This window comes from Homo sapiens, chromosome 1, assembly GCF_000001405.40.
Source record: "Homo sapiens chromosome 1, GRCh38.p14 Primary Assembly".
NCBI lineage: Eukaryota > Metazoa > Chordata > Mammalia > Primates > Hominidae > Homo > Homo sapiens.
In genome coordinates, this window is record NC_000001.11 from 182372114 (window position 1) to 182422824 (window position 50711).

Genomic DNA, 50711 nt, shown 5'->3' on the forward strand with positions numbered 1-50711 from the left:
TGAACTGGATAAAGGAAAGTTACATAGATGGTATCTGGTGAAGCAATCACTATTCATAGAACATTGATTCTAACCTGAAAGGAAGACTTTTGAAGTTTTGCAACAGAATGTTCTATTGACCTGTGCCCCCATTCAGCTTTTTGTCATTTACTTGATTGAATAATTTATAATAATGCACTTAATAATCTATCAGTAACTCAAAGAGAGAGAACCAAGGTAAATTCAGAAAGATCACAATGGCCTGAAAAAGATGTACCAAATTAGCAGGATAAAATTTTATGAGGATAAACTTTAGATCCTTATGATGTCCCAAAAATCAAGAGTGCAAGTGGACAGATGCTGGATTTAAGAGCAATGTATCCTTTCTTTCAGGATTTTAATAGGACTGCAAAGGAACAGGTGTGATAAGACTTCAAATAAGTCAGTGACATTTTTATGTTAATTAGAAATTTGGTGTCTTCTGAATAGGCATCTGCTTCTTCTGATGCCTATTCAGAAAAGACCCTGTCTTAACAACAGCAAAAAAGACCTTTCACCAGCCAGCTCAGCTCTCATTCCTGTAGATATTTTTTGGATTATCAATCCGGAGAATAGTTCCCTAAGACTGGTCTTATGGGTGTAACTTCTGAATAGACATTTGCTTAGCCTTAGAGAACTGGCCTTTTAAAGAACTGGGTTGACAATCCAGAGAATATCTAGAGGAATGAGAGCTGAGCTGGCAGGTTAAAGATCTTTTTTTGTTGTTATTGAGACAGGGTCTCACTCTGTCACCCAGGCTGGTGCAATCATGGCTTGCTGCAACCTCAATCTCCTGGGCTCAAGCGATCCTCCCACCTCAGCCTCCTGAGTAGCTGAGACTACAGGTGTGCACCACCTCACCTGGTTAATTTGTTTTTTTTTTATGGAGATGAGGTCTTACTATGTTGCTCAGGCTGGTATCCTCCTGCCTCAGCCTCCCAAAATGCTGGGATTACAAGCATGAGCCACTGTTCCCAGTGAAGGTGAAAGATCTTGAAGTCATGATGAAACAGAAGTAACTGAGAATGTTTAATCTGAAAAAACAAAAAGGACTCAATGGAGATGTGAGTCCTGTCTTCAACTCTCTCAAGGATTGCCATGTGAAAGAAGCATCAGGCTTGGTCTGTATAGTTTCAGAGGGCAAAATAAGGATAATGGCAAATGCTACATAGAGACACATATGACCTCATCATAAAGAAAATCATAAAGCAGTTCATAAATGGAAAGGGCTTCCTTATTATATATTGACCTCCCTGCCTTAGAGGGTTTGAGCATATATTGGATGACCACCTAATAGTGCAGCACTATACAGCAAAAGATTCTTTACAAAAGATTCCTAAACAAACAGAGTGACCTGGAGACAAGAGATTCTTAACCCCAATCCCTGGTTGAGCTTCAGGGAGACTTTAAACACACTGAAATTATATTTAAAGCATATTTTCAAGAGAGAATATTTGTGGCTGTTTTGTTTTAACCAGAGTATCAAAGAGGAGAATAACCCAAAATAAGTTTAGGGTGACTGACCTAGGATGACTTTCAATTCTGAGATTCTAGGATTAAAATTCATACACCAGGCCGGGCATGGTGGCTGTAATTCCAGCACTTTGGGAGGCCGAGGCAGGTGGATCACCTGAGGTCAGGAGTTTGAGACCAGCCTGGCCGACATGGTGAAACCCCATCTCTACTAAAAATACAAAAATCTGTTGGGCGTGGTGGCACGTGCCTGCAATCCCAGCTACTCGGGAGGCTGAGGCAGGAGAATCGCTTGAACCTGCGAGGCGGAGGTTGCAGTGAGCCAAGATTACACCACTGCACTCCAGCCTGGGTAATAAGAGCGAAACTCTGTCCAAAAAAAAAAAAAAATTAACACACCAACATCTTTGAGCACCAACAGCCAATGAAATTTCCATTGAGCATGCACTGGTGGGAAAAGAAGATTCTTTATATGCTTGAAACATTAAATAGTGAGTTATGTTCTTCTGAAATACAGAATAGGAGAAAGGCCTCAGGTCTCCAGGCTCTTTCGTGCTTCCCCATTCACCAGCCTCCAGACTCATATAGTCAGCATGGAGTTGTGATGAAGGCTGGGCAGATGGAGGCAATGTCATTCATGTCTGTTTGCCTTCCACCAAGAACTGTCAGTGCCACACCATGCCAGGCAGCTGCTGCCTCCAATAGGGATTCCTGCAGGATGCTGGCACTCAGCTAGCTCCTCCCAATAGTGTGAGCTGAAGACCTGATGCCCAGCTAAAATGAGGGAAGAAGAACTTTTCAGGTAGCATATCCTGTCCACTAGAGCCCAAGAACATATGAACAGGCAGTAGAAATTACATAGTCTCACTCTGTCTCCAGTCTTGCCTCCATTTTTTTTCTCTTTCCCTTCCACTTCTCCGGTCTTTCTCTCTCCTTCCTAATTCTCTGTTTCTTTGTTCTCCTCCCCATTCCCCTCCCCTTCTGCTGTGACCTCTAAGTTGGCTCAGCATCATTGTTCAAGATGTTGGTTATATAACACGGCTTATGAAAGCAAAAGCAAAATAATATGCTGCCTGCCATGCCAGGTGAAACCCAGCATGAAAAGAAAATACTGGTACGCGGCACTTCTGGGCTTTTTTGGGCTATGAGGAGGATCAGCTGAAGAGAGCTTAGATGTTCCATGTGCACCAAACTTCAGATCTCTCTTGAGACTAACTCACCCAGATTTGGGAGCATTTCAATTTTTTTTTTTTTTTTTTTTTTTTGAGACAGACTCTCACTCTGTCACTCAGGCTGGAGTGCAGTGGCACGATCTCGGCTCACTGCAACCTCCACTTCCTGGGTTCAAGCGATTCTCCTGCCTCAGCCCCCTGAGTAGCTGGGATTGAAGGTGCCTGCCACCACACCTGGCTAATTTTTGTATTTTTAGTAGAGATGAGGTTTCACCATGTTGGCCAGGCTGGTCTCGAACTCTAAGTTGTTTTTAGAGTTCTAAGGTGATCCACCTGCCTCAGCCTCCCAAAGTGCTGGGATTACAGGTGTGAGCTACCACACCCAGCCATTTTTTTTTTCGAGGCACAGTCTCACTCTATTGCCCAGACTGTAGTACAGTGGTGGGATTACAGCTCACTGAAGCCTCCATCTCCCAGGCTGAAGCCATTCTCCTGCCTCAGCCTCCTAAGTAGCTGGGACTACCATACTCGGCCCATTTTTAATTTTTGTAGAGATGGGGTCTCACTATGTTGCCCACGCTGGTCTCAAACTCCTGGGCCTAAGTGATCCTCTCACCTTGGCCTCCCAAAGTGCTTGGATTACAGACATGAACTGCCACACCCAGCCAAGAAGATATTATTAAAGGACTTATGATATTAAAGGAATCAAAGGAAACCAAAACCTTTCTCCCTAGGATAACACTTTAACTTTGACTATTTTCTCAGGGCCAAACTGCTCATTGTGGTAATTTAAAGATAGTTCCACAAATTCTTTGATACCTCTTCCTTCAAGAAATGGAGCTTTCCCTTCCCCTTGAATATGGACGAAATTTAGTGATTCACTTTTAGCAAATGAAGTATGGTAAAAGTAATGGGATGTCCCTTCCAAGATTAGCTTATAAAGGAACTGAGGCTTCTCTCTCTCATTTTCTTCTTTGGATCACTCACTCCGGAAAAAGACATGGCATGGGCAGCGCTATGAAGAGGCCCACATGGCAAGGAACTGAACCCAGTCAGATCTTCAGAGACTGCAGCCCTCACAGTCTGGCTGCAACCTGCTAAGAAACCTCAATGCAAAAGCACTCGGCTAAGTCACTCCCAGATTCCTGATCCTTCAAAATTGTATAAGATAATAAATATTTCTTATTTTAAGCTGCTACATTTTGGGGTAATTTGTTATGCAGCAACAGATAGTACACTTGTGATGCTTTTATTTATTTATTTATTTATTTATTTATTTATTTATTTTTGAGGTGGAGTTTCACTCTTGTTGCCCAGGCTGGAGTGCAATGGCGTGATCTTGGGTCACTGCAACCTCACCTCCCAGGTTCAAGCGATTCTCCTGCCTCAGCCTCCTGAGTAGCTGGGATTACAGGCATGCGCCACCACACCTGGCTAATTTTGTAGTTTTAGTAGACACAGGGTTTCTCCATGTTGGCTAGGCTGGTCTCGAACTCCCGACCTCAGGTGATCTGCCTGCCTCGGCCTCCCAAAATGCTGGGATTACAGGTGTGAGCCACCACACCCAGCCGATGCTTTTAAATGATATATAAACCCTCAGGGTTAGAAAGTGCTGGGCTGAGTTACCTGAGGATGATGGTTATATAGCTTTAGGACTCCTAAAGCACAGAAGCCAGAGCCCTGGAACAGAGAGAAATGGTTCTTCCTAACCTGAAATAAATGTATGCTAAATCATTTTATGATTAAATATTCCTATCACTACTAATATAAAATGCTGCCTCATATGCCCCTCCCTACCCCTCCATGACACCCAAATGCTGTGTTAAAATATGGCCAGGCATGTTGGCTCACACCTGTAATCCCAGCATTTTGGGAGGCTGAGGTGAGCAGATCACCTGAGGTCAGGAGATCAAGACCAGCCTGGCCAACATGGTAAAACCCCGTCTCTACTAAAAATGCAAAAATTAGCTGAGTGTGATGGTGCATACCTGTAATCCCAGCTACTTGGAAAGCTAAGGCAGGAGAATCCCTTGAACCCAGGAGGCAGAGATTACAGTGAGCCGAGATCACGACACTGCACTGCAGCCTGGGCGACAGAGCAATACTCTGTCTCAAAACAAAACAAAACAGCTTGTTCATCTTTTTCCAACTTCTCCAACACTGAATTCAGCTGTGAACCTTGATGACAAATAACCAGTCATAAGTTGGAGGAGCTCTTTTACCCTCTAAGGTAGCACATTTAACCAAAAACTGCTTAACTTCAATATTGGGTGTGATGGTTCACAGCATAAAATTCCAAATTTGGAAGGAATTTTGGGGATGTCATAGCTTATCTCAGGCTGATTTTGTAAAGAATGGTGTCAATTCCTGGAGGAGTGAATCACTTAATGACACAGATAATCTAAGTATATTCCCAACCATCCTCTTCCAAGAGAAGGGAAGAACCTGGAAACTCAGCAGCTTCCAGGACATAGCATTTCAGATGACCACCCCAAAGGCCCTGCATTTGGCATCAGGAAGAGGAGGATATTTCTGAACTAAGTAATTTGGAATTTACTGCAGGAGTGAGGCAGCTCATACACAAACCTTTAATACCTATGATTAATACTATGATTAATAGGCCTCACACCCCAGCCTTCTACCTACTTTCTTTAGCCAGTGACATAGTAGTGACCTTTCTCTGATAATGTAAACAACAAACATTTATTGAAGGCTTCCTTGGCTAAGTGCTATGCCATAGCAGTATTTATATAAAAATGTTAATAGATTGGTAGTTTCTGGATCTTAGGCCCACCTAGGAATGAGCCTGGTGGTAGATTGTTTGAAGAGATGGATCCTCTCTTGCAAAGGAAGCTCTGGAAAAGTGCATTCTCTTACTGTACTGTCTCTCTAAATTTAGCTAATTAGATCACAGGTTCCTTCCCAGAGTCCAGGCAAGTGTTCACTTCTTCCAAAAAACGAAAAAAGGAATCCTTTTCCCTCTCCTCCCACAATGTGATACTACATTTCATTCTGTAGCCTTATTTAAACAGTTACCAAAACAGCTCACAAAATCATTTGAGAATAAACTGGGATACATAGCAATGGGCCCAGGAGTCCCCTTCCTTTTGGTGCTGCCAGTGACAACCTTTAGCTATAAAAGGAGGGTCATAAAGGAGACTTGACCATTCACTTGACCACCCCTCATTCATATGCTTTCCCCAACACACCAAACTAGTGCCTATTTGACCCCCATTTCATTTGATTATTAATTTTTTCACATCTTAAATGCTGATTCAATTTACTGTCAATAGAGGAGTAAAACAGAGTCACAGAGAAGGAGTTATTCTAAACCTTTATTGAAAGGCAAATGCAGAAAGCCTTCAACACAGAGGATAGATTTAGTGACTGAGGGCCCACTGGAGTTTAACTAATAGATCTGCTGACTACGCCGTACAGTGGAGGAAACACGCTGCAATCTCAAGACAATGCAGGTAACTCAATCTGAAATCCATCAAAAAGAGGACAACTTGCTCAGGTACAAGGCCCCTGAAAAGTAACTCATCAAATGACAATAGGAACTGTGTGGACACTCCCTCTGTAACATGCACTAGGATATCACTCTCCTATATTAGAGGAGCTCCAAGCAGTGTATCATGCTCAAATATTTATTAATTGACAGTGTCCGACAACCTCCTGTCCATAAAGCATGGCAGAGTGGGTAATTAATTGGAAAGAGTTGGCAGTAGAACTTTAAGAACAATTATACCTTCTACATCTTACCACTCCCCATTCCTAGTGACAACTTTCTCATCTCGGCGAATTCTCTTGTGTACTGTTTCTGGAACATATATTACTAAATTCCTGTCTCCTTTACAAAATGCTGTATCTTGGGCAAAAGACATATGTATTGTGCTTGTATTGTGTATCTAATGTGTACATATATGCATATTCTCACAAATATGGTATACATTTATATTATGCATGTGTATGGACATATATCTGCATATTGTAAAATGAAATAGAATTTTTTTTTTCTTGAGATGGAGTCACACTCTGTTGCCTAGGCTGGAGTGCAATGGTGCAAGCTTGGCTCACTGCAACCTCCGGCTCTTGGGCTCAAGCGATTCTCCTGCCTCAGCCTGCCACTCGGCAGGGTGGGATTACAGGTGCTCACCACCAAGCCCGGCTAATTTTTGTATTTTTAGTAGAGATGGGGTTTCACCATGGTGGCCAGGCTGGTCTCAAACTCCTGACCTTAAGTGATCTGCCCACTTTGGCCTCCTACAGTGATGGGATTACAGGCTTGAGCCACCATGCCCGGCCTGAAGTAGAATTTTTTTAAATGAACGGTCGGAGATCGAGCTAAAGGCTATAAAATGGCAGGGTTCTAATCAGCTCAGATTGTTTTCAGTAGAAATGTACGCAAAGTCTTTGGAGTTAAATGATGAACTGCCACTTATTTATTTATTTATTTGTTTATTTTTTGATATGTCTCACTCTTTTGCCCAGGCTGGAGTGAAGTGGAGTGATCTTTGCTTACTGTAACCTCTGCCTCCCTGGCTCCAGCGATCCTCCTGCCTCAGCCTCCTGAGTAGCTGGAATTATAGGCACCCACCACCACATCTTGCTAATTTTGGTATTTTTAATAGAGACAAGGTTTCACCATGTTGGCCACGCTGGTCTCGAACTCCTGAACTCAGGTGATCCACCTGCCTTGGCCTCCCAAAGTGCTAGGATTACAGGCTTGAGCCACCACACCCAGCCTAAACTGCCAGTTTACATCAGTTATAATTTTTTTTTGTTTTTTTGAGACAGGGTCTCACTTTGTTGCCCAGACTGGAGGGCAGTGGCACAACCATGGCTCACTGCAGCTTCAAGTAATCTTCCCACCTCAGCCTCCCAGGTAGCTAGGACTACAGGTGCATGCCACCACGCCCAGCTAATTTTTCGTATTTTTTGTAGAGATGGGGTTTTGTCATGTTGCCCAGGCTAGTCTCGAACTTCTGAGCTCAAGTGATCTACCTGCCTCGGCTTTTCAAAGTGCTGGGATTACAGGTATGAGCCACCATGCCCAGCCTCAGTTACAACTTTTTTTTTTTTTTTGAGATGGAGTTTCCCTCTTGTTGCCCAGGCTGGAGTACAATGTTGCAATCTCAGCTCACTGCAACCTCCGCCTTCCAGGTTCAAGCAATTCTCCTGTCTCAGTCTCCCAAGCAGCTGGGATTACAGGCATGTGCCACCACGCCCGGCTAATTTTTTGTATTTAGTAGAGACACAGCTTGTTTCACCATATTGGCCCGGCTGGTCTCAAACTCCCGATCTCAGGTGATCCACCTGCCTCGGCCTCTCAAGGTGCTGGGATTATAGGCATGAGCCACTGTGCCTGGCAGTTATAACTCTTAAAGCAACACAAGGCTCTTGGTAGCCTGATTACAATGAGAATTAATTAAGTACACTATTTTCCACAGTACACTCCCACGAAGTTTTTAGTGCTGCCATAATGTTTGTAGTAAAAAGAATCAACATTTTCAATTTGTTTTTTGGGGTTTTGTTTGTTTTGTTTTGTTTAGGCAAGGTCTTGATCTGTCACCCAGGCTGGAGTGCAGTGGTGCAATCACAATTCACTGCAGCTTCAATTTCCTGGGCTCAAGTCATCCTCCCATCTCAGCCTCCTGATAGCTGAGACTACAGGCGTGCAATTTAAAAAAAAATTATTTTGTGGAGTCTGGACCTCACTACATTGCCTAGAACGGTCTCAAACTCCTGGGCTCAAGAGATCCTCCTGCTGCAGCCTCACAAAGTGTTGGGATCACAGGCGTAAGCCACTTCACCTGGCCTTGATTCTTTTTAAGCTCAATAAAAATGGAACTTTGTCTTGCTGTCATGGCCAGAGTTAAAATACAGTCAAACAACAAAGACCTCATAGAGTTAAAGCTCACAAAACTGATACTTAAAAATAACTTATTAAATAAGTATTGCAGGCACTACAACAGGTCTCAAGATACAGTGGTGAGCAAGAAAAACAGGATCTCTTGCTTTCATGAAGTTCAACTAGAAAGTCCTGTCGAATGATGAGACATCTTTCTTTGGGGCAGCAAGTTACTTTCACTTAGTGGTAAAAGGGCCAAGAATAGTTCAGGAACTTCTCATCCACTTGTCTACCCTTCTACACAGACAGCAGCACAGATCTGGCTTTTTACATGGCCCTAGGCCGGGTGCAGTGGCTCACGCCTGTAATCCCAGCACTTTGGGAGGTGGAGGAGTTCAAGACCAGTTCAAGACCTCACTTTGGGAGATCAGGAGTTCAAGACCAGCCTGGCCAACATGGTGAAACCCCATCTGTACTAAAAATACAAAAATTAGCTGAGCATGGTGGTGCACACCTGTAGTCTCAGCTACTTGGGAGGCTGAGGCAGGAGAATCGCTTGAATCTGGGAGGCAGAAGTTGCAGTGAGCCAAGATTGCGCCACACTATACTCCAGCCTGGGTGAGAGTCAGACCCCGTCTCAAAAACAACAAAAGGCCCTAGACAACACCCATCCATGGAATTCTTTCAAATTCCCTATAGCTTGTGCTATCAGTTGTTATTTAGTACCTGGCAAGATGATATTAGGGGAACTCATATTTAAGGAGTTCATGGAGACCTCCTTTTGTAAATACTGGCCTGACTCCTTAAGGTTGAAAGCTTGGTCATTATTCTGTTTAATCTATCACTGATAAAAGTTATCACATAACCCATTGTCTGCAAATGAACTATAAAAAACACCTTAGAAATACAAGGGGATTGCACTGTGACCTGTAGGTCAAAGCTAATTCTAGGTGAGAGGGTGAAGAAACAAATATGCTGGTTGTTTTCACCTAAATTCTGATCCTATGAATTTAAAATTCCTTCTCATGCAATCATTTTGTCATGGAATTGATTACAATGAACAAAATCCAAAGTGCTCAGGTCACTGCCTCTTCAGTTTAGTGCTTACACTGTAGGATACACCATCCAAGAGGCTGTAAGGGTGGCCAAGCAAAGGGAAGACAACTTCAGTTGGGGGGGTGGAAGCACAGATTCAATGGAAATAAGGGTATACATCATTTAACAACAAAATCAAGAAAATGCTAAGGATGAAACAGGGTACTCAACAATCATGCTGAAACAGGCATAAACTAGGACCACGCCAGCAAGCTAATAGGTAGATGACTCTACTTTGAATATTAAATCATATTACGAGCCAACTTTCTTAAGAAAAACCACGGATATCTAGGATTACTTGACTAGTGTAAAATACACAGTTGCCTGAAGAACTTATCTCTAAAAACTATCACAGGCCCCAGCTACCTCGCACTGGTAAGAGTATACTGCCTTTTAAAAACAATCACTATTGCCCACATTATTAGTAGTATTAATGCTATTAATAATATTGCACTCCAATGTGTCCAATAATTGCTTTTTGCTAGGTATATGCACAGCATCATGGGAGCCGGAGGGAGCTTTTACCCAACCTCATGAGGAATGAACGAAGGTAGGAATTGGCCAAGATAAGGTGGAAGAACTCCCAGATACACGGACCAAGATAAGAGCAAGGGGCAAGGGCACAGGTGACAACACAGAGCTTTTGAGAATCACAATCGGTCCACTGGTCTTCCTGCAAGGCAAGATACACCCAAGGATGAGCCCATGCCTAGGGCATAGCCAGCCTTGGAAGGCTTCAACCAGGGTAGCAGGGTAGCTAATATTTGTTTCTTATCACTGAGAGCAGAGAATAGAAATCGTAAAGCCAGTTAATCTTACATTATGTTAGGCTATTGTATTAGGCTAGGAATGGTCAAAACAATGTTATGGTAAGCCAAAACCAAACTCAGGGGAGCAAAGGAAGGGGGAGGAGTGGGGCTTGTACCCTGCTACAAACCTCTAGGCTAGGAAATGCCAAGATTGTGTGTAACTAAGTCTAGGTGAAAAACTTAATCCCTTAAGTCCCAAATACCCAACTTAGAGAGGTACAGGAAACGGCTGGTCAGCAACATCACTCCAGTGTTTTAAAAACTCAGAGTACATAAACTTGAGCTTATTTTGCCTGTTTTAGGAAATAAAGAAATATAATGGCACATAGGGATTTGAAAGAATCACAAACACATCAGAGAGATCTTATGTTAGGCTGATTTATAAGTGCTGCTTTGGGCAGTTACACAGTTTGTTTACAATGAGGAGTTATTTGACTTTGAACATACTGTACATGGCAATTAGAAGTTGTCATGGCAAAAGAAAACCACAGCTGGCCTGCCACAGCCAACACAAGAACCAGAAAATGGTAGATGAAATGAAGGAATAAAGGTGGGGTTTATTCCTTATTATAAAAGAAAAAAAATAATTCTTCAGCAGTCTTAACAAAGACATCAAGATACAAAATTACAAGTGTTTTGACTCCAGCCCTGTCCCCATCTCCTCCAAGAGCAGAGGTAGGAGACAGTTGAAGCAAACAAGCAATTCTGTAAAAATTACCTAGAAACCCTACAAATTTGATTAAAATCTAAACTTCTATAATTTTGCTTTTTAAAAAATTTAATATCAAAAGGCCTGCTTTAGTGACATGCTATTCCTACCAGAAAATAACCCCAATACCCCCTCTGTCAGTAACATGCTCAAGTTGACCAGCCAACTCTTATCTCTAAACCTATGTGGACAAGTGTGTCTTTTAAACCAAAGCCACGGAGATCAAGTGACTGCTAGTAACGTGTTGTCTGTTAACTAATCCAGTGCCCACCTTCTCCAGAGGGTGGGCAGGGCAGAAACCCAAAAGGGTCTTGAGGGCCTAATCCCAGATCACCATCTAAGAACCACTTCCCTTGCTCTCTACTCAAAATGAGATGCTTTATTTCTAATCCGACTATTTGTCTCAAATTTGGTGCCCCGTGACCTGGATGGTTTTTTCCTTTAGCAAAACACACATAATCCACAAAACCATACATATAGTTTTTTGTCTTTACATTTAAATATAAAAATACTATTCTGCTTTGTGTGATAAATCAAGGACCAAGCAGTAAGAACCTTTTCTTCTTTCAAGGTAGGGATATCCATCAGTTTATACTAAGCTTCGTGTTCAGAGCAGGGCATTTAGTCCCAAGCCAGGCTAGTCCCACAAGCAAGAGACCAAAGCCATTCTCTCTGATTCCCAACCCCTACCTTCTCTCCTAATTCCCACTTTTAATAGAAAAGTTGGTTATAACTTTTTAAGAAAAGTTTCCACCACGAGGGCAAGTCCTAACCTAACCAGAGTACGTCAGGTCTTCCCCTTTCAGCTACCTGGAAGAAGAGACCCCCTTCTGCAAACGTGCTCTGTCCGGATAGCTACGCCTATTGGACAGGTGCACCCCATTAAATGGAAGCAGTGGTTATGTCTCCCCACCCTCCTCCCCACTAATGCACTAAAAAGCTTCAGTGATAGGGAAAAAAAGGAGGGTAGGTGTGAAGAAATTAATAACTTGACCCCTCTATCCCAGCCAAACAAAGAAAGCAAGATTAACTGGGCACATGGAATGAAAAAAACGACCTTGATATTCCACCCTTTGAGTTACAATCGGGACAACTGGGAGAGGGGGAAGAGTTGGAGTGGGATGAAGAACTAGGAGGGGCTCAACAGCTGGAGGTCTAGTCCACTTAATTTTTGTACTGGAAGGGCTCATCGCCGGTTTCATTGAGAAGACACGTGCGGATGAGGGCTTCTGTCACCGAAAAGGGGTCGCAGTTGGCAGAGGGGCGACGATCTTCAAAGTAACCCTTCTTCTCCTGGCCAACAGTCCGGGGAATGCGTATGCTGGCGCTACGATTGGCTACACCAGCAGAAAAGTCGTTGATGTTGGAGGTTTCATGGAATCCAGTTAGACGTCGGGCATTGTCCAGGCCTCCCTTGGGATCATAGGCACGGATGTGGTACTGGTGCCGCTTGCTTAGTTTCTCAATGGCCTCCTCGATGTACCTAGAGTAAACAGAAAAGATGGCAGTCCAACCTTGTCTCCAGGTATGGAGCCAAGAATGAAGTGCACCAAAATATGATACCAGTAGAACAAATACTTCATGAGGGCAGTGGCTGCATCTTCTTACCTGTGTGTCTCAGTGGTGAGAACAGTGCCCGACAAGCAGTACAAAGTTACTGTTTGTTGAAAAGACTAATCATTTGAAACTTTCTCCCCCTCATAAGCATTAAGCTTATCCACATGCCTGTATTGTTACTAATTTAGTTCTAAAAGATTTTCAAATGCATGAATTTGTCAACTTTTCCCTGTCACCATGACATATGTCACAAATATATATATCGATATATATTTATATAATGATATATGACTAATATATATTATATAAATTATAACAAATATTTATCACTGTGAATCAGAAGTATTATTTGGTATTTTTCAAATAGGAACAAAATGAGAGAATGTGAAGGCAAGTGTCAACACCTAAAGTACGTCCAGACTGAGAAGTCAAGTTTACTCATCTTTGGCAAATATTTGCAAGTCATCCTGCAAAGGAGACTTTGCTGAGAGATTGCTAAGTCTCCTCCCAAGTTTTCTGCCACAGGAGATTAAAGATGGCCCCAGCAGAAGGTACTCACTTCAGACCATTCTCCTCCCGCATGGCCTTGGTGCTGAAGTTGGTATGGCAGCCTGCACCATTCCAGTTCCCAGGAATGGGCTTAGGATCAAAGGTTGCTATCACTCCAAAGTCTTCACACACACGATGCAAGATGAAACGGGCCACCCAGAGATGATCTCCCATGCTGATTCCTTCACAAGGTCCAATCTGAAATTCCCACTAGAAACGAGAAGCTTGGCCATTAAAACAAAGCTAACTGCTCACTCCAACTCAGAATCTCCTAAACCTGTTCTCTTCTCACCTGTACTCCAACCCGTTCTTAGGTTTTGGGTTAGTGAGTGGTGTATCAGCAGCCCTTACTAGCAAAAGTCCTATGTACACCTACCTACCCTTCTTCATTGATGGATTGGAGCTATACTTACCTGGGCAGGCATGACCTCGGCATTAGTCCCCGCAATCTTGACTCCAGCATACAAGCAGGCCCGGTAATGGGCCTCCACGATGTCCCTGCCATAGGCTCTGTCTGCTCCCACACCACAGTAATATGGACCTACAGAAGCATCAGGACAAAACACTAAGAGTCAAGAAATCCAGAGAATCCCAAAGTCAGAGATCAGAAGGCCCTTAAGCCTTGCCCTCTTGAATCACTATCCTTGCCTTCATCTGCAGGTGCGGGGCAGGGGAGGGGCAATAGGGGAGTTCCTCTTCACCACAGCTTCAGTGGGGCCAAACGTTCCCCCTAAAACCTTACTTTATATATTCATATCCATTTTTGGACTTTGGTGATGTGAGGGCTGTTTCGCCTTTACTGTATTATTTTGCTTCTTGATTCTGAAAGTCATTCCCATCCCTGGGAAGGGGCATTCCTGCACAGTTAGACACTTCTGGGAATTTCACCTCTAACCCAAGGAGACTTACCCTGGGGCCCTGGGAAGCCGTTGGAAGGCCAACCAAAGGGGTGCCCATCTGTCCCCATGAGGGTATACTCCTGCTCCATGCCAAACCAGGGGTGCTGGTTGCTCACCATGTCCATTATCCGTTTACAGGTGTGCCTCAAATTGGTCTCTAGAAAAAAGAGTCAATAATACGCCATCAGGGATCTAAAGACATAGATGCTGAATACCGATGCTGATGGGAGAATAGTCCTTGGATTCTATACAACTGAGGTGTGCACTATGGTATGAACTGACCCAGTATAGGCCTTCTTGGGATCACCGAGTCAGAAAAATGAGAGAAGCTGTTAATTGTACATCTGTAGGAAGACTCTGAAAGACTTCAGTTTTAACTAAACTCAGTTACAACCAAGTCACATGGGAGTGGATTTAGAACAGGGCAACTTTCACCTTATCTGCATTCTGGCCACCTCCCAAGCACCAAATGCCAGGCACTTAACCCTCTATTCACAAGACAGCTGCTTCTGGTTGTCAGATTTATTCTTCATTTCTCAGGCACTTGGAGCCATTCTATAATTTTTGAGAAACATTTGTCCATTGGTTTACATTTGTCCTGGCCTACATTCCAGGCAGGAAGGCTGTTACTGGGGACTCCAAGACCGGCAAACAGATCTGGACAAATCCAATGCTATTTTATGCAACCAACAGAGAAGACCATAGAAAGATGGGCCATATTATCTCTTCCTCAAAGCAGAAGTTCAGGGAAAAGAATCACTCAGATTCTTAAAATAGTGCTGAAATTGCCTAGTCTTCCCAATGCTGATTTCAGAATGTCTTCTCCCTCCCCTTCACAGCATTCACAGATTGAGGAGGGGTATCCATAGCTGTGCTATAACACACCTGCAGGCCTTCGATTGTACTTGAAAACTTCACATAACACCAGCTTGTTAGGGTCCTTACGGAAGGGGTCCCGAAACATGGCAGCAGGCACGAGATACATGTCACTGTTGGAACCCTCAGACTGTAAAGTACTAGAGCCATCGAAATTCCACTCAGGCAACTCTGGGGCAAAAAGAGGGAAAATTACATTTAAAACATACAGGAGCTTTCCAAGCAATGCAAATACAGCCAGCCCTTCACTCACCTTCCCATCTCTAAATATCTCTTTTCCAGGAATTCATTAAGGTATAAATGCCATCATTAATATGTATACCCTGGCACCTGTACCTGATCTTATAGCCCTTCCTATTTGAGTTCCAAGTAAGACCATTGTACCAATTCCTTAAAAGAAATATATCAGATACTCCCTTCCCAAATGTCTTCCAGGAGACAAGCTGAAGCATTCTGTTATCACTACCATCCTATCAATCACTTAAAATATTGAGATAGTGAAGGATTCTGATTCTTCCATTAGGTAATGTGTTGCATCCTTCTTATGCCCCCAGTGTATTCTGGCAAGTTATGTCCTTATTTTATAGATGAGGGAACAGACGACTAGCAGGATGACTTACTCTAGGATGCTCCCTTATCACCTATCCACCTTTCCCACTGTTTTGAAGGCTGCTTGGTCTCTCTAGCTGACTGAGTTCTCTGAAGGCAGAGACGAGACTCTCACTTTGTATCTTCAGTGTCTGTGCACTATCATCTGCCACATAGCAAGTACACAATATAGGCTTTGTATTATGATCATTCACTTACTCAAAAAGGAAAAGTAAACTACCCTAAACTAGGTAGGATATGATACTTTCCTCTGGCCCCTTTCCAGAAGAGGGAAGACTATGGCTTGTTCTAGACTGAAAAATGAAGGTCACAACTATAATCTAACTGTAGCTCCTAGAGGGATACGCAATTAGTTTAAGAATTTCCAAAAGTGGCATCAACTAAAAATTAGTCCTATTTAAAAACCATTGTAGAGCATTTGCTTCACATCTAGAAGCCAGTGATATGAGTATTAAACACAGTTTTCTAAGAGTTTGTAAACTAGATGGCATTCTCAGGTTAGAGCAGTGGTTTTCTGAGGGTGCCTTAGAGCCAGCTAAGTGGGGATGTCCAGGTCGGCAACCTCTAAGCCCCATGCCAACTCTCCATAAACCAGACTTAGTTTTTCTTCAATACACTGGCCTACGTGCACAATTCCATTGAAATAAAGGGTTCCATCGTCGCTCTGCTTTGAGGCAGTGTAGGAGCTTAATGTTGACTGAATAAAGTCTGAAAAGCCCTGCCTTAGAAAACCTTTACAAACAGAAGAAAGAGGCCTAATCCAGAGGCTGAGTCAAAGGCTGCTGCCCACCCCTCTGCAGATCCCACCCAGCATGTGCTCCACTCCACATTGCTGTCTCACCTTCCACACACTTGGGCTCACTGTCCAGGGTCCGGGTCTTGCAGCGCAGTCCTTCTCCAGTACCATCGATCCAGATATACATGGCCTGGACTTTCTCACCCTGAGGCAGGGACATGTACACCTGCTTGATGCCTTTATTTAAGTGGGAACTTGCTGAGGTGGTCATGGTGGAAGGTGTTCTGGAGAAGAAAAAAAGAATAACATTGTTAACGCCCACTCCAAACTGATCCCCTGCAAAAATGGCTCAAGAAGGACGACTGAATCAAAAGTCAGAGTGTAAGTGCCAACTCCTTCCCTTGTGGAAGTCAACACACAAAAAGTTATGTTTACTCACTCTTTCAGGGGGATTAGTTTTATAGTAGGCAAAAATCTCCTTTATAATAGGCTGTAAAACTGATCACCACCTTTTGAAACAATTAACACAGATGCCTGCTAAAGAAAAGATCAGGCCCTTGGTAGTAACTCAATGCCTCTGCATCCCTGAGCTCACAGGCTTAAGTTCCACAGCTACTGCAGAACCCAGGCTTCCAAGCTAGAACTTATACTTGTGAGGACTAAGGTCTATTCCTTCAGTGTAGCTGAGGTTAACACTAAACTATCCAAATACTAAACTATCAGAGGAAACAAATCAAAACCAATACACAAATTTACAAAACATAGAACTTCTTCCAATATAAGTAAAATCCAGCCACAGAACAGGCTTGGCTTCCACAGTTTGTTTTTCTCTTTGTCTTTCATCCTAGCTGTGGTCTTAACTCAAACCCACCGCCCCTCCCCACCAAAAGAAAACTCATTACACATTTAGATTTGAGGATGAAACAAGGTTACAATATATTTTTTTAGAAGGCTAGCAGTTTCCTACACAAAAGCTGATTCAAGCCAGATTCTAAGGGGAATGCTGCCATAATTTCCATAGGTCTCATGCAAAGTCTCACTTAAGATAGTGGGCAAGAATCACAACATTATGGAATTCTACAAGACTTGTCAAGTAATTAGGAAATTTCCACTTCTAAATCAAAAAGATCTGGAAATTTAAAAGCCATGAGGCATACTAATAACTGCCAGCCACTACCACAAAACCTCCGAAAGAAGAGAAACTCTCAAGCCACAACAGCCGAAGAGGAAACATTCTCTCTCTCCCTCCTCCCTCCGTGGACCAGGGTGGCTAGAAAGGGAACACATTGTTCTCCTCCAACGACTAGGGCAACGTTCTGAAGTACAGTGGCAAAGTTTCTACGGGCAACCGTCCATGTTTGCCCAGCTGAAAACATAACTGCTTCTCCCTCAGCCTCACCACCCTTCCCCTTGGGGAAGACCAACACCCCAATATTGCCTCTAGAAGACTCAGCCGGCCAAATCCTACTTCCCACCTCCATCCCAGAACCCTTTAGCTCCCGCTAAAAGCTACAACCCACCGAAGCGGGCAGATCACCTGAGGTACAAAGTTCGAGACCAGCCTGGCCAACACGATGAAACTCCCGTCTCTACTAAAAATACAAAAATTAGCCGGGCGTGGTTGTGCACGCCTGTAATCCCAGCTACTCGGGAGGCTGACACAGGAGAATCGCCTGAACCCCAGAGGCAGAGGTTGCAGTGAGCCGGGAGATTGCACCACTGCACTCCAACCTGGGTAACAGATAGAGACTCTGTCGGAAAACAAAAAAAAAAAACCTACAACCCAATTTCTCGGCTGTCCTCTCCAACATGTTACACCACCAATATCATGCACACTTTGTCCTAAGCCTCAGTTTCGGATCTCTTGCTCTTTTCCGTGAGCCGAGTTGCATGCCAGCAGCCTAGTGCCACTCTATCAACTGCTGCTGCTGCGGTGCCAAGTTTACGTGGGGGAAATGGATTCTGAAGTTTTCAGCAGTTTCTGCAGCTCCCACCAACTCCGGGGTCGTCCTCCCTGCCCCCTCACTCACCCCAGCCACAGAAAGTCAAGCGTATCGTTAGGGTTGCCCTCTTTAACCCTTCTCTTTTTGGAGTGGCGTTCGCGCCTCTCCTCTTTCTCAGACTCTAGCTGGTCCAAGCACCGGAGCTTTCTGGGAGAGGGCGATGGAGAAGGGGACAGACAGCGGCCGGCCCGGGGGGTGTCCGAACAGGCAGGTTGGTGGGTTAAGGTCTTAATCTTGACTCGAGATCTCTCCCCGGAGTTCACAGAGTAGGCGACGAAGCCGAAGCAGCTGGAGCGCGACCCGGAGGAGTCTGACTTCTCGTTGTCTTCATAATTTTCATTCGTTGCTTTCTTCGTGGACTTGCGGCTGGGGGAGGATCCCCGCTTCCCGCCCCCGAGGGAGTTATAATTATCCACTTTGAGAGCAGCCCCTTCCCACTGAAATGTCCCTAAAGTGGGCGCCCTGCCCCTCGGGCCCCCGTCCGAATCTCAGGGCCTCACGGAGGTGGCCATACCCTGCCGCCGAGGGGTTGGGGGGTCCGGGGGAGGGTGGGGGCGCAGGCCGTAGGGACTGCGCGCTGCTGCTGCCTCCGCCCGGACCGGCTTCTCCACTGACTGCGCCGAGGCCCGGGCTCTCCATTGTTCGGTCACATTGGAAGGCCCCCGGGACCCCGAGGCGGGAGCCGGCCGCCCAAACAACGCTCACCGTTACACGCCGCAATCGAGGCGTCTCAACCATCGCCAGAACCAGGACGATTGCTCCGAAGGCCCCACCACGAGGAAGGCAGCCAGGCGCCCGCGCCAACCAAGCGCCTTGTTTGCGCTCCACAGGGGACCGCACCGCCACTCCATCCACAGCGCAAACAAACCACTGCGAGCCCCAGGGCGCAGGCCGGCCCAACGGCCTCCAGGGGCGGCGCTTCGGCCGCAAGTAGTGAAAAGAAGATCAAAACAACTCACCCCGCCCTTCCCAGAGCCTGGCCAAGGGCGCGCCCCACCAGCGCCAGCCCCGACGGGTCCAAGCCACCAGCGGCGGAAGCACGCGGGAGGAGCACTCATGCCGGATCTCAGGCATGGGCCGGAGAGGCCGCAGCGTAGGGCTGGGACTGGAGGGGCAGGCAGCCGAAAAAAGAGGCTGGGCGGCGCGCCTCGCGGGGTAGCAGGGGCGGCGCGCCTCGCTTGCGTGACACCGGGCCGTCCGGGGGCTTACCTGGTCGCCGAGCAGGCGGGCGGGTAAAGCTAGGCCGCGAGAGCGAGGTTAGGAGAGGAGAGGAGGCCGCAGTACTGCTCACACGCTCCGCTCTTCTCCCACTCTCGACTCTGCAGAGCCGCCAGCAGCCCCGCACCCTTTATCCGCGGCCCGGGGCCGCCCCCGGTGCCCTGATTGGCTCCCAGCGGCCAGGAGCCCGGGCCGATCAGCTGATGCGGTCCCGGGCCCCGCGGCCATTGGGCGAGGAGCCCGGCGGGCGCCGCTGGGGTGGGGGCAAGCGAACTGGGAAAGAAAGAAAGAAAGAGAAAGGGGCGTGGGGGAGGGGCAGGGCGGCGTGGGGGAAGGGAGCGGAGCCGGGAGGGCTGAGGGCAGAGGGGCGAGTTGCCGCCAGGCCGGGAAGCCTCGGCTCGCCGCCCACCCGCCAGCTCGCCAGGTGCCGCCCCACGGCCCCCAACCCGGGGTCCCGAGGCTCCCAGCAAAGCCCGCCCTGGACCTCTGCCCTGCCGCCTTCACGGGGAATAGTTTTACGAGGAGAGCTCCCTGGGGAAATGCGGAACCAGGGAAACCGAATTTAGCCTTTTGTTGCGAGGGAGCCTCCGAGCCCCGCTTCCTGCGGGCAGGGGTTAGCTTGAGAGGGAGCGCGGGGCGCGGGACCCGAGGGAACTTTGGGCGGGCCTGGGCTAGGGCGGGTGCCGCGCGGGCCTGGGGACAGGCCGGGGTTCCCAAGGCCTGGAAGAGCCGCCCGCTCCGGCTCTCTTGGGTCTGGGGAAATAAACAGAACTCTGCCATTTCACATTTGAAATCAACGTGCTGTTTCTCTAATTTTACAGAGAGGATTCTGGAGGGCGGTAGAAACTAAGTCTGGAGACCTGTCTCATACTGCTGGCCAGACCCTAGGCAGGTCTTTCAGGGCCCAAGTTTCCTCATCTGCAAAATAAAGTGGTCATCGAAAATGACCTGTGGAGCCGCCCACTAGATTTGAAATTCTGTGTGCAAACTGCCCCCGGAGCAGCTGAAAGGAAATCGAGGTGTTCACTTGCCCCCTTTGAAGTCCAGGGATTGTCAAGAAATTCCTTTAACGAATTCTCCCTGATTTTGCTTTATCAAGTGCGGCTTCTTGTTAATCTGGAAAATGGGAATACATACCTCTCCTCTCAGCTTGCCGTGATGGTTGGGAAAATGTGTATGTGAACACAATATTGAAATGTACCTAGAGACACAACATAGGTAGGTAGGTAGGTAGGTAGGTAGATACTGCTATCCGTACTATTACTCGATCATTCTATTTTTAGTGCCTGAAATCTACCTGATGGTGTCCAGATTTTATTGCTTCTTTCAGTTTAAAGAGCAAGAATTTATGCTTCCAGTGCCTTTGGAAGAGGAAGGGAAGAAGTTTGTTCTGGTTATGTTTTGTACCGCAAATGTGGAAAAGAAATGTTGCCTGCAACCACACACACATAACTTGGCTTCTTTGGTCAACATCCCTTTCCTTTAAGAGTGTATAACACTGTAGTGCTTTTACATGACAGATGCAGCATTCATCTCAAACAGGGTTTTTTGGGATGTTTCAGACTGGTGACATTTTGGATTGGGTAAGGTGCCTTACAAATTCCTTGTTAAATTTCAGTGCTGCCCCTTGAAGCATTACATTGTGGTGGCTAAAGGCACGGCTGCAAGTCAGGTAAACCTAGGTTCAAATCTGGGCTTTCCCTTCATACCAGCTTTGTGTTGGCCAAATCACTTAGCCACATGAAGCCTGTTTCTTTGTCTATAATAAAAGAGGGATAATCATTTTTACCTCATAAAAGGATTAATTGTGATAGCACATGCAGAAGAGATTGAGTAGTCCTTGGTGCATCGTAAATGTTTAGAAAACAGCAATTATAATTATCATAGGCCAAGTTCTATAATCTGAGGTGATTGGATTCTTTCTTTCCCCATAGCGACTTTTGAATACAACTTTTCTGACTCAGTGTAATGCTTTACCATTCATTATATCAAACTGGACTTAACCTTGGTAACACAGTGAGCTGTCTTCATCTCTTTCTGTAAAGGTTTGAGTTTAAATGGTCGAGGAAGGGGAGCAAAGGAGGAGAAAAGTGATATTTTTATTTTAAAAGATGTTATTAATCATTTCCAGATACCAAACTACCGAACCATAAGCCAGAGCCTCTGCTGCACACACCACCAGCCCCTGAGGTGGGGATGACAAACATAACAGAGAACGGAATGGTAAGGCGTGAGTGCGGTTCTGCAGGCTTATGGTATTTCTGCCATTTGAGTGCCTGCTTCCCTTCCTAGATGTCTTGACCTCATTGAGCAGTTTATTCATTGTCATATCCCCCAGTAGTGTCCACGGTGAGTGTTCAATAAATGATATTTGTTAACCACACAGAAGTGACAGCAGCACCATCAAGAGAACATGTGCTTTGAGCTGCTTTTCCAAGAATGGAAATGGATTTGCTTTGATCCATTCATGTGACCAGGGGCACGCTTTGTAAGGGTTAGGAACATAATACATGACCACTGACTCTTTCAGGAGTGAACAAGAGGCCTTGTCCTCCTTGGCCAGCCCCACATTTACTTAAAATGATGAAATTAGGGCGCAGATGAGTCCAAGAACTGACCAGGGAGGCTTGAGCATAGGCGAGAAGTAAAAGCAGAAGAAAACCCTTAACTGGTTCACCCGCAGAAACCCAGACTGTACTTTTAGAGAAGTTAAAAGTAAAACAGCCTGTTTCATCCAGTTTGACTTTGCTGTGTCTGCTGCCCTTTCTTCTCCTTCCCCTTCTTCCCTAAATTGCCACCCGCCCCCATTCTTCACCCCCACCATAAAAAGAGCATTAGAATGCTTGAACCCATGAACTTTTCTGTTTCTTGGTACACACCATATCAGTGCTGACAAGGGGTTCCATTGCATGTGCTTTGAAGTCATATTTTTCTCTCTTAGAGTAGAATTGCCATGTCCAAGGGGTGGGTGGAGTGGGAGAGCAATTACAGGGAAAGATTTTGTTCCAAATCTGCAGAAATAGCCTGAGATTAAAAGTATTTCTTCAATGTTGTTCTGCTGCCTGAAATAAAAGCTTTGTATTAGGATTTTGCTCTACTCCCAAATCTTATCTCTATTAGGAAACAACTTTTCTCTTTTTTTTTTTTTTTTTTTTTTTTTTTTTTGAGACGGAGTCTTACTCTGTTGCTCAGGCTGGATGCAGTGGCGCAATCTCGGCTCACTGCAACCTCCACTCACTGTAACCTCTGCCTCCCGGGTTCAAGCAATTCTCCTGCCTCAGCCTCCCAAGGAGCTGGGATTACAGGCGTGTGCCACCACACCCAGCTAATTTTTTGGTATTTTTAGTAGAGACGAGGTTTCACCATATTGGCCAGACTTGTCTTGAACTCCTGACCTTGTGATCCGCCTGCCTCGGCCTCCCAAAGTGCTGCGATTACAGGCGTGAGCCACTGTGCCCGGCCCTTTCTCTGTCTTTTAAAGGATCCATTCTCACTCTGCAAGTATGAAGTCCTTTACCTGGGGATCTGGAGTGCCTTCCCAGGGCCTGTGTGGTTGCCTTATACACATTAGACACAAAATTTAGGGTAGGGCTCACATTGACCAAACCTTTTCTGTTTAGGAAATGGAGTTTTCCCTGTGTATGAATGATTTCAATAGGCATTCAGTGAGACCTTTAAATCATGTTAAAGAGATACAATTGAGACTCAGGGTTGGGGAACACCCTGGAAACCCAACCCAGAATTGTAAAATATTCTTTTAAAAATTATTATTATGTAATAAACCAACATCAGTTCTTTCCAAAAGAATGGACCATAGTAGAATCTTAAACCAAATCAAAATAATAATAATAAAAATGAAGAAGAAAAGAAATAGCTCTGGAAGTTGATAGCATTATTCTTAAACCATAATTTAGGGAAAAGCTGTAGTTGGCCAAGCTTTCAAATTTCACTTTATACAATTAGAGAAGGAAAGACTACATTTACATTATACTTCAGTTCAATAACTAGCACTAAGAATGGAGGAATTGTTCTTTACAGTTTTTGATTGTTTGATATTCTTCAGTTCAAGACAGGAAATTGGAAATTCACGTCTCAGCCATATCTGTAGCCTGATTTGAGTTTTGTAGGATGCGTGCTGAAATCAGTCAAATACAAGGAACACTTCATTTCCCCAACTGCGTGTTATGATGGAAGGTTTGGGTCTGTTTGAGCTCTACCCTGAATCATGTCTCTAGCAGGAAACTACGTGGAAAGTTGGGAAGAATCAAGTTCATCTTAGTTAACAACCTGGGGAAAATGTCCTATTGAGAAAATTAAAGCCATACAATTCTAGAATTAGATCTTCACATCATTCTATCTTAAAGATGAGGAACTGAGGCTTAGATAACTCATAGTAACTTGATGAAGTCATGTTTGGTTAGTATTTTAGAGCTTAATGAGCTTTCAAGGTGCTGTTCTTTTTCTGTTCCCTTTCCTTTAGTCGCTTTGGTCTGTGGGTGATCTGTTCCGGGGCCACCATCTCTAAAATACTGAAATTCCTACAGTCCTCACTGAGGGAGGTGCAGAGGACAGGGAGCAACCATTTACCTCTCAATCCTGGGTATGCTTACCCAGTGACTTCTGTATAGCAGACACTCAATATATATTTTCTTTGTGAATAACTAGATTAGCAGAAAAAAACAACACCATAGGAAAGATTCTCTTTGAAGGACTCTTTGGAGATCATTTTTCACATCTGATAATCTGCCTCCAGTTTCATTGTTTTGTGAATCGGGTTTTTTTAGATACATTTTGTCCTTTATTCTCAATTTACACTGTACAGATCGTTGTTCTGTAGATTGATTGGAACATTATTGAAGCTAATTAAAAAATTTAGAGAATTTAGCATTCTGATCAAAAAATTATTTAGATCAGAGTATGTGCTTTAGTTGGTACCATTCCCAAAGAAATCCTCAATGGGATCCACAGCCCTTCCTCCCTCCCCTCCCACCTCATTAGTTAATTTGGATCCCTGTTTATTTCACATTGACTCGCCAAATTTTAACAGGAAACAAACAGCCCTAGGGTATGTTTTCTGGATGCTTGGGCAATTCTTAGTCTGCTTCTGGATTTTTCCTGTCCGTTCTCCTCTTCCACTTCTTTTAAACCCGTTCTCCGGAGACTTGTTTACTGGGGTTGGAGAATCAGAAGCTTGGCCGGGGTGGTGTGAACCTAGTGCCCTCTTGTGGAATTTTGTGAGAATGACAAACTCCCCCAAAGCTTGAGTGCTTTGAGTTTTTTCTTGAGTAGCCTTTAGTGGGAGGACCTTTCTGTTACATCTTAAATCTAGTAAGTTAATAACATGCAGGCTTATTGCCTACACTGAATATTTGAAAGCTATTATGTTGGGGGGTATCACTTGATTACCAGAGGCTTATTGTTATAGAATTAAGCCTCATTACAGGAAACAGGCAGCTAAGTGTTTGTGCTTTTTCATCACCTCCCATTAATGTGTAAGAGAGGTAAAGAGAAAAGGAAGGCTCCCAAAGAAAAGTAATTGAAAAAAGGCTAGGAACCAAGAGTAAAGGGGAAATGGCAAACTTTAGAAGCCTTGGTCAAAAACAAGTCTTATCCCCAGCTCTTGCTTTGGATCTGAGCCCAGAAATGTAAGACCCAGCCAGAAGTTGAGAGTCTGCCAGATTCTCACCCCCCGGGGGAGATGGGGGTCAGGGTAGGGGACAGAAAGTGTTGCATAAACCCACTCCTAAGGGAGGTCTAGGGTGTTTACACTGTGCTGTTTGCTTTACCTGGGCTTTCTGGCTTGTTTTCTTTTCTTTCTTTCTTTCTTTCTTTCTTTCTTTCTTTCTTTCTTTCTTTCTTTCTTTCTTTCCTTCCTTCTTTTCTTTTTTCTTTTTTTTTTAAGACATAGTCTCACTCTGTCACCCAGGCTAGGGTGCAGTAGTGCAATCTCAGCTCACTGCAACCTCCGCCTCCCAGGTTCAAGTGATTCTCCTGCCTTAGCCTCCCAAGTATCTGGGATTATAGGTGTGGGCCACCACACCTAGCTAATTTTTGTATATTTAGTAGAGACAGGGTTTCACCATGTTGACCAAGCTGGTCTCGAACTCCTGACCTCAAGGGATCCGCCCGCCTTGGCCTCGCAAAGTGCTGGGATTATAGGCGTGAGCCACAGTGCCCAGCCGTCTTTCTTCTTTCTTTCACAATTTCATTTTTTTCATTTTGAGATAACTTGTTTCTCCATTGCCATTAGCAAAGTCACTGTGGCCCAGAGGACACAGTCACACTTGCGTCAGACACACCTGCACTTAAATTCCTGTGTTGCCTCATACCAACTGTGAGACTTGGGCAAGTCAACCTGCTGGAGTCTCAGTTTTCTAGAGACTCCTTATAGAAACATTTGTGAGGATTAAAAACAATAACAGAGTCAACTTCAGAAACAAGTTACTGGATTTTATTATACCCCAAAACAAGGAAGAGAGTGGGTGCATTACTAAGGCAGTGACTCAGTGTTCAGGACTGTTGTTGTCACCCAGAGAGATTCACAAAACCTCCAACCTGTCCAGCAATACATTTAGAAGAAACAGGATTAGGGAAGACTCTGGAAGCAAAGAAGGCTTTATTAAACATAACCATGATCCATAGCTGGAGTATACATAGGAAATTTGGTAACTTGGATAAGGCAAAGTCTTTTCCCTTTAGGAGCCTGTACTTTAGTGGGTGAGGAAGAACCTTCTGAAAGAAAATGATTTCAGCAGCAGTATAAAAGAAAGTGGGTCACCTGTATGAGCAAACTAACAAAGCAGATTTAATGTAAGTGCCCAAGAGTTCCAAAACAAGGGAATCAGTAAGAGTTCTGGAGAAGGCCACCTTGGGGATACTTGGTGCGGTGTGGGGGTGGATGTAGGTTTATTCTGGGAATCGAATAACATGGTAAATATGTGACTGTAGGATGACTGGCTGTGATTTGCAAGGAAAAGAAATTTGCAAAGACCCAAGAATGGTATCTGCTAAATTGCATGTGCAAGGGTGGTCATGGTGAAAAGGAAAGTTTGGGCTAGAATAAGAGTAATAAAATGAGAAGTCAGGGAAGTACCAAGCATTTGAATGCTATAAAAATGCTATAGCAGTTGAATTCTATACAAATTTAAATTATGGAAATTTGAAATGTTATTAAGTATTTAAAAAGTCTCACTTTATATGTAAAGTTTGAAATGAAGCCAATTCTTGAAAGCTGCGGAGAGAGAAGGAGGCAAAGCGAGCATAATTTCAGCCTGTATGAATTAATTATAAATTCTATCATGCTATTTCCACATGGTGGCACCACTTTGGTGAGCACGTAAAGTACCCACTTTTCTTTATCAAGATGAGATTTGAATGGGTCCAGTTTTGAGTTGTGAGAAGTCTTTATTCCCTCAGGTAAAAGGCAATCCCTTGTGCCTGATGACGCTAATGACAGCATAACTGCTAGACTCTGTTCTCCTCCCTTCACAGCTCTTCCTTTTGTTGCATTCTCTTCCCCCAGTGGCTTTTCTTGCACACTAAGAAGAAGTGTTCTCCTCGTCCTTTTCCCTCCCTCCCGCAAATCCCATCAGCGTCTCTTTCTCAATCCCTCTCCCCTTATCTTCTCAGTAATTAGAGGCTCAGGGACAGAAAATGCACCAGCACGGGCATGGTGGCAGGCTCCTGTAATTGCAGCTACTCGGGAGGCTGAGGCAGGAGAATCGCTTGAACTCGGGAGGCGGAGGTTGCACTGAGCTGAGATTGTGCCATTGCACTCCAGGCTGGGCAACAGAGCGAGACTCTGTCTCAAAAAAAAAAAAAAAGAAAAGAGAAGAAAAGAAAATGAACCAGCAGACGGGACCAACTGCTAGCCTTCAAGGCCATTACCTTTACCAAGGAGGGTACCATGCTCGTGGCTGAGGAGCCAACAGGAGGAAGATGAGGTGGACGATGTGCCAGCCACTGTAGGCCCTGTCTCAGGGGGAGCTCTTTGGAAGGAGGAGAGCCTGGTCCTCTTTCTCTGACTGCTCCACTTCCTGTAGCAACTTGTAGAGGGGTCCTGGAGTGCTTGCATAATATGGAGCTTCTTTGGGCCCAGTCAGCTTCAAGCTGGGTCTGAAACAATGATACCAAAAGGAAGAGAAGCCATAGATTCCCAACAGGAATGAGGCATTGATCATCACATGCCAGCAGAAGAAGGTGGTGACAAACATGATGTCACTGATGTCATCGTCCTGCCATGGGTAGCCAGAGACGGGTCTGTATAGAATAAAGCCTGCCTGCATCAGCCAGGAGCCCATCATCAGAATCAGAAAGGTCTCCATCAGCTGGAGATGACACATGTTGGGAGCCCACAGCTCTGCAGTCAACACCAGCAACAGCAGGAACACCACCAAGATGAGCAGAGAATAAACGTGCAGCTCCACCCCTTCTGAATCTTTAACATGTGACACCATCAGCAGCAGGAGCTCGTAGATGATCAGGACCAGGGTACCTTTTTCTAGGCCCACACACCTCTGAGGCAGCACATTCTTGCTCATGAAGTCCACACAGCCATTAAGAGTGAGGAGGATGAACATGGTGAGGTGCTGCCACTCTTTGGGGTACATGAACCTTGATGGCACTTGCTTCCTCATGAGCACCATCCCGCCATCAAGACAGAGAACCACATAAAATGTTAAGAGGGAGCCAGTCACTATCTTTAGTAATCCTCCATAGGCTATTTTCCACAGCCTGGCACATCTTTGCTTATTCCTGGGAGAGCACAAAGGATACAGGAGACAACCTTTGAGTATCATGCCCTTGGAGACCACTGTGGCCTGATATAGTCCATAAGAGAAAAGAAATAGCCCCAGTTAAAAATGGCCAATGGACTTTCCCATGGAATACAGGCCTGTCCGACTGAAGCGTGAAGAGCAATACTCAGGACCTCTCTGCTCTCCTCTCCCTCACAGGCCTCTCGAGTTCTGGGCCTATATATACAGAGCTAAGTTCTACCTACTTTTATCATCTCCTTCTGCCCACTGCTCTCTCACAGACTGGAAAGTTCTGGACAGGAGCCTAGGTTTTTAGTGAGGTGGGTCTCATTGTTCCATTTCATTCCAGTACACTGGGAACTAATTGAGTTCTGCCAAAGTAGAAACATAAATATTTTTTAGTATGCACCTGTGGGAATTTGTGCTCTCAGGAGCTCTGCTTTTGGACCCTTGAGGACCTTCTGGTTACACTTGTCCCTCTCTCTCATGGCTTGCTTCCTTCTGCCCCTGTTCAATGCTCGGAGTAGAAAAAGAGAGGTGCCTGAGCACGGAGATTATCCAGAGAAGACCCGGGTTACTCACAAACCTTAATGCATCCTTTAAGACTCCTTACTCGGACAGGCATGGTGGCTCAAGCCTGTAATCCCAGCACTTTGGGAGGCCAAGGCAGATCTCGAGGTCAGGAGTTCGAGATCAGCCTGGCCAACATGGTGAAATCCCATCTCCACTAAAAATACAAAAACTAGCTGGGCATGGTAAAGAGTGCCTGTAATCCCAGCCACTTGGAAGGCTGAGGCAGGAGAATTACTTGAACCCGGGAGGCGGATGTTGCAGTGGGCCAGGATCATCTCACTACACTCCAGCCTGGGTGACAGAGCGAGACTGTCTCAAAAAAAAAAAAGACTCCTTACTCATATGTTGGGTCATATACTGAGAGCAAATACATTCTTCCTAGACATAAAAGTTTATAAACGTTTGGATGTGTGCTCATATATATAGATACTGAGCTCTTGTCCTCTTCATTCTTCTGTAACAGTTTTTGGGGATCACAAAGAAAGCAGCTCAATTGCCCCAAATTATCTTTCCAAAGAACAGTAGATGAATGTAAAATGTCACCTTTTGAGATCAATTTTGGAATGTTAAGGTATAATTTTTTATTAAAATGCAGATATGTTGAGATAAGTAGATCCAACAAACTGCTTATATTTTAATGTGAATTAGGTCCTCAACTTTATTCTCTCTTTAATTATCATTTACTATGTGTCTAACACATATAGGCAGAAAGAGTTCTAAGCACTAGGTAGCAGCCAGCTGCATATGAGGGGTTGCATCCAAGGCAAGAGTCTTCATTTATTTATTTTTATTTCTATTTTTATTTTTATTTTTAGACAGTGTCTCGCTTTGTTGCCCAGGTTGCAGTGCAGTGGCTTGATGACGGCTCACTGCAGCCTCAACCTCCTGAGCTCAATCAATCCTCCTGCCTCAGCTGCTGAGTAGCTGGGACAACAGACATGAGCCACCACATCCAGCTATTTTTTGTAGAGATGAGGTCTCACTACATTGTCCATGCTGGGTCTCAAACTCCTGGGCTCAAGTGATCCACCCACCTCAGCCTCCCAAAGTACTGGGATTACAGGCGTGAGCCACCGTACCTGGCCCCATTTATTTATTTATTCATTATTTTTTATTTTTTAAAATGAAAGCACATTTATTAAGAAAAAAAGGAATAAAAGAATGGCTACTCTATAGGCAAAGCAGCCCCCATTTATTTTTTTTATAAAAATTAATGTCTATATAGCCCCTCCTTATCCATGGGTGATACTTTCTAAGACTCCCAGTGGATGCCTGAAACCTGGGATAGGTTAGTACTGAACCCTACATATACTGGTTTCCCCATACATGTATACATACCTATAATAAAGTTTAGTTTACAAATTAGGCACAGCAAGAGATTAGCAATAATAACTCAAAATAAAATAGAACAATTATAAAATGATGCTGAAATAAAAGTGTGAATATAATTTCTCTCTCTCTCTCTCAAAATACTATAATATTTTCAGACTGCAGTTAACTGTGAGTAACTGAAACCTAAGAACATGAAACTGCAGGTAAGGGAGGACTACTGTATTTAAAGTGTACCACATTTTTTGTTTGTTTGTTTTTTGTTTTGAGACTGAGTCTGTCTCTGTTGCCCAGGCTGGAGTGCAGTGGCACGATCTCAGCTCACTGCAACCTCTGCCTGCTGGGTTCAAGCAATTCTCCGGACTCAGCCTCCCGAATAGTCGGGACTACAGGTGCATGCCACCACACCGCTTAAATTTTCTATATTTTTAGTAGAGATGGGGTTTCACCATGTTGGTCAGGCCGGTCTCGAACTCCTGACCTCAGGCGATCCACCCACCTTGGCCTCTCAAAGTGCTGGGATTACAGCCATGAGCCACCATGCCCAGCTGAGGTTCATCCATATTGTTGCAAACAGCAGGACCTCCTTCTTTTTTAAGGCTGAATAATATACCATTATATATATGTTTCTTTACTTATCCATCTGTTGGTGGATCCATCTGGGCTCAAGTGATCCACCCGCCTCAGCCTCCCAAAGTACTGTGATTACAGGCATGAGCCACCATACCTGGCCCCAACTTAGGTTGTTTCTGTATCTTGATTATTGTAACATAAGAGTGCAGATATCTCTTTGAGATACTGATTTCATTTAATTTGGATATATACCAAGGAGTGGGATTGCTGGATCATATGATAGTCCTTTTTTAATTTTTTGAGAAACTTCCATACTGTTTTTCATAATGGCTGAACCAATTTACATTTCCACCATATTGTACAAGGATTACCTTCTCTCCACATCTTCAGAAATACTCGTTATCTTGTGTCTTTTTTATTATAGCTCTTCTAAGATGTGAAGTGATATCTCCTTGTAATTTTTGTTTGCATTTTTCTGTGATTGGTGATGTTGAGCACATTTTAACATACCCACTGGCCATTTATATGTCTTCTTTGGAAAAATGTCCAGAAATGCAGGTTCTTTACTCATTTTTAAACTGGGTTATTTGTTTTGTTGTTTTGAGTTGGGACTACATTTAACCAAGAAGGCGAAAGATCTGTATGCTGAAAATTATAAAACATTGAAGAAAGAAATAGAAGAAGACACAAATAAATGGAAAAATATCCCATACTCATGGATTGGAAGAATTAAAATGTTTAATATGTCCATACCACTCAAACCAATCTATAGATTCTATACAATCTCTCTCAAAATTCCAATGGCATTTTTCACTGAAGTAGAATAAGTAATTCTAAAATTCAAATGGAAACACAAAATATCCCAAATAGACAAATCAATCTTGAGAAAGAAGAACACGTTGGAGGCATCACACTTCTGATTTCAAATTATATTCCAACACTATAGTAATCAAAACATTTTATGTCTGACATAAAAACAGACACATAGACCAATGGAACAGAATAGAGAGCCCAGAAATTAAACCTATGCATATATGTTCAACTGATCTTCAACAAGAGAACTAAGAATACTCAATGGGGAAAGGATAGTCTTTTCAATAAATGTCTTAGGGAAAACTGGAAGTTCACATGTAAAAAAATGAAATTGGACCCTCATCTTATACCATATACAAAAATTAACTCAAAATAGATTAAAAACTGAAATGTAAGACCTGAAACCATAACCCCTATAAGAAACATAGTGGGTGGTCAGGTGTGGTGGCTCATACCTGTAATCCCAGCACTTTGGGAGGCTGAGGCGGGTGATCACTTGAGGTCCAGAGTTCGAGACCAGCCTGGCCAACATAGTGAAGCCTGTCTCTACTAAAAATACAAAAAATTAGCCGGGCATGGTGGCACACGCCTGTAGTCCCAGCTACTTGGGAGGCTGAGGCAGGAGTATCACCTGAACCTGGGAGGCAGAGGTTGCAGTGAGCCGAGATTGTGCCACTGCACTCCAGTCTGGGTGACAGAGTGAGACTCTGTCTCAAAAAAAAAAAAAAAGAAGAGGACGTGTGACCTGACCTCCCTCATTATTTGATGCCCTGTGCTGTCTCAGGACTCTTCAGGGAGTCCTCACCAACAAGAAGACACTCAGCAGATGTAGACCCTTGTTGTTGGCCTTCCCAGTCTCCACAACTATAAGAAATAAATTCTTTTTCAGTTTCAGGTATTCTGTTACAAGCAACAAGAAATGGACTAAGATGCCATATATTTGGTAAGAGGCAAATTTCCAAAATATGTGAAAGTCTTCATTTAGAGGGTGTGGAGAACAAGGTACAGGGAATGTGAGGCATCCCTAGGCACACAAATATTTCTGGGTTTATTACAGAGGGTACATGGAATAGGAATTTCTCTGAGGGTGATAAGTGTGCTTAGGGGAGAGGAAGTTCATCATAGAACATAAACCGTGCTAACTTTGATCCTCCACATCTTGTATCATCTGTCCTCATGATACAAGCAATGCTGTAGGGCAAAGAGACAGCATCTGTGTGCTGACACCCCCAGTGGGGACAAGGAGAGTTTACACCTAGGTCACAGCACTGCCTCTGAGCTCTCTCTCCCATCCAAGTATGTCCCCACTTAATCCCATCTCATCCAAATATTTCTCACACTTACTTAATAAAATTATGTGCTGCCTAATAATGGACCACATATTCAACCATGGTCCCATAAGATTATAATGGAGCTGAAAAATTTCTGTCATGTAGTGACATCATAGCTATCCAACATCATAGGTTAACACATTACTCACGTGTTTGTGGTGATGAAACCGTCCATATAAATTTTATAAATTTAATCAGGGAAGAAGGAAGGGGGAGAAATAAAAATAAACCAAGCTTGCGGCACATTCAGCATTAATCATTAGGTGAGCTTGCTCTCTGACCTGCTTCCTCATAGTTTTTTGCTGTCTATCACCCCAGAATCATGCAGAGCCTAGATTGTAGTTCTCCTTAACTGCTCTATAGGCAACAACTTGAGCATTGTGAAACATTACGTTTTTCATTTGAGATATTCTTTCAGGTCCTATATATCAGTGAAACTACTGATGTCAGCTAGTCCGAAAGACCCCACAAAGAACTGACTCACTAAAGAATTCAGTCTCAACATCCTGATGGTTTCATCGCCTTTACCCCAACCAATCAGTTACCTCAATTTTCCAGCCTCTTGCCCTCCATGATCCCCTTAAAACTTCAGCCCAAAATTCCTCAGGGAGATAGATTTGAGGGTTTCTCCTATCTCCTCACTCAGCTGCCTTGCAATCCTTAAACTCTTTCTCTGCTGCAAACCCTGCTGTCTTGGCATATTGATCTGTTGCTGCACAGTGGGCAAATGAACCTGTTGGTCCTGTAACAGTAATGCTGGCATAAAAAAACCTACTGCACTGCCAGTCCTATAAAAGCATACAGTAATGTCCCAGGCCTTCACATTCACTCACCACTCACTGATTCACCCAGAACAACTTCCAGTCCTGCAAGCTCCATTCATGGTAAGTGCCTTATACAAGTATACTATTTTTCTTAATCTTTTATACCATATTTTTACTGTATATTTTCTATGTTTAGGTATGTTTAAATACATAAATACTTAGCATGTGTTACAATTGCTCACAGTATTCAGCACAGTAACATGCTGTACAGGTCTGTAGATTAGGAGCAATAGGCTATTCCTTTTAGCCTGGGTGTGTAGGAGGCTATACCATCTAGGCTTATGTAAGTACTCTCTAAGATGTTTGCACAATGATGAAGTCACCTAATGACACATTTCTCAGCACATATCCCCGTCATTAAGTGACACATGATTGTATCAGGAAAATCCAATCTCTCTATACCCTGGTGGGTGGAGGCCACTTTTTGCCAGTGGGAGAATGGAGATTTGCATGTGAAAATACTGTAGGAAAGAGAGCATAAGATTGCTTTCCAGAGGGACTTGACTTCCTTATTCCATTTTAACTTCAACCTTTTTTTTACATATATACAAATGTGGCATATACTGGCTAGCAATTCATAGAATTTGTTTCTTTTTCTTCTTTTGTTTGCCATCCTTCCTTGCAGTTAGATGCAGGCTTATAACTGAGTCCTAGCCAATGAAGTGTGAAGGAAGTGATATATATTACTTTCTGTTCTTACCCATAAAATCCTCCCTCACATACTTTTCTATGCTACTTTTCTTTCTTCTGGCTTAATACAGAATATCCCAGCCTAGTTAAAAGTCATATTTTGTTGAGGATGGAGGAGCTCCAAGGTATAAGGGACAGATTTCCTGGATTACTCATTGTAGGAGGCTTATACGCAGATCATGAACACTCATTTTGGACTATGCATGAATATAAAAAGAAATTAACTTTTTTAAAATTAAGGAATGGAAATTATTGCATTTGTTTGTTAGTGCAGCTAGTTCATCCAAGCTAATGCAAAGCTAATACATAACCCTTATAGAAAAATCTGGAAAAATACAGAAGCCAAAACTGAGAGAAAAAGAAACACTTGCAATCCCATAACCTGATGATAACCACTGTTGACATTTTGTTGTAGAAACCCAGCTTTAGGAAGACAGGGTGATGAAATGGAAAAAAAAGATTGACTGGAAATTAGGAGATCAGGGTTTTGGTCCCAGTTTTCTCTTAATTAGCAAAGCCTTTATTTCCGTTAGAGGAAGGAATGACTTCGACATGTGTTTTCTAAATTGAGAGAGAGAACAGGGTTGTTGCATAGAAAGGGAGTATTTATTACCCCACAATTGTCTTCTTTTAGCTAGTGGTCAAAACATTCAGAAAACTTCAAAGAGCTGCATGCTTAGGGAGAGGAGGTACAAGGGAAGCTGTGGGTGTGACTTTGTGATGGAGCGGACCAGGGAGGAGAAATGGTTGGGATTCCCTTTGGTTCTTGCTTTTGCTCTGGGAAATCACTGAACTGCCCTGAGGAAAAGTGGCTCCTGGTGTAGTGAACTCCAATGCTCCTATAAGTGTTTACCATCAGCAAAGAACCAGTGCCTGCTTCTGAGTAACCTAGTTCTACCTAGAATGGACTGCAGGCATGCAGGTGGGCTGAATTTGTTCACTAGTAATATTACTTCTACTGCCTTTGGGGCAGTGGGTCTAGGGATGCAGTGGATGTGGGGGACAAACAAATACCATTCATCTTCTGGCTACCCTATTTAACTCCTGAAAACTGGAACAGGGATGTCGACAGTCAGAGGAGGAGAAGGGCAGAAGTGTGCACTAGAACACCAGATGTTTGAGGCTGAAAATGATATGGATGCAGAATAAATAGCCCCAAAATAACCTTCTATCTGTGGTGTCCCGTCCCCCTCCTTGGCCAGGCATCAAAGCTACATGTTGTTCATTTAAAACATGAACATCCTGATCCCAGGACTTTGAAGATAGGAATCACCCATCCCAAACCAGACACACTGCCCACAGTAGCTGAGAAAGAAGCCAAAGGTGGTGAATGATTAGCAGAACTGCAAGACAGCTCCAGAATCTAAACACAGAGTACTGGGAAAGCTGTTTTGTGGGGGAAACTCAGACTGACCAAAAGAGCCGAGGAGGTCCTTTGTGGCCTGTCTGCTCCATGGTGAGTCTCCCCCAACGCCTGTCTCCCCAATGCACCATCCCACAGTCCCAAGGGGCCCCAGGCACAGCCTTTACCACTGTGTCTAGCATCATGAAATGCTCCAGTGAGCAAGAAGGTCCTCAGGAATCCAGTAAATATGAATTTACTAATTGTGACGTAATCTTGTCCTCACAGAGCTTACAATATTGCTAAAAGTGTAGTACACATACTCACACACTACATATACAAACCTATATTAAAGAATTATTTAGAATTACAGAGTATCATGCTGAGTAATGTGTAGAATGCATTTTAGAGGATTTCAATAACAAGATTTGTTTGTGGGGTAGATACAAGTAATCATCTCTAGACATGTCATAGAAAACTGCCCGTTACTATGTTTTTACTATAAGATTCTTTCAAAATCACCTTTTTAATTTGTCCCACTTTGGTTGCTTAAATTTTCCTCACTGTGTTTGTCATCGTTAATGTTTGTAACTCATTTGATTTCATTAGGGAATAGCTCCAGGAGAGGGAAGACCAGCTGCCTTCATCAGGAACTCACAGGTGGCATTTCTATGGGGAATCAGCACAAGGTCAGAGTCCAGGCCTCATCTGTCCAGACTTTTTTCTTAATAGTTCAAACATGGGTGAGCTACTGTAGTAGCACAAACAGAGAAATGTTTTGTTTGCTACTCTAGAACCACCCTCCACCCTTACCCACCCTCTATGCCTCTGGAGGCTGTACTTTATGGATGGCAATAACAACCTTCTTCACATTCTGGCTTCTGGTTGGGTTTGTTAAAGGAAGGCACAGGAAGGAGGAAGGAGGGTGGTGAGCAGGAGGAGAGTGGGTCTGACGTATCCATTCCCAGGTAGCCTCTCTGCTGAGTGCAGAGATTGTTTACATCACCTACAGAGGGCCCCAGCTCCAGCAGGAGGCCAGCTCCTACAGCTAGAGCTACCCCTCAGGTCTGGTCAGCTGCTTCCCTGTACCTAGGTGTGGTTAGTGGCTCTTTACTGTCGCTAACCCTTGGGTATGTTAGCTTTCCTGCCAACAGTGTTTTAAATGGCCCCTTTAGTTAACACTTAACAGTTTTACCCCTTTTGAGTGTGCAATTCTAGATCAATGATTGATAGAGTAACAGATATCAAGAGTGGCCCTGAAGATAGAATTCTGGGACTAGGTTGCTCTCACACTTGAGAAATTCATGGATAACCTCCTTGCCAGGGAAAAGGAGACATTTCATTTCCAAGTTATGGTGGCATCGCAATTACACCATTATTGCATGGACTGAAGTGCAAGTGGAGGACAAGGGGTTGGGAGAGGAAGTGGCTTTGGCAAATTGGTAAGATGATGACAATAATGAGTATAAAAATTTTGGGTCAGCTAACTCCTTTTGGTGCCCTAGAGCTGTGCTGTCCAGTCTGGTAGCCACTAACCACATGTGGCTATTTACATTAAAATTAAGATTAATTAAAATTAAATGAAATTTAAAATTCAGTTCTTCAGTCACACTAGCCACATTTCAAGTGCTCAAAAACTGCATATGGCTAGTGACTGCTATATTATAGGGCAGCATAGGTAGAGAACATTTTTATCCCTGCAGAAGGTTGTATTGGACAGTGCTGCCCAAGAGAGTGTACAGAGTGAAAAGAAAAATTGAAGGCCTTAAATACTCAATTCAGAAGATGGGTGGGAAATGAAAGCACTTTTATGCCATCTTTAAAGGAATCCCTTATTTCTTATAGTTTCATGGCAGATATGGCAAAGATGACATCAAATGCTGTATTGTATGGCTTGTACAGTGGCAGAACCAATTAAATGCTTGCCCCTGCCAGTCTCTAAGACTAAGTTAAGGGCATTGGTGGGAGAAGGAGTGAGATCCTGAGATATGAGAGGGAGAAAAGGTGAGGCTGAAAACTTTGGTTTTTTTGTTTTGTTTTGTTTTGTTTTTTTGAGACAGGGTCTCACTGTCACCCAGGCTGGAGTGCAGTGGCACAATCTCAGTTCACTGCAATCTCCACCTCCCAGGCTCAAGTGATCCTCCCACCTCAGCCTCCCGAGTAGCTGGGACTACAGGCCCACACAACCACGCCTAGCTAATTTTTGTATTTTTAGTAGAGACGGGGTTTCACCATGTTGGCCAGGCTGGTCTTGAACTCCTGACCTCAAGCAATCTGCCTGCCTCAGCCTCCCAAAATGCTAGGATTATAGGTGTGAGCCACTGCGCCTGGGCAGGCTGAAAACTTTGAACTCCCCAATTCCATATGACCTCCTTTTTTGATTGAGGAAACTCCTCTTCCCACCAGAGAGGGCACCTTTCTCTGTATGGGCACGTTTCTCTGTATAAACACCTTTCAATCACTGCACCTGGGAGAATGCCATCCCCGTGGGATGCTGACCTCTGTAGGATTCACTCCCACTTCTCTAAGTACCTCCAGGACCATAACAAGAGTAGGTCCAAGGTAAGGATGTACAAGACCTGGTCTGAGGTGGGAGAGGAAACTGATACACTACAATAATTATGAGACTTTACCAATCAGTTTTGGCCAGAGTTTGGGGAGCATGGCTATGAATGAATCCTAAAGCTATTTGACCATCTAAAGTAAAATTGAAGAGCTGACTTAACCACATTCCTTGATATGAGTTTACTTCCCTGAGATTCTGAATTTAATATGTTGGCTTGAGCAAATAGAAGTAGTACATACAGTCTGCTAGGTTGGCCAGTTGAAACCTGGACTCAGTGGTGGCCTACAGTCAGTGGAATTGACATTTTGGAATGTCCCTGGCAAACATTAGAGAAGCACTGCCAAACAGAACTTTCTATTTCTACGATGGAATGTTCTGTAGCTTGTGCTGTCCAGCACAATAACTTCCAGCCACCTGTGGCTATTGAGTACTTAAAATGTGGCCAGAACAACTAAAACACTGAATTTTAAATTTTATTGTTACTTTAGTTAATTTAAATTTAGCACTTGGGGCTAGCAGCTACTGTATTGGATAGTGCCACTCTAGTTTAAGAAGTCTGAAGGCTCAGGGGAATTGGCAATGTGGGATGAACCTATAAGGGGCAACTAGCTCAGCCACCCCTTAATCATAATCCCTGGAGGGTTTGGAGGAGACTTCCTTTTTCTTCTGATTCTACTCTGGCTGCAGTCTAGAGTCTCTGATACATGGAGTTACCATTCACTTCTTACTAGTTTTTCCATTTTTATTTTTATTTTCTCTTTAACACAAAAGTTACCTAGAAGAATGTCTTAATTTCCAAATAAATTATTTTGTTTTCTTTTTACCGTTCTTTTTATGTTGATGTTACTTCTGTTTTGAGCGGGGCGGGGGGGAGCAAGGGGATGTATTTTTTTCTTAATAAATATTCCTGTGCAGTATGCAAATTTTCAAAATAATTCAAATCTTCAAAATTAATTCAAAATAATTTTTATTAATTTTGTATATGATATGATTATTTCTGAAATGAATGTATTATGTTCTTTGACCATGGCTCTGTATTATTTCTCTTTATTTCCATCAGCATTTATTTAATGCACATATTTATATATACAAAAATATAATGCCACATTGTCAATGCATTAAGATTCATAACTTATATCTTCTTGGTGAATTGAATACAATTGAAAGAAAAATATCTTTGTCCCTCTTAATTGTTAATGCTTCTCATTTCATTTTCTTTTGTTAGATATTAGCATTATAGCATGTGCTTTCTTTTACTATTTATCTAGTATACTTTAATGCCTATTTTTCAGCCTTTCTGTACCCCCTTAGTTTAAGAATATGTCTTAAATATTATATAGTTTAACACTATAGCTTAGAGTATTCAGAAAATCTGTGTTACTTTGACAAAGGAATTTAAGATACTTAAATTTATTGTGATTATTCATGTATTTAGACTTACTAATATATTTTGGACCCCAGTTCTTCCTTTAAAAAGAATTCCATAGGAATGAGTAACTTACACTTACTAGAATTAAAATTTCCCCTAAAACAAAGATAAGTATGTTAGAATGGAAGATTAGAGAAGTCTGAGATTGGGGACAATTTACCGTGTCTCTGTGTTCTCCAGCTTTCCTGACTCCTCCAGCTCCAGCTTTGTCAAACTTTACAAACAATCCCATTGGATCTTAAGAATCTTGACATGCCATAGAGGCATGTCACAGGCAAAGATGTCCTTGGTTTCTCATAGCACCAATAGTTTGTGTGAAGCCCCTACTTTTTTATTCCTCAAATAAATGAATTTTATATATAAGATTTAATTAACATCAAGTCCTCACCTCGCTGGTACCTCACTCAGAGCAGCACCATCTAATGCAGCAGTTATTGGCTAGTGTCTTTTCTTCCTGTTAAGAAGGACAAGGTGCAATCCCAGCACTTTGGGAGGCCAAGATGGGCGGATCACGAGGTCAGGAGATCGAGACCATCCTGGCTAACACAGTGAAACCCCGTCTCTACTAAGAATACAAAAAATTAGCCTGTAGTCCCAGCTACTCGGGAGGCTGAGGCAGGAGAATGGCGTGAACCTGGGAGGCAGAGCTTGCAGTGAGTGGAGGCCGCGCCACTGCACTCCAGCCTGGGCGACAGAGTAAGACTCTGTCTCAAAAGAAAAAAAAAAAAAAGACAAGGACATTTTGAGATACCCTAACAAGCAACACAGTGAGGCATTTAGTGGTACGGACTCTAGGACTACTCCTGCCATGGTTGGAGCCTCACCTTTGTCTTGTTTTCTGCCATTCAGTAGTTATAAGAGCTCAGGCCAATAGCTTAACTTCTCTCACTTCAGAGGGTTACTGTTACTGTATGGATTAGAAGACATAATTTATGTAAAAATACTCAGCACAATCTTTGTAGTAACTCAGAAAATGGTAGCTGATATTAATAATTATTAATAATTGGTATCTTAGTCCTTTTCCAGGACTCTAGATGACACTTTTTACAAAAATTGTCATTTCTTTCTTTCTTTTTTTTTTTTTTTTGAGACAGATTCTCACTCTGTCGCCCAGGCTGGAGTTCAGTGGCACAATCTCAGCTCACTGCAACCTCTGCCTCCTGGGTTCAAGTGATTCTCCTGCCTCAGCCTCCTGAGTAGCTGGGACTACAAGGGTGCATCACCACGCCTGGCTAATTTTTGTATTTTTACTAGAGACGGGGTTTCACCATGTTGTCCAGGCAGGTCTCGAACTCCTGACCTGAAGTGATCAGCCCGCCTCGGCCTCCCAAAGTGCTGGGATTACAGGTGTGAGCCACTGTGCCTGGCCAGTTATTTCTTTAATACCCCAAGAAGGAGAACTGAGGAGCTCCTTGAATACTTAAAATATCTCTATAAAGAGACATAATTGGCTTCCCCTGATATTCTTAGCATCCCCCAAGCTGACTGAAGATATCAGCCCATGAACAGAGGGCCTGAGGTTTAAACAGGTGCCACATTTGCTGGCCTCATACTCAGAACCTCTGCCCTATTTTTACCTGTTTTGTCTGCAGTTGCTGCATTAAGACCTGGCCTTAATGAAATATTTGGTTCTGGATCTTTTCATGTCCAAAATTAACTTTAATGAGCAAATAGGGAAAGATCAAGAGAGCTGCGGCTGGGACTTAGGAGAAACTTTGAAGCAGAAGCCAGGATGGGGTAGATGCCCTCTGGCAACTGGCCAGCGTTTGCTTTTGATGACAGCGAACCCTCAGATCTAGTTCATCTGAGCTGCAAACAAGGGGCTGTGGTACCAGCATACCTGAGATTTCATCTTTTGCAATGCCTCTGTGTTTCTCATGCAACCAACATGTGTCAAACACCTACTGTGAGCAAGAAACTTCTCTAATGCTCCTATGAAATTCTTTGGGTCATACCTAGTTGAATGAGACACTGTTACTCTTCTTAAGGATTTCACATTCTAAGAGAGGAAAAAGATGTACATAGGTGGCCACATTAGGAGAAGACGGTGACATGTCATAAAAGAGGTAAAAGTCCCATCTGATAGAGGAAGATGCGCTTGCTTCCACCTTGGAGTCATCTGAGATGGCCAGATGCAAGAGTTAGATGAGAGTTGCCCTTTTAAGAATAATGGGGGTCGGGTGCAGTTGCTGACACCTGTAATCTCAACATTTTGGGAGGCTGGGGCAGGAGGATCACTTGAACCCAGGAGTTTGAGACCAACGGGGCAACATAGTGAGACCCTACTCTACAAAAAATAAATAAAAAGTTAGCCAGGTGAGCGTGGTGATGCATGCCTGTAGTCCCAGCTACCTGGAAGGCTGAAGTGGGAGGATCATTTGAGCCCAGGAGGTTGAGGTTGAGCCGTGATCACATCACTGCACACCAGCCTGAGCAATGGAGCGAGACCCTATGTCAAAAAAAAAAAACAGTGGCCCTTTAGGTGGAACACACAATGTGAGCACTGGCAGGAAAGTCCAGGGAATGTTCTGGGAGAAGCAAGTTATACCTACCCTGTTTCTTCCATCTGTGTTTTCATGGGAAAATCTCTCAATCAGTTTGAGCCTCGTTTTCCCTATAAGTTAAATAAAGCTAGTTCCATCCACTCCTCAGAATTGTAAAGGTCAAATGATTTGTATTGTAATAGGCTAGGGTGGTAGATCATTGTATATGCTCAAATAATGGTGGTTAGTGTCTCTCACATGTATTTCTGTTTCTCCTTCTTTATTCTAGTCCTTAAGCTGGTAAGAAGCAGATCTCCAAGACTTTCTACTGGGATATGGAGTTTTGGGGCAAAAAGGAGAGTGGAGATCAACACTAATATTTATTTATTCATTTTTAAATAATACACTTTCAGATAGAAGTTGAGAAGTACTGATATTTAAATAAGGAGGTTTGGGATTGCCAAAGGCAGCCCCCAGCAGGGGCAGTTCCCTTCTGTCATAAAAGGACCTCAGCGTCCTAGGGAGAATGAGTTCTGGCTTGGAACCTCCAGACTGAATGCTCCCACCGTTCCCCTCCTTGTTACAACTTCCCCAGTGGTGTGATCTTTTATTCCCAGTGTCCTGCCACATTCACATCCCCAAAGAACTCTTTTTTCAAAGACATTTCTTTCCCTGCCTCCCCAGTCTGAAGATGTTCCCAGCAAGGTGCTTAAGAATTCATCAGATGCTCTGTTCTTGGCAGCACTGGTCTTCTGGGTATGGCTCAGGAGCAGTAGACCTCCTTTGGAGCCGTATCTTGTCATTTTCCATTTTTGGAATTCATTTCAACCTACATTTGAAACAAGATCTTCACAGTAGCCAATCCTCTTGTCTCTGAGTTTCAGCAGAAGCTAGTAATAAAAGTGTTGGTGGGAAGTCCCACAGTCATTCCAAGGCATGGTGCTGGAGCGCCTATGCAGGAGTTTGAAATACAGTGCCGCCATCAGTCTTTGGTCATCCCCAGCTTTAGCCCATGTAAGGAATAGAGGTTGGCAAGAGGTTGACAAGGGAGATTTCTCTGCAGAGAACTGTCAGTGTCCTGTGCACTCTCTGCAGCCCACCCTTCCCCTGATAGTGGGAAAGATGAGGGGTACCCACCCCTGCCCTTCAACCACGTGAGAAAGGCTTCAAGGATGCCATGTGGAGAGCAGGCGTGTGTTCTTCGGGGTCTGAGGGACCAAGAGGCTGTGTCTGACCCTCATGTGGGGCTGGGCCTGCCTGGTCAGAGGGAGGAGGGGCTCAGAGTGGGAGTTGAGCACACACCCACTGATGGGAGAAGGGCAGTGGCAGTTGTCTGTAGGGTGTATATATGAACCCCAGGGAAGCCAGCAGCATTGGGATCTTCTTCATGGGTTCTTCCCCCAGAAGACACCCTGGAGGGGTAAAAGAGACCTTTGGAGTTAGAGGAGGAGTAGAAGGCTCCTCCTTCTATTTCACTGTCTGGAAGAGGGGTATTGGAGACATCAAGGATACCTCAGTGCTTGATCTCAGGATCTCTGCAGCAGCCACAGAGACACCTCTGGAGAGAGATGACTCAGAGGACATGAGCAAATGCATCAGCCACAGAAGACAGTGCTCTTTCCCCAGTCTCTCCTCCCTGGGCCCCGGGGGAGCAGGATAGCAGAGGGCAGTTACAGAGTGGGTAGGAGGTGAAGCCAGGAAGAGAGAAGCTGACCAAGGCCCTGCCACAGCCACCTCCAACCTCTGAAGGCTCCTCAGCTTAAGCAGCCCAGCAAGGGGGAGGGGAGTTTTAAGTTGGAAAGATGTTTATAGTTTAGATATTACCTTGAATTGGGATGAATTATTTGATGACTATACTGGACTGGACCTTTGTTATCTGAGTGACTGAGGTTTTTCCCCAAGAGCAAAGAAAATTAGTTCCACAAGGCAGGTTTATAGGGGGCTGCAGTAAGAAAGATAAACTGCTTTCAGCCTGCACTGGGATGGGTTGAGCTCATTTCGTTAGCCACAGCTTGTGTCATCTACCATACCATTAGGAGCTGTCTGAGCCACAAAGACAAGACCCAATACCTGCAATTTAGGAGCTGGTAGAGAACAGTGACAACTTTAATAAAAGGCACACCCTTGGGAAGAAAAGAATTTTGGGAAAAGACTAGGAGTTTACATGGGGGCATTTAAAGTTTGAGCTGTTCAGAATAGTAGGAGTGATAAAAAAATAAAAATAAAAAATTTGAGATGCCTGAATGATGTTTAAGTATTGATGGCCGTTGCTGGTTATAAAAGTCTGAAGTTCAAGGAAAGGTCAGGAAGAGAGTATAGATAGATTTGGGAGTTAGCATATAGTTCTAGTGATTTTCAGTGGAGTAGGTATGAGGAACTATGAAGAAAGTGAGATTTTTCTCCAATTTACAGGCTAACAAGTTAGCCTGCCACAGGTTCATGGATGCTGCAGAAGACACAAGACTCTCAGCTCACAGACAAAGGGCTTTACTGCAGCAATAGCAGGAGCCAGAGTATCTGCAGTTTGCTACCCCAGATCCCAGGGCCTCAATTCCTCAAGCCGCATGAAGAGTGCAGAAGATGCCTGCACATGCAGTAAGTCGCATTAGAGGAAAGGAACCCAGGCTTAGGAGGCCTGAACCTTTTCTAATGAGCAAGAAACATACGTACCTTTTGCTCCAATGGATCCACTCTTTCCATATCCCAAAGCTTTTTGCTGTACAGTTATCCTTGAAAAGACAGTCCAGAATAAAGCCAGTCAGTGGCCCCGCTCATGAGCTATGCAGAAATGAGACAGATCCGTGGGAGATTGTCTCTCAACAAAGTATCACCTTCCTAAGGAGCACTGTGGAAATTTTAAAGGGCATTTTTGATTTTCACAATGACTGACAGTGCCACCGTCATTTCATGGGCCAGGGCCAGGTACATTAGATATTCCACAATGTATGAGAGAGTATCAAGAAAAATGAAATATCTCATGAGCCACACAAGTTTTGAATGTTCTGGTAAGCATTTACTTAAGTGGGGAAAACATAAACTTTACCATTTTTTTTTAATGTTCTGTTTTTTGAGACAGGGTCTCACTCTGTTGCCCAGGCTGGAGAGCAGTGTTGCAATCTCATTTCACTGCAACCTCCGCCTCCCAGATTCAAGCAATCCTCCCGCCTCAGCCTTCCTAGTAGCTGGTACTACAGGTGCATACCATCGTGCCTGGCTAATTTGTGTAATTTTTGGTAGAAACTGGGTTTCACCATATTGGCCAGGTGGGTGTTGAATACCTGACCTCAAGTGATCCACCCTCCTTGGCTTGCCAACATGCTGGGTTTACAGGCAAAACACCTATAATTTCTGAGCCTACACCCTGTCTCCACTCTACAAAGTATTCTTAGCACAGCTTTAATATACACTTAAAATTAAATCATTTAAATAAAGAAATGTACTTTGTTTTGTTCAGAATTCTATCAAAAGTTATTCAACATTGGGGGAAAAATACATTGCTAGCAGCAACATCAGTTGTTTGAATCACCACACTTGTATCAGACTCCAATTATAGCTGATATAATTATAGTGATTTTGTGTATATATAAAAATGTACTTATTCTGCCTTTAGTTCATAAGGTGAAATATGAAGAAAAATATTTTCTGGAACATTATCTTACTTCTCTTAAATAACACTTCTTCATTAAAATAACATGTTGTCAGATGCTTGTATCAAATATTGTTGAGAGGTTAACGAAGAATAGGATTAAAAATTGACCACTGGGTTTAGTAGTGTAGAAATCATTACCGACTTTGAACAATTTCAGTGGAGAGGTGGGGTCAAGACTCTGTTTGAAGTTGGTTCAAACAGCAGGGGAAGACAGGAATTGAGAAATGACTATAAACGGCATATCTGAGATTTCCTGTAAAGAGGAGCAGAGAAATAAGGTGGTATGCAAGGCAGTTGATGCCTAGGACATAAAAAAGGCTCAATAAGTGTTGTCCAAAAAGGAGCTCCATGACCCATAGGAGGTGCCCAGTAACTGGGGGCCTACTGAATAAGTATTAGTAAAAAGGAGGAGCATCTTTTCATTTGAGTTTTAAAAGAAATTATGCTGTTAGAGGAGGAACATAGAGGTGAAAGGGAGTTTTAAGCATAAGCCAAGGCACAAATATGGGAGGGAGAGGGGTTTGGGGAGGAGCAACTTGCCTGCCAAAGTTGCAGGGGGAAGGGGGGGTTGGTATAAGGGGAGGTGAAGGGGTGGGAGGACCAGAAGGCTTGAATAGAGGGACCTGGAGAGACAGCTGACAGATCTTGAAGGCCTGATTGTGGCGTTTATGTTGCGTCTGATCAATAACAAACAAGCCAGAGGTCTCGAGCAGTCAGGGACATAATGGGAATGTAGCCGTAGTTCTATTTTTCTGTGCTGTGCTTCTGTTCCAAGTGTTGAAATGGGGCAGGTTACAGCTCATGCTCTGGACAATCTAATGAGAAGTGCATGTTTTTATGCTAAGCTAACTCCAACCTTCAGTTTCTTCTCTGAGTTAGGGCAATCTTGGGAGTAAAATCCTGGGGATAAAGAGTCATAGGAAATAGAAACTTGCTTTAGGCATTTAAGGGTGGGCTGGGGAGAATGGGTCCTCCTGAATGAATGCATTGGATGCTGGCTTTACAACATACTGTGCAGAAAGCCAGGCACCGTCCTTTCATCTGGCTGTCAGCAGCAAGCTCTGGTTTCTCAGACAGGGGCATGTATGCCTTAATGGCCCCTCTCCCATTTCCATGGATCCAGGTGATAAAACAGTGAAAACTCAGACCTAATTGAGTACCTCAGAGGCACAGTAATTCATCTTGTCACATATGGTATTGAGATTGGCCAGGCATGTTGGTGAAGTCCATTTACCCAGAGGATAGAGTGGTGAGGATGGGTCCGAGAGGCAGTGAGTATGGCACAGCCACAAGCAAACCAGGCATTGGCCCCAGCTGGACCTGGCTTTGAATCCCGATTCCATCTCCTGGCTGCATGGTCTTTGACAAGTTCTTGAGCCTCGATTACTTTACATGTCAAATAAGAATGATGCTGATTATGAGGATTAACTATCTACAGTGTTTGTTGCATAAGAAGAATGTTTCTTGTCAATGCTAATTTTTAAAAATATCATCCTGTTCTGGCCAGTTGGTAAATGACGGAGCAAGCGGACAACTGCAGGAGAAGCACTGATGTTTTTCTGGCCTAAACTTGACAATTCCGCCTGGTGAAGTCCACTCAGCTGCAGATGATAGTCTACTCTTTGACAATCCTATTTTGTTCATATGGTCCATGTTATCAGGAAAGCTCTAACAGGAGGATGCCATCATTTTGAAATTCTTCAGACTATGACTCAATATTCTTTTTGATCTTGGGGATTCTGTTTGAACTTTTAGATTCCAGGGTACATGTGCAGGTTTGTTACATGGGTATATTGTGTGACACTGAGGTTTAGGGTACAAGTGATCCTGTCACGCTAAATGGGAATGGGCATAGTACCCAATAGGTAGTTTTTCAGCCTTTGTCTCGCTATCTTCCTCCCCCTTCTAGTAGTCCCCACTGTCTATTGTTTTGATCTCTATGTCCATGAATTCCCTATGTTTAGCTCCTACTTATAAGTGAGAATATATGGTATTTAGTTTTCTCTGCCTACATGAATTAGCTTAGGATCATGGCTTCCAGATGAACCCATGTTGCTACAAAGGACATAATTTCATTCTTTGTTATGGCTGTGTAGTATTCCATGGTGTATATGTACCACATTTTCTTTTTCCAGCCCACACTGATGGGCACCTAAGTTCATTCCGTTTCTGCTATTGCGCATAGTGCTGTGATGAACATACAAGTGCATGTGTCTTTTTGGCAAAATGATTTATTTTCTTTTGGGTATATACCTAGTAATGGGATTGCTGGGTCAAATGGTAGCTCTGTTTTAAGTTCTTTGAGAAATTTCTAAACTGCTTTCCACAGTGGCTGAACTCATTTACATTCCCAACAGTGTATAAGTGTTCCCTTTTCTCTGCAGCATCAGCAGCTTCTGTTATTTTTTTAGTTTTCAGCAATAGCCATTCTGACTGGTGTGAGATGGTATCTCATTGTGATTTTGATTTGCATTTCTCTGATGATTAGTGACATTGAGCATTCTTTTAAACGTTTCTTGGCTCATGTATGTCTTGTTTTGGGAAGTGTCTGTTCATGTCCTTTGTCCACATTTTAATAGGGTTATATTTTTGCTTGTCAAATTTTTTTTTTCTTTTTGAGACAGAGGTCTCACTCTGTCACCCAGGCTGGAGTGCAGTGGTGCAATCTCAGCTCACCACAATCTCCGCCTCCCAGGTTCAAGCAATTCTGCCTCAGCTTCCTGAGTAGCTGGGATTACAGGAGTGAACCACCACGCCCAGCTAATATTTTTGTATTTTTAGTAGAGACAAGGTTTCACCATGTTGGCCAGGCTGTTCTCAAACTCCTGACCCCAAGTGATCTGCCCACCTCGGCCTCCCAAAATGCTGGGATTACAGGCGTAAGCCACCATGCCCAGCCTGCTTGTTGAATTGTTCAACTTCCTCATAGATTCTGGATATTAGACCTTTGTTGGATGCATAGTTTATAAATATTTTCTCCCATCTTTTAGGTTGCCTGTTTACTGTGTTGATAGTTTATTCTGCTGTGCGGAGCTCTTTAATTAGGTCTCATTTATCAATTTTTGATTTTGTTGCCATTGCTTTTGAGGACTCAGTCAGGAATTCTTTGCCAAGGCCAATATCCAGAATTGTATTTCCTAGGTTTTTTTCTGGGACTTTTATAGTTTGAGGTCTTACATCTAAATCTTTAAGCCATCTTGAGTTAATTTTTGTATATGGTGAAAGGTAGGGGTCCAGTCTCATTCATCTGCATATGGCTAGCCAGCTATCCCAGCACCATTTATTAAATAAGAAGTCCTTTTCCCATTGCTTATTTTTGCCAACTTTGTTAAAGTCAGATGATTGCAGCTGTGTGGCTTTATTCCTCGGTTCTCTATTCTGTTCCATTGGTCTATGTGTCTGTTTTGGTTACTGTAGCCTTATAGTATAACTTTAAGTCAGGTAATGTGATACCTCCAGCTTTGTTCATTTTGCTTCGGCTATTTGAGTTCTTTTTTGTTACATATGATTTTAGAATACCTTTTTCATTTTTAAAAATTTTAATAGCTGGGCGTGGTGGCTCACGCCTGTAAGCCTGTAATCCCAGCACTTTGAGAGGCTGAGGCAGGTGGATCATCTGAGGTCAGGAGTTCAAGACCAGCCTGACTAACATGATGAACCCCCGCCTCTACTAAAAATACAAAAAATTAGTTGGGCGTGGTGGCGGGTGCCTGTAATCCCAACTATTCAGGAGGCTGAGGCAGTAGAATTGCTTGAACCCAGGAGGCAGAGGTTGCAGTGAGCCGAGATCATGCCATTGCACTCCAGCCTGGACAACAAGAGTGAAACTTTGTCTCAAAAAAAAAAAAATTTTTTTTAATAGAGATGAAGTCTTACTATGTTGCCCACACTGGTCTTGAACTACTGGCCTCAAGCAACCCTCTTGCCTCAGCCTCTGAAAGTGCTGGGATTACAGGCATGAGCCATTGTGCCTGGCTGAATTTTTTTCTAATTCTGTGGAAAATGACATTGGTAGTTTGATAGAAATAGTATTGGAATCTGTAGATTGCTATGACCATCTTAATAATATTGATTATTCCAATTCATGAGCATGGAACGTTTTTCCATTTGTTTGTGTCATCTATGATTTCTTTCAGCAGTGTTTTGTAGTTCTTGTAGAGATCTTTCACCTCCTTGGTTAGATGTATTCCTAGGTATTTTTTGTGTATGTAGATATTGTAAATGGAATTGTTTTCTTGATTTGACTATCAGCTTGATTATTATTGGTAAGTAGAAATGCTACTGATTTTTTACACTAATTTTATACCTTGAAACTTTACTAACTTGATTAGTTCTAGGAGCCTTTTGGCAAAGCCTTTAGTGTTTTCTAGGTATAGATTCATATCATCAGTGAAGAGACATAATTTGACTTCTTCTTTACCTATTTGAATGTCTTTTATTTCTGTCTCTTGCCTGATTGCTGTGGCTGGGACTTCCATTACTATGTTGAATAGTAGCAATGAGAGTGGGCATCGTTGTCTTGTTCTTCTTCTCAAAGGGAATGCTTCCAGTTTTTGCCCATTCAGTATGGTGTTGGCTGTGGGTTTGTCATAGACAGCTCTTATTATTTTGAGATATGTTTCTTCAATGCCTACTTTGTTAAGGGTTTTTAATCATGAAGTAATGTTGGATTTTATTGAAAGCTTTTTGTGCATCTATTGAGATGATCATATGGATTTTGTTTTTAATTCTCGTTATGTGGTGAATCACATTTATTGATTTGTGTGTTTAACCAATCTT

At 43.5% G+C, this 50711-nt stretch overlaps 2 protein-coding genes and 1 long non-coding RNA gene across 5 annotated transcripts, besides 4 other annotated features; 1 reads left to right on the forward strand and 2 right to left on the reverse strand.

Annotated features, from left to right (window-relative positions):
- GLUL (glutamate-ammonia ligase) lies at positions 5985–19677 on the reverse strand. Of its 3 annotated transcripts, NM_002065.7 has the most exons (8): positions 19566–19677; positions 18384–18739; positions 16459–16637; positions 15018–15179; positions 14143–14289; positions 13647–13774; positions 13244–13443; positions 5985–12610 (listed from the first exon to the last, which is right to left on the reverse strand). In NM_002065.7, the coding sequence occupies exons 3-8, from the start codon at positions 16622–16624 to the stop codon at positions 12292–12294; spliced, it is 1122 nt and encodes a 373-aa protein (NP_002056.2). In that variant the 5' UTR covers positions 16625–16637; positions 18384–18739; positions 19566–19677; the 3' UTR covers positions 5985–12291. The 3 variants fall into 3 exon arrangements, with proteins under 3 accessions (NP_002056.2, NP_001028216.1, NP_001028228.1); NM_001033044.4 differs by lacking the exon at positions 18384–18739; NM_001033056.4 differs by lacking the exons at positions 18384–18739; positions 19566–19677 and adding an exon at positions 19062–19228.
- Positions 9061–9355: a silencer, noted in NCBI's record as "tiled region #13543; HepG2 Repressive non-DNase unmatched - State 18:Pol2, and K562 Repressive DNase matched - State 14:Gen5'". NCBI's record gives its function as "represses a minimal TATA promoter and a strong SV40 promoter by Sharpr-MPRA in HepG2 and K562 cells {active_cell/tissue: HepG2 | K562}" and the evidence as "EXISTENCE:reporter gene assay evidence [ECO:0000049][PMID:27701403]".
- Positions 13551–14750: an enhancer, noted in NCBI's record as "CDK7 strongly-dependent group 2 enhancer chr1:182354799-182355998 (GRCh37/hg19 assembly coordinates)". NCBI's record gives its function as "activates an origin of replication core promoter dependent on BRD2, BRD4, P300/CBP, MED14 and CDK7 cofactors, with strong dependence on CDK7, by STARR-seq in HCT116 cells {active_cell/tissue: HCT116}" and the evidence as "EXISTENCE:reporter gene assay evidence [ECO:0000049][PMID:35650434]".
- Positions 19413–20092: a silencer, noted in NCBI's record as "silent region_1618". NCBI's record gives its function as "represses an Ori minimal core promoter by ATAC-STARR-seq in GM12878 lymphoblastoid cells {active_cell/tissue: GM12878}" and the evidence as "EXISTENCE:reporter gene assay evidence [ECO:0000049][PMID:35858748]".
- Positions 26004–28554, reverse strand: TEDDM1 (transmembrane epididymal protein 1). Its single transcript, NM_172000.4, has one exon. The coding sequence runs from the start codon at positions 28370–28372 to the stop codon at positions 27551–27553; it is 822 nt and encodes a 273-aa protein (NP_741997.3). The 5' UTR covers positions 28373–28554; the 3' UTR covers positions 26004–27550.
- Positions 32035–32216: a silencer, noted in NCBI's record as "fragment chr1:182373283-182373464 (GRCh37/hg19 assembly coordinates)". NCBI's record gives its function as "represses an EF-1alpha promoter that drives an FKBP-Casp9 reporter gene in an ReSE screen in K562 erythroleukemia cells {active_cell/tissue: K562}" and the evidence as "EXISTENCE:reporter gene assay evidence [ECO:0000049][PMID:32094911]".
- On the forward strand, positions 35508–42700 carry LINC00272 (long intergenic non-protein coding RNA 272). Its single transcript, NR_034131.1, has 4 exons — positions 35508–35919; positions 36415–36494; positions 37130–37247; positions 42573–42700. It is a non-coding gene; the product is annotated as a long intergenic non-protein coding RNA 272 (long non-coding RNA).
- The last annotated feature ends 8011 nt before the right edge of the window (positions 42701–50711 follow it).

Bases quoted from the DNA above. Each gene is read 5' to 3' on its own strand.
- GLUL (NM_001033044.4), bottom strand. From the start codon at position 16,624: ATGACCACCTCAGCAAGTTCCCACTTAAATAAAGGCATCAAGCAGGTG. The intron at 15,180-16,458 runs GTGAGACAGCAA...TTTTTGCCCCAG, and splicing joins TGAGCCCAAGTGTGTGGAAG to AGTTGCCTGAGTGGAATTTC. The intron at 12,611-13,243 runs GTGAGTACCTTC...TGTTTACTCTAG, and splicing joins CGGGAGGAGAATGGTCTGAA to GTACATCGAGGAGGCCATTG.
- TEDDM1 (NM_172000.4), bottom strand. From the start codon at position 28,372: ATGATACTCAAAGGTTGTCTCCTGTATCCTTTGTGCTCTCCCAGGAAT.